Source organism: Malania oleifera, chromosome 8 (assembly GCF_029873635.1).
Source record: "Malania oleifera isolate guangnan ecotype guangnan chromosome 8, ASM2987363v1, whole genome shotgun sequence".
Taxonomy (NCBI): domain Eukaryota; kingdom Viridiplantae; phylum Streptophyta; class Magnoliopsida; order Santalales; family Ximeniaceae; genus Malania; species Malania oleifera.
The window spans coordinates 109,933,539-109,984,132 of record NC_080424.1 but is presented as its reverse complement, the minus strand read 5'-3'; the positions used below and the strand labels follow the sequence as shown (position 1 = coordinate 109,984,132).

General features: G+C 36.6%; 1 protein-coding gene across 1 annotated transcript; it reads right to left on the bottom strand.

Moving 5' to 3' along the window:
- Positions 1-7,897: 7,897 nt before the first annotated feature.
- Positions 7,898-18,279, bottom strand: LOC131161389 (probable cellulose synthase A catalytic subunit 5 [UDP-forming]). Its single transcript, XM_058117129.1, has 14 exons — positions 17,358-18,279; positions 17,020-17,215; positions 16,579-16,823; positions 16,269-16,374; positions 15,995-16,169; positions 15,330-15,596; positions 14,891-15,236; positions 14,664-14,801; positions 14,451-14,576; positions 13,774-13,986; positions 10,277-10,565; positions 9,775-9,971; positions 9,308-9,658; positions 7,898-9,165 (listed from the first exon to the last, which is right to left on the bottom strand). The coding sequence occupies exons 1-14, from the start codon at positions 17,442-17,444 to the stop codon at positions 8,581-8,583; spliced, it is 3,321 nt and encodes a 1,106-aa protein (XP_057973112.1). The 5' UTR covers positions 17,445-18,279; the 3' UTR covers positions 7,898-8,580.
- Between the last annotated feature and the right edge of the window lie 32,315 nt (positions 18,280-50,594).

Genomic DNA, 50,594 nt, shown 5'->3' with positions numbered 1-50,594 from the left:
TGTTATGGATATGTCAACAAATGTAATTTTAATTATAATAAAAATTAATATTTTAATAATGACACCTATTCAATAAAGTAAATTAAAAAAATCAACATAATGTCTTGAAAACTAAGTGACTTGCAGAATCCAATTGATTATCAAATTAATTAGTTTATTTGGTCCAATCACTTTAAATTAATCAATTGACATCATCATTGAAAAAAAATTATATTATTATTTTAATTTTAAAAATATGAAAAAATAAAATTTACTAATAAATTATAAAAATATTTAGTAATTACAATATTATAAAATATTTATTATATTAATTTTTGTAAAAATTTAATGGCTAAAAACACCATAAAATACATCATAAAATAGATAAAATATAGTTCAATGTTTTTAAATTCAACTTATCAAACATGGTGTTCAAAAAAGATAATAAAATTTTAATATTCATTCTTTATAAATTAAAATTGTAAATCAATAGTCTAATTTAAATCATTTTTTCTAAAATATATTTTATTTATTAAAATATATTTAGTCAGATAATTTTCATAAAATGTATATAACAAATATTTTGTAATAATATAATTATTTAAGTATTTTTATGAATTATTTATTTATTTTTCATAATTTTTTATTTTTTTTTAAATATTGATTTAATTATATTGTTATGCTTAATTCAACTAATTGAGCCAGCTTAGTCACTAGTGTTCAATTCATTTACAAGTTTAATTTTTAAAACATATTGTAATTAATGTAAGAAAATTTTCATAAATATATTGCAACCAAAGATCTTCAATTATCATGAACTTCACATCAATTACTTTATGCGGAAAATAAATAAATCATAAACTGTAAACTTTACATACCGAAATCGACCATATCGAACCTATCGAGAAGAACACTCGGAGAATCCAAAGAAATCGTTTCTCCCACTTCTCCTCTTTCTTTTTCCTTCATTCACCAGATCTATGGGATCTCCTGATGATTAGAGAAGTAGAGGCAAAGAGAGGACAATTCCTTTCTTCCTATGCCCTTATAGCTACACCCATAATAGTAGCTAATATATATTTTATATACATATATATATATATATATATCTATAATATTTATGTATAGGAATCTCTTCAAACTTCCACCATTAGTTTCTCATATTAAATAAGCTAACCTTTTAGTTAATCCATATAATCATTAATTCATATCCTTATCATATGTGACACATTCCCTATATGTGGGACCCACATCATTCATGTGGGACATGTCCTTTGGGATATAAATCCTACATTCTCCCACTTGGCCCATATGAATGATATTAATATGGATCAACAAATATCCATAATGTGCACAAAATATTAGCTTATTTATACTTTTCAATGAGATTAACATAATATCATAATCAAGCAATACATTAGTACGAGTCATGGCGGTAAATATCATTAGAGCAACATCTTCCCTTCCATGTACCACAAAACTAATAAACCACTTAACTATGATCTATAATAGGAAGTTACCATACTGTCCCTTTAATGTCTTTGTCAAAGATCATTTCTGTTTAACAGTGAACCATCTCTATAATCACGTGATTTATGGTAAACAAAAATAATGTTCAGAAACACTTATATTGATATCATTATACATATTATAGAACAAAACATAAAGATCCACTATTATACATCAAGGATTACAACAAAGACCCATGTGATCAGCATGTTCTTTAAATGCCTTTGGTGTCAATCCTTTCGTTAAAGGATCTGCTATCATGAGCTCAGTCCTTATATGTTCTATAAGTACTGTCTGTTTCCGAACTTCCTCCTTAACGGCCAAATACTTGAGCTCCATATGCTTAGCACCATTAGAGTATTTGTCGTTTTTTGAAGAAAAAGACTGCTGTGAAATTATCACAATAAATTCTCAACGGCCTGGCTTTACTGTCGACAATCCCAAGTCCTGAGATAAAGTTCTGCAACCACAAAGCCTGAATCGTGGCCTCAAAGCACTGCTATGATAGTAGTCTATTTGGCACTCTTCCATGATATTGCTCCTCCAGCTAACAGGAACAAATAGCCATACGTTGACTTACAACTATCAACGCATCTAGCAAAATCTGAGTTAGAGTAACCAATCACCTCCAATTGATCTGTTCTCCTATATGTGAGCATATAGTGTCTGGTTCCTTTTAAGTACCTCAAGACTTTCTTTACAACTTTCCAATGCTCCATTCCGGGATTACTTTGGTACCTCCCGAGCATCCCAACTGCAAAACTAATATCTGGTCTCGTACAAGTTTGCACATACATCAAACTCCCAACAACAGATGCAAAAGGAATATTTTCCATACTTTCCTTTTTGAATTCATTCTGTGGACAATCTTTTAGACTGAACTTGTCCCCTTTACAAATAGGAGCAGGAGTTGGTTTACAATCAGCCATATGAAATCTTTCTAGAACTTTATTAATATATCCTTTTTGAGACAACCTAACAATCCAAGTGATCTGTCCCGGAATATTTCAATTCCAATCACATAAGTTGCCTCACCCATATCTTTCATTTCAAAGTTCATAGAAAGAAATCTCTTGGTATCATTCAATAAGCCAAGATCATTACTGGCAAGTAAAATATCATCAACATATAGAATCAGAAAGATAAACTTGCTCCCACTGACCTTTAGATATATACACCGATCAACAGTGTTTTCTTTAAAACCAAAGATCGTGATGGTATCATGAAACTTAAAATACCATTGCCTGTAAGCTTGTTTGAGTCTATATATTGATTTCTTTAATTAGCAAACCATATGCTCTTTTCCTTTAATCATTAAACCTTCAGGAAGATCCATATATACCTCTTCATCTAAATTCCCATTTAAAAAAGTAGTTTTCACATCCATTTGGTGTAACTCTAAATAAAAATGAGCCACCAAAGCCATAATGATTCTAAGAGAGTCCTATTTAAACACAGGAGAAAGCGTCTCTTTATAATCAACACCTTCCCTCTGAGTGAAACCCTTTGCTACAAGTCCAACTTTATGTCGTTCAATGTTGCTATTATAGCCGTGTTTGGTCTTAAAGACCCATTTACACCCAACTATTTTAAACCCTTTAGGCAAATCAACGATGTCCCAGACTTTATTCTGTTCCATAGATTTCAACTCATCATTTAAGACATTTATCCACTTTTCAGAATCATCACTTTCAATGGCTTGTGAAATTGTAACCGGATCCTTACTAGTTCCTAAATCATAATCAGCCTCTTGCAGATATACTGAATAATCATCAGAAATAGCTGGTTTCCTTACTCTTTGAGATCTCCTTAATGCTATTTCTTGTGATTGTTCTGCAATTGGCTTGATGGTGACATTTTCATTATCAAGTGATATATCATTAGACTGTTGTTCAGTGTTATCATGCCTTTCAACAACTAAAGGAACAACAATGTCTGTTAAAGGTCTAGATATCGGTATAGGAACCTGAATTTCTTTAATGACCACATTTTGTAATATATCACTCCCACTGATTTCACCATTTTCAAGGAACTTTGCATTACTAGATTCAACTATTCTCATACTATGATTAGGAAAGTAAAACCTATACCCTTTATACTTTTCTGGGTATCCAATAAAATACCCACTCACAGTCCTTGAATCCAATTTCCTTTCATTTGGATTATAGACTCTAATCTCTGCTGGACAACCCCAAACATGAAAGTACCTTAAACTCAGTTTCCTTCCCGTCTACAGTTCAAAAGGAGTTTTCTGAACTGCCTTACTAGGAACCTGATTTAGCACATACACTGCTGTTTTAAGGGCTTCCATCCATAATAAAATGGGTACTAAGGAATTACTCAACATACCCCTAACCATTTCTATAAGATTACGATTCCGCCTTTCAGCCACACCATTCTGCTGAGGCGTACCGGGCATTGTGTATTGAGCACAAATACTATGTTGTTCTAGGAATTTAGCAAATGGTCCTGGACATTGTTTTATGCCATCATACCTACCATAATACTCACCACCTCTGTCAGATCTAATGATTTTCACTTTCCTATCTAATTGTCACTCCACTTCAGCAACATATGCTTTTAAAGCATCTATTGCTTGAGACTTTTCATGCAACAAATAGATATATCCATATCATGGAAAATCATCAATAAAGGTGATAAAATACTTTTCTCCACCTAAAGATGGTGAGTCAAAAGGCCCACATACATCAGTATGAACAGTTTCCAGTAGATTCTTACTTCTTGTGGCTCCTTTCTTTGTATGTTTAGTTTGCTTTCCTTTAATGCAATTAATACATACATCGAAATCAGTAAAATCAAGGTTCGTGAGAACCCCATCCTTTACCAATCTCTCCATTCTTTCCCTGGATATATGACCCAGTCTTTTATGCCACAAGAAAGAGGAATTCTCGTTTATTCTACTATGCTTAGTTCCAATATTATGATGCAGAGTGAGGAGTGTTTCAACAAACTTTTCATTAAGATTAAATTTATATAACCCCTCATACAAAATACCAGAGCCAACACATAAGTCACCTTTCATAATACGGAAACCTTTATGTTCAAAATACAAACCATAACTGTCATTGTCTAATCTAGACATGGAAATTAAGTTTCTAGAAATATTTGGAACATACAAAGTATCAAACAGGTCTAAACAATGACTCGATTCAAGATACAACCGAACAGTTCCAACACCCATAACCGGCACTTGATTTCCATTCCCCAGTACTATCATGTGTTCATTTTCCTTTACGCTCTGGATCGTAAGGTATCCTTGCATCGAATTGGAAACATGAACAGTAGAACCAGAGTCAATCCACCAAGTGTTAGAAGGAACTTGTGTCATGTTTGATTCAAAACATACATAAGCTAAAGGCTTACCTTTCTTTTCGAACCATGCTTTACGTTTCGGGCAATTTTTCTTTAAATGCCCATAGCCACGACAAAAGTAACACTTGGGACCATAATGTTCCTTCCTGTGAGCCTCACCACCATACGAAGTACTCGCCACCTTCAATGGATCTTTCTTTAAACCTTTCTTTATTTTCTTTCCTTTACTTCCAGCTGCATGACTTATGACATTTACTGAATGTTGTCCCTGTTGTTTGAGTCTTGCCTCTTCTTGAACTAACATGCTTGCCAATTCATTCACATTAAATTTTTCTTTAATTATGTTATAGTGAATCTAAAAAGGCCCGTACTGAGGAGGCAAAGAGTTCAAAATAAATTGAACAAAGAAGTTTTCATTAACATTCATTCCCAAAGTATTAAGTCTAGCAGTCAGATTAGACATTTCTAGGACATGTTCATTCATTCCTTTGCTGCCATCAAATTTCATTGTGGTTAGTTCAACCATCAACCTTCCTGCAAAGGACTTATCAAAAATCTATCTTTCACTGCCTTAAGATATTCCTTTGCGTTATCTAGTTGAGGGAGTGTTGATTTAATATTATTTGCTAAACATCATACTTAATCTGTTCGACCTTTCCCTTAACTTATACAAAGCTTGCTATTCCGAACTGCTGGTTTCAGTAATAGCAGCCGGTTTATCCATTCACAGAACTAAGTCCAGATCCAGAACACCAAGGTGAAACTGAATCTATTCATTCCAATCAGAGAAATTTGTCCCATTAAAGATTGGAACAGAAGAAGCCAGCAAATGCAATGAAACAGGAACAAACACTGCAATAACACAAAATGCTCACTACATTAATGCTTTGAGTTTAGAACATTTCATTAGTAAATTGCGTTCAATCTTTGGATCAACTTATGCAACATACTAATCTTTACACTTACTGGTAATTTTCATTCATCAAGACATAATTGATAACCTTTATAAAGTTTGATTGATCTGTCACCTTTGGGCAGGCATCCCAATCTCACTATCATTCATTAATTATCCTAATTAAATCAATGACTATTTGAAAGTTGGTGCACCTTTGGGCCAGCCATAATATTCAAATAATTATTCTGTAATAATTTTTGCAAGATTATATCTCAATACAATGTTTATAATTTTTCTTAACAAAATTACTTTGTTGATAACAAGCTAATCATAATATAAACATTGAATGACTCCATACTCAGCAAAATTAATCCAAGTTTAAAGCAGATAATTAATTTCTCACAATGACAATTTTACTTGGATTAATATTTTATTTTATTTTATGTAAAATCTGGCAGCCCATGAATTAAAGACACTGTAGCCCATATATTTAAAAAAAAATTACAGCCACTGCCAACCCATGTATTAAAAATAGGTAGCCCATGTATTAAAAAAAAAAATTGCAGCCCGTACATTTAAAAACTGGTAGCCCATATATTCAAAAACTGGCAGCCCATACATTTAAAAACTGGCAGCTCATATATTTAAAAACTGGCAGCCCATACATTTAAAAACTGGCAGCCCATACATTAAAAAACTACAGCCCATGTATTAAAAAAAAAAAATGCAACCCCTGTATTAAAAAACTGCAGCCCATGTATTAAAAAACTGCAGCCCAATATTCATCTCAAAATACCAATCCATAATATACAACAAATAATCAATTCCCCAATATAAGAATTTTACTAACTTACTTTCATGTAAAATTTTCTAACTTATGCATGTATAATATGTGAGTATTACATTATTAATAAAATTATTTGCATGCATATCATTCAGTAGCCCTACTTTAATATTACTATATAGGGGAAAACCGTCAACGATCCACATGAAAGAAAATTTTCAAACCAACAAAAACCTCATAAATCCATCAAAGGAATCATTTATCATATGAATTCTTCAATTCGATTCCATAAAATATCATGAACACAAATTTTCACACGAACCCATAACAAGATTGTAGGAGGTCAAAAGAAACGATCTTTATCATGAAAGGAAGATCATGATAATTTTAAAATTGACTCTAATACCATGTGTAAGAAAATTTTCCTAAATATATTGCAACCAAGGATCTTCAATTATCATGAATTTCACATCAATTACTTTATGCGGAAAATAAATAAATCATAAACTGTAAACTTTACATACCGGAATCGGCCATATCGAACCTATCGAGAAGAACACCCGGAGAATCCGAAGAAATCGTTTCTCCCACTTCTCCTCTTTCTCTTTCCTTCCTTCACCAGATCTATGGGATCTCCTGATGATTAGAGAAGTAGAGGCAGAGAGAGGACAATTCCTTTCTTCCTATGCCATTATGGCTACACCCATAATAGTAGCTAATATATATTTTATATATGTATATATATATATATATATATATATATATATATATATATATCTATAATATTTATGTATAGGAATCTCTTCAAACTTCCACCATTAATTTCTCATATTAAATAAGCTAACCTTTTAATTAACTTATACAACCATTAATTCATATTCTTATCATATGGCACACATTCCCTATATGTGGGACCCACGTCATTCGTGTGGAACATATCCTTTGGGATATAAATCCTACAATTAACTGATCTAATTTCTCTAATTTAATTTATTAAATCAATATCATTTTCTTAATCTATCTTATTAAAATTAAATGAAAGGGTAAAATTTATGATTTTATTAATAATATATTTTAATTTTTTCATTAAACTTCATAGTTAATTAACAGTCAACTAATGAAAGGTACGCTTTGTTAATAAAATTAAATTTTAAGAGATTCTGTTGTAGTCATCAAAAAATGAAGGGATGAAATGTCATTTGCGGGGGTAATCGTTCAAATTTCAAAAATTCATATATACAGAGTATAAGTTACTTCTACATATAATCTTTCACCAGGGAGATTATTCTTGGTCAATCAAGTAATTGCAGAGTCTAACTGGTTGGCACCGACTTTAAACGCCACAGGTAAGTTACGATTTTTTTAATATCTACAAGAATTTAATGGACATCATAAAATGATAAAATGATAAAGTAACAAGATTATTGTATTCTTTGAAAAACAAAGCTTTGCAACTCCACTGCAAATCTGCAATCATGCTTCATGAATCAATTCTTACAGGGATGTCACAAACATCGGTACAACAACTGTCCACACTTAAAACAGAAGGTTTAATTACTTTTTTTGTTTCTCCAACCGTCTAAATTTGCAGAATGCCAAAACATAGGAACGGCGTAGATGGGGGAACAATAACATGAGGGCAGATGATGAAGCACCAAAGCACAGAAATAGCCTTCTTAGATAATTACATGTTGCAGGCGAATCAACACTAGGCTCCTTATTGTAAAACAAGTGACCAGAGAAATAGTACTAACAATACAAATGCATAGTGGCAAAGTGATTCCACCCATCCTCTCCTCTCTTATGTATGTATATATCAAATCAATAAAGAATTGAGAAGAATAGCATCCATCATCCTCTTCTGCCAACCAATCTCTCCCAATGAGAAGCTTCTAAGCGGCTGGCCATCTCAAGTTTTACTACTTGGGACAGAAAAGGAGCAAGCGACAAGTCTGGAATCAATCCAACCCAACACACATTGCACAATGTTTCTACTGATATGCATACCCTGTCACACTCTTTCGTGCCATCAAGACCAACTACTGTCAATTGCTAACACAAGTGACAAATACGCTGCCATCTAATTACATACCAATCCACATTCCTCCAGAAGTGGGCCATCTGATCTGGCCAAGAATGGATCAATCCGAACCCACAAAAGGGAGAAGATGGAAGCAAGCAGAATTGACCAGACAATGATGATTGTGGGAGTCCTGTTCTGCCGGCCCAAGAGACCCTTGAGGAAAGGATAGAGGTGAACAATCACCCAAAAGGAAAAAAAGAGCTTTCCAAACAGAGGCCCCCATGACTCATACCCGTTGTTTATTGCATTTGAAACGCCAGCAACCACTCCTATCAAGTTTATTATCAGCAGTGTCGTTGGAGGGATGAGCAACGTGGTCCACTTGAATGCGTACAGCTCTGAGAACTCCTCATCATCCCCTGCTTTTGATGTCACAGTGAAGTTTGTGTCAACACCAGCAAACACCTTCAAAAGTCCCTGGAAGACTGCAAACAGATGGGCTGAAACCCCTCCTATAACCCAAAACTGCTCATTTCTCCACCATTCATCAATACCAACTCCACTCCATCTCATTTCCAGGATACTTGTGGCAAAAATGCAAATAAAAAGAGACAGAAACCACAGACTAGCTACGTTGCTGAGCTGCATTTTAAATCCACGAAGGCTTAAATCACAATAAATATAAATCTTCAAAATATTTTATTTTAGCAAAGACATTATGGATCAAGAATGCTCTTTGGCAAACTACCCTACAGATGAATATATTTCAGGTATGAATTTATACCTCGGGTGTGATGAATTTCCCTGTAAGCAAGCATACGGCAGGTAAAGTACAATACGCCAACAGAGGAATCGACGTCCAGGGGTATACAGTAGCATTTATGTAAGAAAAACGCTCTAACCATTTCAAACCACCTCCATAACCATACCAGAGAGGACAATGTCTGCTCAAAAAAATTTCTACAGATCCAAGGGCCCATCGAAGAACCTGATGCAGACGATCAGAAAGATTGATGGGGGCAGATCCTTTAAATGCAGGCCTTGCAGGAATACAATATATGGATCGCCATCCATGGCAGTGCATTTTAAAACCTGTTAATATATCCTCAGTAACTGAACCATAAATCCAGCCAACCTGGTAAGGGGGAAAAAAAAGGTTTTTAGTCAAGCCAGCAGTCAACTCTCAAAATAATTTGCAAGAATTGTGTTGAGAGAACAATTTTGGAACAAAGATCCAAATTTTGTTCTTACCTCTTTTCCCCATTCTGTTTTATCTTCATAACCACAGCTAATGACATGGATGGCTTCTTTAAGCAGAGATGCTGGGCTAGCACTTTTTAGTGCCCCACCATTTTCTAGCAGGGTGGATGCAACAAACACAGGAGACTGCCCAAACTTCTTCACCAACTTCTGCTCAGGCATCAAAACGAAATTTTGACCTTCAATTCCTGCAGAAAAGATCTTCCCGAGTCAGATGACCAAAGAAAAAGGCCTGATTGCCAAGTTTAACAGTGACCAATTTGTAGAGATCACAACCAAAAATACACATGTACGTGTGCACATATCAACTAATAGAATCTGCCTATGAAATGTATCTAACTACATAGGATAATTGATATCAAATGTAACTTCAAGGTTCTCTATTAGCGACACCTTACAAACTTAATCCATAGCAGCTAGAAAATGTGATGCATGTGTTTGGCCAAAAGGAACACTATGCACTGGGCGACACCTCAAAAAATGCAACACTTACCTTCAATACCCTCTTCTATACCCTCCACTGCGCATGCTGGTGTGGGGGTACCAGCATCTCCCTTCCTAAAATTTTTCTTCACCTCAGACTTCAGCTTGTTAGCTTTCTTCTTCCTTTTTCCAGAACAACAGCATCCACAACAACACCACTTCGGCCAGCAGTTGCATGTCCTTGTTGGTGGCTTCTTCGCCTTTGGTGCATCATAACCATAAAATGCTTGCCTTCTGAACACACAACCAGTCCCAACATATATGGGTCCTTGAATGCCATCCAAACCTTTCATATTGATCTGAAGTGGAAAATGAAATACTTTTAATCAGTGGTGGAGCAAAGCATCTACACATTTCAAAATAATTTATTACAGACTAGAAAATAATAATATTAGTCATTAACATGTCATATCAGATTTTTTTAAACCTATACTACGTATAAAAGTATGCATTTGTTGACTTAAAAATACTATAATTGACTAAAATATCCTTCCATTTCACAATTGCTTATATAAAAGTACCATTATATGCCTATTTTCAATTTAATATTTTATTTGACAAAAATGCCCATTTTTTGCAAGTTTATTCATACAAAAATACCCTATGTGGTCCTACCTTAAGTAGAATATTATATTTGACAAATATTCTTTGCCTTTAAAATATGTTTACATAGCAAAACTCTAATATTACATATCGTACACATACTATTAGATTACCACTTTACCTAAAAGCTTAAGTTGCTAGGTTATGGGCCAACAAATATATATCAAGCCTTAGAACTCCCCTTCATGTGCAGCCCTACAGCATGAGAAAACATAAACACACATTTAATAACACCTATTATAGGGAATACAATAATTTTTTAAAAACCAAACAATAAATGCGGGCAACAAGACTTAGTAGCCAGCTTTGATACCATGTTTGATTATTACTTTACCTAAAAGCTTTGATGTATATTGTTGGCTCACAGCTTAACAACTAAAGATTTTAGGTTAAGTGGTAATCTAACATGGTATCAGAGCTAGCTACCAAGAAATCCTAGGTTCTAGTCTCGTTGCCTGCATTTACTGTGTGGGGTTTCAAAAATTACTGTATTCCCTATAATTGGTGTTATTCATCGTGCGTTTATATCCCAAAATGCTATTGAGGTGCGCATGCAGGGGAGTGTTAAGGCTTGATATACATTGTTGGCCCACAACCTAATAACTTAAGCTTTAGGTAAAGTGGTAATCTAATAGTACCATTGCCTACGATATGTAATAAAACATGAGAGATAAAAACATTTAGAAGTGAATATACCTGAAGAATCACCCTTCCACACTCTCTCATCCTCACTAATGGATGGAATATGATGGTCCAACAAAAAGAAGAAGAATCGTGAGCTCATCAACCTCCTTTTCATTGAGATTCCTAAAGAAACGGAAATGTCAAGAAGAAGAACCTCCCTTAGAAGAAATGAAGGAATCGATGGAAGCGTTATGTAGTAGTGAAAGCTTAAATAAATGAGGAACTTCCCACTCCAACCAAAGCTTCCCACCTGTGCATCCTCCTAGAAACGAACTTTTTTGCCATTACTTTGAACCGGATAAAAAGAAAGAAGTAACTAGTTACCTAGGACACGCATGAGAGATGATGTCACTGCCACTCGTCTCCCATCCATTCAATTTGACCCCGTACTCGTTCTTATCATCTTATGCCATAAGGAGTCAACTTCAAAACAAAACCTAGCCCACTTCCCTATAATGGAGATGTTTTTGGATACCACATTCCCAATGCCCAGGCCCCCTCATTCCCAATGCCCAGGCCCCCTCAAACTTAAGTCTGCTAACCACTTCCCAACTAACTAGATGATCTCACCTACCCTCCCCAAGACCCAACCAAAGGAAATCTTGCATCAGCCTCTCTAGCGATGTGGCTACTTTCAAGAGGATTCTAAACAAGGAGAGGTAATAAATAAGGGTATTAGACAGTGACGCAGTAATAGCAGTGGCTAGGCACCCAAGAGAGAAATATGCCCTCTTCCAATCCTCCAATCCCCTGGACGCTTTTCTTGCATTGGGTCCCAAAAGGCTTCGGAGATTGGGTAGAGGGAACTATGGATGGAAAATTATGAATTTACCATAACGATGACTGAAGGGTAAATTAGGTGCTCGACTGTAAGGATTCCTATCATCCAAGGGTATATATTAGAAGTGATAACCTGTTATTACGGTTCCAATCAGTTGGCCCTCATAACTTAGGGGGTGGTAGTGATAGCCTCCAATTTGATGGTGATTCCAACCACTCAAGAAGTGGTAGTTGGAGGAGGTACCCCGCTGGATAGAGTTCCTACCACTTGGCCAACATGATATAGAAGTGGTAATCTAATATTAGTTTCCAAAAATATTTTGGAGGTAAAAATAATTTCACAAAAGAAAATTCACGAAATATTTTCCAAAATCCAAAACTTAACTTTCAAAAGATTTTTCTATCTAAAAAATAAAATCGATATAAGAATATTTTTTGGGAGCATCAAGGTTGTGACCCAAAACACTTCAGTGCCATAATTAGACATTTAGACCAAAAAATAATGGGGGAAAAAAAAAAACCTTAGGATCTTTTCCCTTAGAAATTGTTACTAATTAAAAAAAAATCTTGAATGTTATAAAAATTTGTTGATTTGTCAAACAAGAATTCCTCATTGATTTCCATGTGAGATTCATCAACTCTTACACTTAATTTATCTCCCATGATTTGTCATATTCTTACTTCTTAGAGCACTATTGAATGAATTCTTAGGGTTTTATGATAGCCAAAAATGGGAGAGGTGGCTCGTAGACACTACACCCCAACTGATTTGCCTGAGGGCCTCAACTAGTCAAGGAGCAGCTCTATGGCAGGTCTTTGAGTAAGCCAGTAAATATGACAAACCCTGAGACTTGGGTGAGAATTGAACATAAAGTTCAAATCTACAAAATGAAGGCGATGAGAGTGCTCAACAAAATGAATAGTGAAGCTGAAGAAAGGTGAAAGAATAGACCAGCTAGAACAGGAACAAGTAAATGAACAATAAGCTAGTGATCTTGCAAGAATATTGAAGATGATGAAACAATTGTCCTGCATGAGCTAGACTTGGTGCTAGAGCAGCTGGCGGTCATGCATCAATAGTGGAGAAGGTGAAAGATTTGTATCACATCGACTAGAATTGAAAGCAGGTCAATGAATACTAAAGCTGCATGTGTTGTGTGAATAGCAAAGGTGATAGAACTATTCCACCCAACTGGAAGATTGGCTTGAACAAGTACAATTTAGCTCCGCAAGTTTACAACTTATTCAGGACTCCAGGGTTGGGGCATTGGACAGGTTTGTTGTGCCTCTCTAGCATCATTGATTTCATGGACTCATTTGACTGTGTATGAGTGGATTCATGCTTGTTATGCCTTTCAGTTTCAATTTTATAATGATAATGGATAAACAAATTACAGTGGGAAAAAAAGCAGCTAAGAAATTTTGAAAGTGCAAGCTTACATCAAAGAAGACAGTGTTCCGGTTTGCATAGCGATCATTCCTGTCAATACCATCAAATCTCTGTGGGAATTGAACATAGCAGACTCTCTTCCCTTGCAATGGATCCATCATGAAACACATTGCCTCCCTGAGAGCCTTACTATTATTGATGTAGTGATCACAATCCAGGTTCAACATATAAGGTGCATTGGTGAGGACAGCAGAGACTCTAACCTGTTTGACAAACAAATCCACAAGAAAAATGGTGACCACAATGATGGTGACAATAACAACATCAATAATAATCATAACTGTTAGATTACCACTTTATCTAAAAGGTTAAATTGTTAGGTTGTGGGCCAAAAATAATATATATCAAGCTTTACACCCACCCCCCCAGGACGTGCAGCCCAATAGCACATGAAAAGATAAATACATGATAAATAACAGTATAACACCCATGATAGGGAACACGATAATTTTTTTAAGCACCGCACAATAAACACAGGGGACAAGACTTGAACCTAGGATCTACTAGTAACTAGTTCTACTATCATGTTGGATTACCACTTTACCTAAAAGGCTAAGCTATTAGGTTGTGGGTTAACGATTTATATCAAGCTTTAACAATAACCACCACATTATTGTAAACTGTATAAGGCTCTACAGAGTTCAGGAGGGACTTCATGATTACTTACTAGAGCATTCATTGCTCCAGCTTTCTTGTGGTGATTGAAACCAGGTCTCTTCTCTCTAGAGACATATACCAGGCGTGGCAATTCATTTCCATCCAAATCATGCCCTCCGCTTTGGCCAAGAAAAACCTGTGGACAATTGAAAGATTGCATATTAGAACCAAATTTTTAGATCAGTATGAGAACTGCATATAATAAAACTAAAAATTTGTGTACCTGAATCATTCCAGGATGATCGCGCACATTATTCCCAGGCCATGGAGTCCCATCCTGCATTGTCCACCCTTCTTCTGGGACCTTTTGAGCCTTTGCAACCAATGCATTGATCTGAACCTTGAACTCCTCATACTCTCTCTACAATCTCAGTAAGTACCAGATTTAGCCCAATATCTACAAGAACCCCCTTAAGGGTAGAAGTTGTAAATAAAAAATGATCTCATTACCTTCATTGCCCTTCGCTCCCTGACAAATGAAGGTAGCACCTTATCTTTGAGATAATCAATCTTCTGAGCAAAATACCACTCGGGAGCACGCGGTTCAATATTAAACTTCTTGCAGAAAGGAACCCACTTCCTCGCAAATTCAGATGTTTCTGATAATGCCTCAAATGTCAGCATAGCAGCACCATCATCAGAAACATAACATGAGACTTTGTCAACTGGGTAATCCACTGCGAGAATGGATAGAACAGTGTTTGCGGTCACCAGAGGGGGCTCTTTTAATGGATCCACTGTACTCACAAATATATCAACTGGTGATAGTTGGGAAGGCTGTCCTTCCTTGTCATACCTAAAAAAAGACAGGCGGATACTATAAACGATCCAAAGGCTTAGAGTGTGGACTGCCAAGTGCAGGTAACAAGCACACATCTGATTCACTAACCTCAGGGACAACCTGTCAAGATAAGTTTCCCTCTCAATAGGGAGCCACTTTGGGAATTGATCAAGAATCCATGATAGAGCAAACCAAACCTCACAAATCACAGATACAAGCCATAATGCATAAGCATCATTCACTGGATGCATGAGCCGATAATGGAAGAAGAATCCAAGAACTGCAAGTCGAATTATGATGATCATTCTGTAAGGGTTAATTTGGCTTGACGAAATAGGCAACTTTCTTGATAAAGGTTGTCTTGCCTCATCCATCCTGATTGAATAGCACCAAAAATGCAATTATCCCAATCAGCAATCAGAATGATGACAATGAAAATGAAATAACTAACCACAACACATGGCATCAAGACGATCAAACAGGCAGGGTGGATGCCACTATTCTAACCATGAATCTGTATAACATCTTAAGATCTATTACAAGTCCTGTGAGCAAATCAGGAGTGCACAAACCAGTTAAATGACTATATTATTATTGAATATTCAAATAAAGGAACACAATAATATGATAATTTTTTTAACAAAAAAAATTACAGACTAATAGGGATGATACAGAATTTTAGATTTCCATATAGACAATTATACAAGAGAATCATATATGAAACATCCTTTCAAACTCATTATGAAGAAGAGAGGTGTAATGAGGCCACTTACAGCGGTAAGTCTGGCCCATCCCGATAATTGTCCCAATCTTTGCCTCCGTTGTCATTCTTCATCATCTGTAGTTTCTCCTGCTTTTGCTTCCAAGTTTCCATCCTCTCCTTCCAAGCTACACTTCCATAGCCATAGGCAGCTAGGTCCTTGGAAGGATCCATGGATCTGGGTTGCACTGCAGAGGGAAGGATCCAATATTAGAATCTCTAGAGCAAGGAACGAGCTTCTGAAAGAAACAGTGACTAGAACATGCGGAGGAAAGACGTAAAAGAACCTGGAAGGGTAGGATCAGAGTAAGGGAGAGGGTGAATTCGTTTGCCTCCACAACCACCCACGAAAGACGGGACCAAAGCATGCTGCTCCGGAGGAATATCATCAAACTGAAAAACAAGAGATTAGTCAGTAATCCTGGGACGCATTATCTCAATGATGTATGGCCACGGAATATTATGTTACACGTTTTTTTTATTAGTTCATAAATGCCCCAACTCATTGAATGAGTAACAAAAAAGGAATCAATATGATTAATTATAGTTATATACTAACAGAGGGAGAAGATAAAAGGAAGGGTAATAGCGATGCACCATATGACCGTTGGTGATAAGAGGTAGTTGGGGGATGGTATGAAGCGCATGACGGTGAAGGAGGTCAGAATCGATGGCGGCTGCAGTGGGGTGGCCGTAGCAGCTCCCCAAATGGCCCTGAAGTATTGCCGCCTCCGCAAAGGCCTGCTGATGCTGATGCTGCTGCTGTTGCCCGTCAAAATTAAACTCATTCTCCAGGTCGTCAATGTCATCTTCTTCTTCGTCCCCTTCCACTCTCGCACACCCTGCCAATTTTTATTTTTTTTTACCGTTAAAGCAGAGCAGAGAAGGGCAGATGAAGCAGCGGCTTTTGGTTAATTAATATCAATATCAATACAGTTATTAGCGACGGCAACCAACTTTAGATTTCTCGATAAAAGGAAATGCGAGCGAGCTTGAAGTTGGAGTAGTAGTGATAATGAATATAGTAGATATACGGACCCTTGAGACGTTTGAAGCGGGTCTTGCACTGGGGGCATACTTGACTGCCTTCGCTGCGCTCGTACTCGTAGCAAGTCCTACAAATGGGGAAAGCGCACTCGTTGCAAGCCACGAATAGCTCCCCATCCGCCGTCAGCCCTACGTCGTCTCCGCATATTTGGCAGATTTGCCCGCCCAGAGTCTCCAAAACTTTTGACTGTGCAAAATCAAGAATTATAGCCCAACCCCCCACCCAAAAAAAAAAAACCAAAAATCAATGCAAAACGTTGAGAAACAATTATATACACATAAATTCTTTGGAAAGCAAACATATGGTTTAGAAATAGATAGCGACTTACTGCGCCGCCGGTTTCTCCGTCGCGGCGAATGACGACCAGCTCGTTGCGGTTGTGAGAACCGGCTACTAAACCGGCGCTGGCCTCCATTATTGCCTTTGTCGTCTGATCTCTCACCGCCGACACTCGATGAACCCAATACAGGTAGCCCCAATAACTACGCCCAGACCAGCTAGATCTGTCGCTCCAAATTAAAAACCCAGCCTCCCAAAATCAAACATGAACAAGAAAAAAAAAGAGAAGAAAATTCTCTATGGCCACGCTTTAATTTCGACTGCGAGAAAGAACCCAACAATCCACCCGCCAGAACCAGATCTCGCGAACAAGTCAGTCTGATTGTGGCAGAGTGATCTCGGCTGGCTCCAATCAGAGCCAGACACCCATCTGCTAGCCGAGGCGATTCCAATAAGCTTTCCGCTTCTGTGAGTTCGCTTCTCTCACTCTCTCTCTCTCTTATCATTCCTTGCTTCACGTCTCAATCAACAGCTCAAAGCCTACCCACCTTCGGTCAATACTTTTACAGAAACAAAAAAAAAGGGTAAGAAATCAACGGGCTTCTTGATCTAGCTTAATATTTGTGTGGAAAATTTATAAGCAAATAAATAATCAAATAATACTGTCATCAGCAAATAATTGCTGGGTGAGAAAATTACAGTCTGCCGACACACATTGAGCCAGAGGCAGATGATGAAATAAATAAATAAATGAATGAATGAATAATAATAATAATAATAATAATGATAAGTAAACAAAAGAAGAAGAAGCTAAACTAGTCTAAACCATATGCATGTCAAAAAGGTCATAAATAAGGGGCCATCTCTCTCTCTCTCTCTCTGCCACTCATTTTGTTTTTTCTTTTCAAAAAGTTTGTGGAATGAGCAGCGCCCCGCCGACACACCTCATGCGTCAAAGCCTCTTTCACTACAGTTTCACCCAAATTCAAAACAACTTCCTTTATTAGAGTTTTGCTTACTCAGCTTACGTGGTTACTTGTCACACTTTACCGCCGGAAAATTCGAAATCAATTTTAAAATTAAATGAGTTGAACAAACAAAGATCAAGCGGGTTGTATGGTATTTTAAAAGGGTTTTGCAGCATCTAAATTTCTGTGCCCACCTTCCATGAATTATGACCCTATATTCTAAATGAAATAAAGTTGTTATTAATCATTTTATTATCTCATTTTATTATAAAATATGTCCTTATATAGATAAATATATTGTCATCTCAAAGGTTAATCACATAATGAATCATTATTTGGACATACCAAAAATTGTAACCGATTATCTAGATAATCTTTCATATAAATATACATATTTTATAATACTTTCCCACTATACACTATGAATATGTCTTGTTAGAACCTTTACTAAGGAAAACCCTATGGGACAAAACCTTAACAAAAAAAAAAAAAGTACAATATTCATACTTTCTCTAAAAAATACAATCAATTAAGAAATATCCTTAAGTTGTCGCATTTCAATGTTATATACATACTTATTGAAAAATTGAAGTTGAGAATACTTTTGTGAATAGATCTGCTGAGTTGACACTTGAACGAATTTTACAAATGTCAACATTTCCTTTCTTCAGAAGTTCATAAGTGTAAAAGAATTTTGGTGAAATATGTTTAGTTCTATCACATTTTATGTAGCCACATTTGATTTGTGCAATACATGATGCATTGTCCTCGTACAATATTGTTGGCGTGTCATTCTCCAATGATAATCCATTTGTCCTTTTAATGTGCTGGATTATAGTTCTTAACCATACACATTCACGACTTGCTTCGTGAACTGCCTATATTTCTAAATGGTTTGAAGAGATAGCAATGATCGTTTGCTTTACAGATCGCCATAAGATAGTAGCATCATCACATGTGAAAATATAACTTGTTTGTGATCAAGTTTTATGAGGATTAGAAAGATATCATGTATCAGCATATCCTCTTAACATAGACTTTACTCCCTTTGGGTAAAACAAACTCATATAAGATGTGCCGCAAGATAACGAAGAACATGTTTTACTCCGTTCCAATGTTTCTAAGTTGGTTTAGAACTAAACCTTACTAGTAAATTTACCCCCAAAAGCTATATCTGGTCTAGTGCAATTTGCAAGATACAAGAGTGCTCCTATTGCACTAAGATAGGGTACTTCAAGACCAAGGATTTCTTCATCATCTTCTCGAGGACGAAAAAAATCTTTTTTCACATCAAGTGAACAAACAACCATCGAGGGACTTAATGGATAAGATTTATCCATATAAAATTGCTTCAAGATTTTTTCTATATAAGATGATTGATGAATATGAATTCCACTTGTTAAATATTCAAATTAAAAATCAAGGTAAAATTTTGTCTTCCCAAGATCCTTCATCTCAAATTCTTTCATTAAGTAGTCAGCAGTCGTTGAGATCTCTTTTGGAGTTCCTACTATGTTTATGTCATCAACATAAACTACGATTATAGCAAATCCAAAATTTATCTTCTTAATGAAAACACAAGGACATATAAGATTATTTTTATATCCAATTTTCAACACATATTCACTTAGACGATTGTACCACATTCGTCCAGATTGCTTCAATCCATACAACAATCTTTATAATTTAATAGAATACATTTGTCGTTGTTTTGGTTTATACGCTTCAAGCATTTGAAATCTTTCAGGGATTTTCATATATATATATATATATGTCATTATCCAATGAATCATACAAGTAAGTTGTTACTACGTCCATGAGGTGTATGTCGAGTCATTCAGAAACCGTTAAATTAATCAAAAATCTGAAAGGAACTGCATCCATAACCGGGGAATAGGTTTCATTATAATCTATACTAGACCTTTGGGAGAAACCTTGTGCTACACGACGCGCCTTGTATCTCACAATTTCATTCATTTCATTTTTTTACGTACAAAAACTCATTTATACCCAACATGTTTGACATTCTCAAGTGTTTGGACTACTGGTCCAAATACCTTACGTTTGGCTAATTAGTCTAACTCAGCTTGTATTGCTTCTTTCTATTTTGGCCAATTATTTTGATATCGACATTCTTCTAAAGTTTGAGGCTCGGGCTCATTATCATTAATAATTTCTGAAACAATCGCATATTTCCAAATTTTAGTGAGATCTCATAATTTTCTAGTACCAGAACCACTTTTGGTGTTGCTTCTGTGCAAATATGGGATTGTTGATCTATATTTCTTTTAATCTCTTCTTGAGTGTTAATGAACTCTTTTAGAGTGTCACTTTTATTCATTTCCTTTTTCTTTTGAGGAACAGTATCTTTTGCACCAATTGGTCTACCACGCTTTTGGCGCACTTTAGATTCATTAGCTGTTATTCCCATTGAGTGTTCTTTAGGAACAATCAATCTAGCAGGAATATTTACTGCTGAAAAATGTGATTGAGTGACTCTTTTGGTATTTGCAAAAACATCTAGCAATTGATTTGTAGCATTTTGCAAATGAATTATTCTTTAAACTTCAAATTCACATTGATTTGTGCGCGTATCAAGATTAGACAAAGTTGGTGTGTTCTAACAAATTTTATCATGCCTCGAACCCCGAAATGGGACCCAGAGGTGAGAATGTAACCAAACCTGTCCCTGTATCATACAAATCATCACAGATACAGTACATTGGATGAGGGTCCGACCCAATGGGGCTCCCAAGCACCCTAAACACATCCAATCACAAACATATACGTAGCAGAAAAAGTCATTCTATATCAACATAAGCAATACCATACTAGAGTCTATACACGAACCAAACACAACTCTATCCAAATGTACAAACTAGGTGCCCAGATACAACACAAAATGGCAACCCAACAAAAACTACAGTCCTAGCACTTACCCAAGCGCTAACGTAGTACACCGGCCACTACGCTCCCTACACCAGGACGCTAGTTCCGGTTACTCGAAGGACCTGTAAAAATGTACGTACAATAGGGGTGAGACACCTTTCAGTAAGGAAGAACACAAGTTATATCGGTATGTGACATTTGAGTGTTATCATGATGCAACATACACGCAGTTTAATGCAAATCCAGTATTAATTTACACAGTGCGTTCACGCACATATACAACAGCCATTTATACGTAGCCCCGTCACAATACACACACATGATCAATAACTTGGTATCGTCACGCCCATCGACCTGAAGCCGGTCCGGCATTCCGGCGTTAGCCCGTAGCCAACCCATGAAGCATGGCGCCACTGGCACATGGCTAGTCCTCGACTCCCATGGCATCGTACCGACGCTAACTGGTGGATCCACACCCTTCGGCCTGATCTGTCGGAATAGGCTCACGCCCTCGAATATAGAGCCAGTCATTCTTGCCTATGTGGCAAGCAATAAACACACGCCCTCGGATATAGAGCCAGTCACTCTCAGTCCCTGGAATCATTGGAATCGCAGTCCCATTAGCAATTTCGCATATCACACACACATGCATGCTCATATAACCAAACAAACCACACTCATTTGATAATCTAAATCATGATTTTCTAAAAAAATACAGTTTAAACAAAGTCAAGGCACGGCTATCCCAATATCACAGTATAAATCACACATATACTCGATTTTCAACAAAACCCGGGATTCAGCCCATCGCCCCCTTTTTCCCAAAACTGTAATAATGAAAAATCCATAGTTTTCCCCATTAGATTCTCCCAAATGATTAACCAAAACACACACAGGACCATGGATCACAGTTCCATCGAGTTCGATTTAAAAAATAACCAATATAACACAGTTTCCCTTTACCTTAACCCTGTATAACAAATCCCAAACTCCAAGGCTCCTAAACAGCGAACCGAGTTCCAAAACTTACAAATCACAGTACAGAATATACTCACAAGACCATCCTCTACAAAACTACCAGATCAGAAATGAAAACCGAGCCTTACCTTGATTTTTCGCCAAAACCCAAAAACCTCAGAAACGAGATTTCGATCCGTAGAAGTTGTAGAGAATCCTTCCACGATCCTCGTGGTAACTTCAGTTTCCCGATCCTAGCAATGATCTGTGAAGAAATCTAGAGAGAGAGAGAGAGAGTTTAGAGAGAGAGAGAGAGAGAGAGAGAGAGAGAGAGAGAGATGAGATTGAGTTCACTTAATGAAGAAGTAATAGAAATTTCCTTTTATAGCCCTTTGACCCGGCCCAATTTCGTCGACGAAATGGAACCTTCGTCGACGAATCTTTCACTGATTTCGTCGACGAATTGGTGGCCTCGTCGACGAAGTCTGATATTTCCAAATTCTAAGACCTCTCGGCTTTTTTACATTGATGAGGCTCTGAATTTCGTCAACGAGAAAAGCACACACTTCATCGACGAAATCTAGCTTCGTCGATGAAGCCTGGTAAATTCCAATTTTGCCCCTCTTTTAATATTTAAATCCAGTTATCACAGTTCGGGTTCTTACAAATTTCTTGTGTTTTTAATCCTTTACCTTTTCCTTCTCCTAATGGTGGTAAAACTGATTCATTAAATTGACAATCTAGAAATCTTACTCTAAAAATATCACCCACTAGTGGTTCAAGATATTTAATGATAGAAGGAGAATCAAAACCAACATAAATACCAAGCCAACGCTGTGGTCCCATCTTACTTCGTTGTGCAGGTGCAATAGGAACATATACAGTGCAACCAAAAATTATAAGATGAGATATATTAGGTTGGTTGTTAAACACAAGTTGTGAAGGAGAAAAGTTGTGATATGCAGTTGGTCTAATTCTAATCAAAGACGCAGCATGCACTATAGCATGACCCCAAGCAGAGGCAGGAAGCTTTGATCACATAAGCATAGGTCTAACAATAAATTGTAAATGCTTAATGAAGGATTCCGCTAAACCATTTTGTGTATGAATGTGCAATAGAGTGTTCAACACTTATTCCTATTGACATGCAATAGTCATAAAATACTTTTTAAGAAAATTCACCTGCATTATCTAAACGGACAGTTTGAATAGGATGATCAAAAAAACTTGATCTTAACTTTATTATTTGAGCAAGAAATTTAGCAAAAACAACATTACGAGTTGAAAGTAAACAAACATGTGACCATCGAGTGGAAGCATCAATTAAAACCATGAAATATCGAAATGGTTCGCAAGATGGATGGATTGGACCACAAATATCTCCTTGTATTCTTTGCAAAAAAGATGGAGACTCTAAAGATAATTTAGATGGAGAAGGTCTAATAAGCAGTTTTCCTTAAGCATAAGAAGTACAAAAATAATCACCAGGTAAAAGAACTTTTTGATCTTTTAATGGATGTTCATGTGTATTTTCAATGATTCGTAGCATCATAGTTGAACCAGGATGGCCAAGACAATTATGCCAAAGTATAAAACTTTTACGCTCGGAGCACTTCCGGTGCATAAAATTTGATTCAACCATCCTTATTTTTGTGAAATATAGGTTAGATGAAAACTTGAAAATTTTTCTAATATGATCTTCTGGTTTGAAATTGTAGATGTAATAAAAAGATATTCCATATCTCCTCCATTTTTGGTTTCAACATGATATCCATTGCGACGTATATTTTTAAAACTTAGTAGATTTTTTCGGAATCTATTAGAATACAACGCATCATCATTATACAATTTTGTCTCATTTGAAAACATAATGTGAATCTTCCATAACCCTCTATTACATTTGCAGAGCCAGATATTGTATTAATATTAATTTCAATTAATGTTAATTGTAAGAAATATTTTTTAACACGAAGAATTGTGTGAGTCGTGCCACTGTCCACCAAACACATGTCATCCTCCATTTAATCAAGTTTATTTTGTATGATTTAGTAAATGAAAAGTAAAATTTAAGAATTAGGAAAGATAACAAAATGCTACCAAACATATTATATGTTACATAAGTTAATTTTTTAAAATAACATAAACATGAAGATAATTTAATAGTAGATATTTCCATCCTCAATCAAATGATCAATTTTGCCACTAGGATCCTAAAAAAAAAATCAGAAACATCAAAATCAACATCCAAAGGAGACTCATACTTAGCATCAATGGGTTCAGACAAATTCACTTCAGTATTTTTCCCTTTTCATTTTAACGATGCCTTGTAAGGATCAACTAGGTGTTTAGGAGTGCGACATATTCGAGACCAATGACCTTTTGTTCCACACCTATAGCAAATATTATCTTTATTTTACACTTTGTTATTTTGTTTAGAGCTTTCTTTATTCTTTGCCCATTTCCTTAGAGTATTTTCAACACATTTGCTTTCAAACTTTGAAAGATGATCATCACGAGTCCAACAATTTTTCCTACCACGCCCCCTTTTACTACCACAACCTCGTCCATGACCTTGAGAAAAAGCTACATTCACTTCAGGGAATGATGTTGAGCCAGTTGAACGAGATTGATGATTTTTCAACAAAAGGCTCATTATTTTGTTCAGCCACAAGTAAACAAGAAATTTGCTCAAAATATTTTGTAAATCTACGCTCTCGATATTGCTACTGCAGGAGCATATTCGAGGCATAAAAAGTCGAATATGTTTTTTCTAACATATCATCATCGGTAATTTTTTCTCCACATAACTTCAATTAAGAGCTAATTTTGAACAAGACTGAAATATATTCACTTACAGTTTTAAAATCTTGTAGTCGTAAGTGTATTCAATTATATCGAGCTTTTGAAAGAATTATCATTTTTTGATGTTCATATCTCTACTTTAAGTTGTTCCAAATGACTAATGGATCCTTAATAGTAAGGTACTCAATTTTCAATTTTTCGTGTAAATGGTGTCAAAGGAAAATCATTATCTTTGCTCGATCCTGCAAGGATGCTTGATTTCCTTCTTCAATTGTACTTCTAAGATTCATAGCATTAAGGTGAATCTCAGCATCAAGTACCCAAGGCAGATAATTTCTTCCAAAAATATCAAGGGCAACGAATTCAAGTTTTGTGAGGTTTGACATCATAAAGTCACTTTGAAAATAAATAAAAATTCAAAATTAGGTAAATATTAAATAGAAATGTTATTCTCACATATATCCCAACATAAAAATATTTAAGGACACGTATTCATGATAAGAGATATAGTTAACATTCAAATATAATTTGACGAAAAATTAAAGTTATATAGATAACAAATGTTAAAGGAAACAATATTCTTACCTTAGAATAATACCAACGAAACTTATTATACCATTAGAGACTTGATCATACTGATAACGTATTGTAAATGAAATAAAGAGAAATACAAAAAAGTTCGAAGTTATAGAAATTCAACAGTCTAGTTCTGCAGGAACTAGATGTCACTAATCATCTTATTATCTCATTTTGTTGTAAAGCATATCTTTATATAGGCAAATACATTAGCATCCCAAAGGTTAACCACATAATCAACCATTATGTGGGCATACCCAATGTTGTAACTTATTATTTAGATAGTCATCCACATAAATATACATGTTTTACAAATTTTGATAAACATTTTAGCCTTTGCTAGTGTGAAATTTTTTTACATTTATTCATACAAGAATTTGCAAAACATGAGTTCATCTTTTAAACTTTTCATATACAAATATTTTAACACTTAAAGAAAGGAAAATTTTGCTTTATTTAAAAAGTAATAATTTAAAAATAATTTTTTTCCCTTTACTAAACTAATTTTCTTTTATCTTTTTAAAAATTATTCTAAAAAAATAGGTATTTTATTTTTTAAGTAAACAATACTATTGTAACTATTTAATCTTGACATGTCAAGCAGTTCATGTCAAGTTTCATGAAAAAAAAAAACAAGATTATATATTTTTAACATGAAAAATTATTATTTTTAATCTAAGGCATCTTCAAAGTTTTGTATTATCTTTTGTGCAAACAAAAAATGATCATGGCAATCAAAAAATAACAATCTAATAATAAAAGTGATAGTTTTTTAATAAATATTTTATTATTTTATTTTCATCAAGTTATTCTTTTAAAAAAATTGTAATCGAAAAAAGGGGAGACTCAAAAAATCAATTTGGATAAAAAATTTCATTTAGAAAACAAAGGAAAGAAAAATAAGAAAGAAATTCATTTTTTATGCATTCTTTCTATATCAAATACTATAAAAAATAAAATAAAAATTATTTTGATATAAATAAAATATGTGAAATCAATTTTGTTTATTAATTTGATATATTTTCACTTTTTTATAATCAACATGGTTTTGAAACCTGGACTAAACCAATCAGTCTGATCTGGTTTGATCGAAATCAGACGCTGGTCGGGTCTGGTTGACTACTAAAACCTGAAAATAAAAGAACCTGATGAAAAATTAGACGATTCGATGAGAACCTATGCAAATAAGGGAGAATTAGAGTCATGTACGGGTACAATGAAAACCTATCTAATTCCATTAGAACCTGTGCAAATCGGAGTCATGTATGGGTCGAACCGGTACAACCCAAAAACCTATCCAATTTCATAAGAGCTTGTGCAAAGTGGTGAGAACCAGAGTCATGTATGAGTCGAACCAATACAACACAAAAACCTATCCCATTCTACATCTTCAATCAGAAGCCCCAATCGCTAACATAACCTTGTCAGGGCTTGCCGATGTTGCCATGAAAGAGGGCTAACACCGAGCTTTTTCTCAATTTAAATTTATTTTAACTAAAAATATTTGAGAAAAATTTAGGTGAAACTTTATTTCCCAGATTGATGCGTCCTGGAAAATGTTGGATGCTACTCCAAATAGTGTTTTTTAATTTAAAAATGCCATTTGGGGTAGCACTTTTTGCATGGGGGATTTAATGGAGTATGCATGTTGGAAAATTAACCCAATAAAATATGATCATACCAAACATCTAAAATAATAATAGATGAACTATGAAAATTGGTTGGTAAAAGTGAACTGTGAAAGTAGTTGCCTCACGTGCCAATTGTAGAGACCCAGGGAATTATAGAAATTAAATAATAAAAGGGAAGGAGAGAGAAGGAAATTTCAAAGGAGGACTTAGTAGGGTCTCGTCGACGGACGCTGGGCTCATCGACGTGGACACGTGTCTCGTCGATGAGAACTTACCGAGAGGGTTGATTTCAGGACCTGAAATTCGTCAACGAGGGTTATGTGTTCATCGATGAACTCCCTTCTTGGCCTCATCAAGGAGGTGACGTGGCTCATCGACGAAGCCACACGGTCAGCCATCTATATAAGCTCAAAAATCATATTTTTTGACGAAAAAATCAGTTTCTCTCTTTTCTCTCTCTCTAAAACTCGGTTTCTTTCCCTTCTCTCTAGATTTTTGGCTCTGTTTATCCCCGATTCGATGATCAAAAGCTACCACGGTGATCCTAGGGAGATTCTCTACAACCTAGTTGGAGCAGAATGTTGATTTGAGAAGTTTGGGCAGCATCTCAATTTTAGGGTAAGTAGATTATTTTGGTATTTCAAGTATCACCAGGTTTATCTGAGCCCAAATTTTGTGTTGTATGAGAATATAATGGTGTTTGTGAAATAAAATTAGGGTGTCATGATTTCAGGATCAAGGTGTTTTTGGGACCTTGTAGGCATGGGTTGAGGACCTCAGCAGTTAATTTTCCAAAAACTCAGGTAAATTATAGTTTAGGAAATTACGAATAGGCAGATTCAAGAAATGTGATTATGATGATTTTCTGGGAAATTCGGTGTTTTATTGGGGATTTGTATATATGTAACTACAGGATTTTGAGGTTGATACGCTGAGGGTGTGAGGGTTGAATTGGAGGCAAGTCTCCCAGTCAGATAGGTAAGGGAAATATGCTATGCTAGGAATGTTAGAATGTTTATCAGTAAATTATATGTTTTTCAGATTATTATCCAGTATGCAAATTATTTGTATATTAAAAGATATAGTTTTCAGGATATGAAATATTTATTTATTTAAGTTGCGTGGCATGAGACATAAATAGATTAGTACAGAAATTCTATAGTTTTCAGATTACTATGATTTACAGTATTCATGCAGAGATATGTTATATCAGATTATACAGAATTATGAATTGCAGTATATATACAGATAGATATTTTATAGCATTTACAGATTATCATGATCTTCGAAAATGTTAAAACCATAACACTATGATATACAGTTTATACAGTTCAGGTATTACAGCTCAATTATTACAGTTGTTACAGTTCAAATATTACAGTAATTTTATAACGGTTTTCGATGTTATGGTTATTTTGGAATCATTATGAAATAGTAAGATGTATATATAGAATATAGTATTATACAGTATCAGACCTTGATGAATCAGTTCAGATATCAGTAGGGCATAGTACCGTTATTATTACATATTAGAGTTCAACCACACATCTTAAATAGCGTGTGGAGGATACCATCAACTATGCTTAGATGGATTGCAGGCTCCCCAGAAGACTGGGATGAGGTGGCTGGTTTAATGAGGTAGATACCAGTACCGTGCCTTGGAGGGATTGCAGATGGCTGGGTTAAGGATTGGTAGAATTATAGTTGACTTACCCTGGTGGGCCAACCAGAGTTAAGTCCTGTCTACGGGCCGCACAAACCTATCATGAGGGGTTAAATCATGAAGTATAGTTTTCCAGAGTAATTATGACAGTTATGTATATGTATACAAATTTACAGAATATCAGAAGATATATATTATGATACTAGAAGTATGAAAAGTAGAAAACTCATATATTACAGTTGTATTTTTAAACTATGGTAGATGCAAGCTGTATTGTATATAGTTTTATCAGCTTTTACATTTTCAGATATTTATCAGTATACTATTTATGGAACTCAGTTGCCACATACTAGTAATAGCATATTTCCTCTTACTAAGCGTTGTCTCATCCCAGTGATTTAATATTTTTTAGGTGATCCAATTAGACGAGCAAATTAGGCTTGCCGTTAAAGGGATTGTTGCACTGCCATGGTTGTGGGGTAAGTGTTTTCAGGGAGATGTGTTTTGGGTAGTTTTCTAGGGTTTTGTTGGATGTTACTGGGAGATGTGTTCTAGTGCATGTATATTTTAGGAAATTATTGCATTATGGTATTGTAAATATGGATGTACAGTTTAATGTTTTCCCGCTGCGAAGGTGTGCAAAATTGAACAAGGTTTCCTCAGTGCTCATTTAGGGCCTGAGATGTTATAGTAGATAATCCAAGGGTATCAAAGTAAATTGAAGTATATAGTAAAGTTTAATTGAAAAAAAAAAAGGTATAGATTTTCGGGTCGTTACACTAGTGATGTGCAAAGGCATTTGATTTAAGCGTGCATCAAATACATTTCTATGAATTGAAATATTTTTATTATATTAGGGATCTTTTAAAATAATATTTGCTGTTATGCAAGCCCATAATTGTCTAATTTTTTTTATTGATACACGTGCATAGCAGAAACCTCATACAAATTCGAAACAGTCACGAAACAAGCAATGCAATCACTTAATGATGAACAATACGAAAGAAGCAATCACTCACCAAGAGAATCAACGAAAGCAATAATCAAAGACACAAGATTTACATGGTTTGACAATGTGCCTATGTCCACAGGAGCAACAATCGAATTTTCACTATCAATGATGTCTAACTTACAACTAGGGTTATAAAATATGATTATATACGAACCCTAAGCGTACAGGAACCTTAAAACCTATCTAAATCATCCATATAGCAATCCCCGGAGGAAAATCCTCATATCCCCCCAATCTTTTGATCTCCAAATTCAAAAATCGTAACTTAAGTCAAACAAAACCGTCGACAGTTTGACTCAAACCATCGATGGTTATCCCTCAACTCTGAAACCGTCGAGCAAACCGTTGCTGGTTTTTATCCTACATACTTCTCTCTTGTTCCTCACTTCATGTTACTTTCTCGGTGCATGCATTTCACTCAAAATATGAGCCACAAACCCAATAATCTCCACCTTGACGAATATTCACCACTTAAAAAATACAGAAGCATAACCGCTGCTCCACCTGAGATAGTAAATTGGGGTCATCTCCCGTCTAGTACTTGGAGACATTGATCAAGTCCAAGCAATGCTTGAACTTGTCCATTGTGACTGGCTTCGTCAGCATATCAACTGCATTGTCAGATGTATGAACCTTCTCAAGTAGAAGTTCTCTTGAAACAATCATGTAGAGACCCGAACCTGTAAATAAGGAAAATAAATGAGAAAAGGGTAAAAAGGGAATTATAGTAGGGTTTATCGATGAAGGCAGTATGTTTGTCGATGAAGTCCCTTCAGTTCTTCATTGCCGAAATTCAGAATGTCATCGATGAAGAAATACCAAGCAAATGAAGAAAAATATCCAGATGGGGTTCATCAACGAAGGTAGAGCTTCGTCGACAAACTGAATGGCTGGTTCTTCGACGAAGGCGCCGCTTCGTCGATGAATTTGACTCGGTCAAAGGCTCTATAAATATAATTTTTGGTTGGTTAAGGGTGAAGAAAACCTAAAAGCTCTCTCTCTCTAGAGAGAAAACCTAAAAGCTCTCTCTCTCTCTCTCTCTCTCTCTCTCTCTCTTTTTAGAATCAGCAAGTTCTCTCTCACTCTCTCTTTAGAATCAGCAAGTTCTCTCTCTCTCTCTCTCCCTCTACGATCCTTCATCGTTTGTCGTCTGTTTCCACAATCAGAAGTTTCTACATGGATCAAGGGAGGAAACTCTACAGTTATAATAGGTTAGATTGTCGTTTTGAAGATTTTCGGGATTGTCCAAAAAATCGAGGTAAGGATCTGAATTCATTTTTGTTTCGGTAGATCTATAGTAGATTGAATAATACTGAAGTATTGTTCTTCGATTTATAGGTTTTGAGAACCCGGTTCACTGTTTTGGGGGCCGTATAGTTCATATTTTGAAATTCAGAAATAGGTAAGGGGATTTGTTTACATCGGTCATTTTTAGAAAACTAAACAGCTAAAAAGTTAGCTTATGTTTATATGTACATATTGACTGCTTATTTTCAAAGTTTCATCGGGTAAAAATGCCGGTTTTACGATTTTACGATTTTCGTAAAAATAAGGGTTTTGGCGTATGATCTCCAAACTTTTCAAAACTTCTTTTTTCGGATTAATCTTAATGTAGGAGATGCTTGAACCCCTTGTTTTTCATTTAAATGCTATTTATCGAGTTATATACTATATAGAGGATTTTTGATCAAATGAGTATGACATATGATATGAAATGGAATATGTAAATCTATTTAAATACGTACATGAACTATGGGAACTGCAGTTCCATTTTGTTATTTGAAAAATGTGGAAAACAGGTGCTGGTTATATACCGAGCTATATACATAAAAAGGGTTAAACCGAAAGGGTGTGTGCTGGTTTATACCACAATACGATTGAATGAATTTGTGAAAATATTGAAACGGTATAGGTGATTTGTGAATGTAAATGTCATGACCTGCTCATTTTTCCACATTTTTTTTAATAATATCATCATAAAATCAATACCACACATCTCACATTCCAGCTCAGCAGGTCACCATCCACCTGGACCCGTGGGTACCAGGGATATATCAGATCACATAGCAGAAGCCTACGCATCAAAAAACATACAGTAATATGTATCTAATCATATCATACACCACAATATATCAGAGTTACTACATCCACTGTATTTCCATATATACATCCCAAAAATAAAACCTAGGGACATTTCTCACAAAATCTAACTGTCCCTACAAAACTCACCCTTCAAAAGGGCAGCTAACAGCTCTATATCAGCGGGGCTTTTCCCGCTCTCCTATCTGGGACTCCTGAAAAGTTAATAAGATTTAGGGGTGAGACACCTCTCAGTAAGGGAAATAAACTAATACCAGTGTATGACAACATGAGTATTCTGTATTCTACATATACCATACATAACATATTCAATACTGTTTATCAAATCTGGGAAAATCATACATATATCATCAAAACATGGCAGAACATACTGCATTTTCATATTCATATTTCAATCTCATAAAATAATAATAACATAAAACAATCCTGGTAGGTTAGCTGGCTGTTGTCATGTATTACCCCTATATGATTGGGTTGTGTGGCCCGAAGGCGGGACCTGACAATGGTTGGCCGACCACTGCCAAGTCAATAGTCTAGTCTGTAGGTCCGATGGGTCTACCCAGAATGGTCCGTACACCAGGGGCGATAACAGCACACTTCTTGAAAATAACCACATCGACCATCCAATCTCACATCACTTCATACAGCAGCGTTAACACAAATATCATGATCACAAAGACCATGGACACATAGCAACGGTACCGTGCAAGTGCTAGCCTAAACCAAGCCAACCAGGTTCTGATATCATATACATATACTAAAATCGTGATACATGGATATCTCATATCATTAATTTTCACATCAATCATATCATTTCACATATATACGTATATCATGAAAATCATCGGCCTGTACGCCGGTATTACACATTTTATCATAGCATGGCCCGTATGCCAGCAAATCACATAGTACAGCTCGTACGCTGGCAAATCTCATCCACATAGCACGGCCCGTACGTTGGCAAACATAGCCACATAGCACGGCCCGTACGCCGGCAAATCACATATATATAAAAATATCTCAGCCTGTACGCCGGCTTTCCATCATAAAAACCCGTATCATAATCACATTCCCAGAAATCAATTTCTCATACATTTTATACTCATGCCACACTAAACAAGTTTTCCACGTATTCAACATATCATCATTTTCAACAGGGTTTTCTCAAATATAAATCTTATATATAAACATATGTATTTTCCTGAAAATGAGTACTATTAATATATACATACAATTTTCAAAAAGAACTAGCTTAGTTTATCCCCTTCTCATTAATTTCGTCGACAAAATTCAGTCTTCATCGACGAAATTCAATCCTTCGTCGATGAATTTTCTTAAGCCTTCGTCGACGAATCCCCTGTATTCGTCGACGAAGCCCTGCTGATCCCCTTTTCCATTATTCTTTCCAAAGTTCAATGTCATTTCGCGTTCGTCGACTGCTTCCTTATGTTTCCGGTTTCCATTTCCATTTCTTTATTATCTAAATTTCATTTTAAATTTCGGGTCGTTACAGTAAAGCAAGTTAATTCGTTTTACAGTAAATTGTATATATGATATTTGGAAACCGCAGCTTGTTACTATTAGAGCCTTAAAAAGCTCACTGTTATATCAGAGCCTTAAAAAGCTCACAATTATATCAAAGCCATAAAAAACTCACCGTTATATGAGAGCCCTAAAAAGCTCACTGTTATAAGAGAGCCTTAAAAAGATCAACGCGAAGCGTGGTTCCGTTGCTTTATATATATTGGATACTGTCACGCCCCAAACCCGGAAATGGGACCCAGGGGTGAAAATAGTAATCTAACCTGTCTCTGTATTAATTAAAACATACATGATACAACATAAAAAGAGGGTCTGACCCCGTAGGGTGAACAGATGCCCTATATACATACATACAAACGTCCATACTTATCAAAATACATAGATGAATACGGTCTTTCTATACATATACAGTATCATACTAGAGTCTATACAATGTAGGATAAACATTCCCCTAATACACAACATACCCCAGGTGTCTACAAAGACCATCCCGACAACCTGGATACCAAAAACCCGTACCTAGTAGGTACTGGCAGTAGTTATGACATCCTTGCTTCCAGACGCTAGGATCCTACTTACGGCTACCTAAAGGACCTGAAAAAATATTGTACGTACATTCGAGGTGAGACGCCTCTCAGTAAGGAAGAAAGCAGTTTATATCAGTGTGTGGCATACCAGTGTTATTTTACATACTTCATAACACAATAAAATACGATACAGTTTGAAAAATTTCCATACAATTTCATACATATACAAACAGTTCAATACAGTTCCAGTATTTTCACAAAAACCATTCTAGTACATACGATACCCAAAACATACGGTCAATGTCGTCACACTAGTTCGCAACTACACAAGGTCACCTCATCTCACAGCGATTACATTGCTACATACGCAACTATGTTGCGACGATCGAGGACCAATAGTGATTACATTGCTCCATACGCAACTACACAAGGTCACCTAGTCTCACATCGATTACATTGCTACATACACAACTACAATGCGACAACTCAGGCCCAATAGTGATTACATTGCTACATACGCAACTACACAAGGTCACCTAATCTCACAGCGATTACATTACTACACACGCAACTACGAAGTGACGACTCAGGCCCACAGTGATTACATTGCCACATACGCAACTACACAAGGTCACCCAGTCTCACCATGATTACATTGCCACATGCACAACTACGCCGCGACAACCTAGGCCCATAGTGATTACATTGCTACATACGGTGTAGAACACACCCTTCGGTGACCAGCCGGAATATACTGGTGATATTTCACACCCCGAATATAGAGCCAACCACTCTCGCCCATAGTAGTTAACTGATACATGACTGTTTTAAAAATCCCTAAAATCATTTTGGAACTCACGTTCCTATACATTTTAGTGTACGATAATTAGCCGCCACATAGCTATTTTACAAATACCTAGAACAAATACATACAACCATACATACCACACTTATTTGGTTTACGGCAAATCATATCATTTACAAATTCAAGTATATAGTTTATGCAAATATGGATTACGGTCACCTCAATAATACAGTTTTAATACAACCAATATTTTTCCGAACAAAATAGAGATAATACACGAAATCCCCAATTTTCCCGAAAACTGTAACTTAAAAATCCCACATTTTTACACGATAGATTTCCCCAAATAAGTAGCCAAAACATACATACGATCGTAGCCTACAGGCTTACCGATCCTGATTTTGAAAATGGACTGATATAAATAGAATCCCCTTACCTTAACCCGAATTCCAACTACAAACTCTACGGTCCCCAAAACTACGAACCGAAACTCCAAAACCTACAAATCACAGTACATTACATACTTACAATCCATACTACTACACATATACTGAATCAGAATCGAAAACCGAGCCTTACCTCGATTTTAGCCTAAAACCCGAGATCACTCGAAACGAGATTTCGATCCGCTAGAAACGTAGAGAATCCTTCACTGATCCTCACAGTAACTTTGGATTTACGAACCGGGCGACGATCGGCAAACAAAACTAGAGAGAAAGAGTGTAGGGAGAGTTCTAGAGAGAGAGAGAGAGAGTGTTTGGAAAACTTAGCCCCAAAGCAACCCCAAAATATCGTTATAAAGACCTTTGACTCGGGGGATTTCGTTGACGAATTGGTGTTTCTCTTCGATGAAATCTTCAGGGATTTCATCAATGAAATAGAAATTTCGTCAACGAATCCTAATATTTCCATCTTTCGCCTCTCGGCTTTTCCTCGTCGACGAACCTCTGAATTTCGTCAACGAGAAGCCTTCTACCTTCGTCGACGAATTATGGCCTCGTCGACAAAGTTTGAAGAATTCCATTTTTACCCCTCTTTTACATAATAAACCCACATCTCACGGTTCGGGTTCTTACAGATATAGTGTGACCACACATATGATTTTCAGTGTGGGTATCGAGATAGTTTGCTGGATATTGGAGTGGCCATTAGTGGATTAATGGATCAGGTGGTACTAGTCGGACTATAGTAAATCGCATAACCTAAAGCCAATGGGTCGAACGTGTTGGCATTTGTTATTATTGTATCTAAGCTAGGGCAGTGTTCTAAATATGCATAATTATGATTTGAAAACAAAAATGGGTAAAGTCAAAGGTTTGATAATACAGTGTATGGGCATGTACTCTACTCTAACCTTGGGAACTCTCACTTGTTATAATGCTAAACCATCTATCATGGGAATTATGTCTATATATCTTCTATATTACAGTATTGAGAATATGCTATATGTATATGTAACTGCTTTCTACTGGTTTGGATATGTATGGTCACATACTGATGTAATATCTTCCACCTTACAGAGAAGTGTCTCACCCTAACATACAACCTTTCTTTCAGATCTTGTAGGACGTCAGTCCTAGTCGATAGAGGGACTTGGAGGGTCGTATTGTGTTTAGCTTACGTAAGTGTTTTGTATATGTAATAGACTCAGTTCAAAACGTCCTTTTAGGGATTGTAAGAACATGTTATGTTTTAAGTATGGACGTATGTGTGAAATAAGGATTGTAAGAACAGGTTATGTTTTAAGTATGGATGTATGTATGAAATAAGTTAGTTAGAAACTCTGGTTTGTCTTATAGATTCCATATGAATGTTTATATTTTCCATTGTGCATGAGATTACAGATTAGTATAAAACACCCATACGTCCTTATTCAGGGCAGGTTGTATACGTATGTTTACCAGAGATAGGCGTATTATATAGGTGTAGTAGCACTCTGGGGCCGTATAACGGATCGGGGCGTTACAGTTGGTATCAGAGCGTTATTGAGCCAAAAGTGTGATATGGTTCATATTGTCTGGTTATGGAAATGCTCGGAACTTAGGTTGCTGGGTTCTATAGATTAGAATTTACCAGAGTTTAGGTTATGGGTAAAACATTTGAGTTTTTCTTTGTATACCTGGAGATAGAAATCCATTGACAGACTTCTGTGTTTTTCTGGATCAATCGAAAGGTTCAGAAAATCACGGCAATCCATTGACAGTTTTGTTTCCAAGTAGAAGGGCGGAACTTGAGTTAGAATGAAAATGTTAAATTAATGGAGTACGTCAATATTAAGAATATGGATTTAGGGAATTGAGTCTATAGTATTGTAGTATTAGTTGATACTTAGGCTATTACCCTTCTAATGGATGTTCACAATTGCTTTTCAAGATGGAATCTAGGGACAATACTGCCAACGTGGGAGGCAGTAGTAGTAAGGGTGCCGACCACGAGGCTGGTAGTGACTCTATGAGTGTATTGCGGGATTTCACACAGCAGCTTATGGTTGAGGTGGTGTAAACAAATAGGGGGCAAGACTGTCCCATAACTGAGATGGGATGCTCTATTGATCATTTCATTAGGCTGAAGCCTTCAATTTTCATAGGAAGTGTAGATTCGATTCAAGCTGAGAATTGGATCCAAGAGATTGAGAAGATCTTGAATGTTTTGAACTGCACAGAGAAGTAGAAGGTAACCTTTGCAACGTTCAAGTTGTCAGGGGAGGCAAAGAGATGGTGGGTGTCGGTAAAGAAGATGGAGGAGCACCGACCGATACCAGTAGCGATGACGTGGGCCCATTTTAGAGAGTTATTCTTTGAATGGTACTTTCCAGCTATAGTAAAAAATGCAAAGATGGAGGAATTCATAAGCATGACGCAGGAGTCGCTGACAGTGCAACAGTACGCTGCCAGATTCTATGAGCTATCCCGATTTGCTCCATTCATGATATCGGATGAGGCAATGAAGGCCTGGAAGTTTTAGAGGGGTCTGAAGAAGGAGATTCAAAGGCAGACGATGATTTTGCAGTTGTTGGACTTATTACACTAGTAGACAAAGCCACTGTAGCAGAGGAGAGTCTATTGGAGGACGCAGAGGTCGAGGTCCCGAAGAAGAGGCCAGTGCCTCCCAGTTCTTCTTCTAGGGCAAAGCAGGGTAACGGGAAGAAGAATAGTAGTGGTACATCTTAGAGGACCACATCCTATCATGGTTGCCTTACGTGTGGTAAGAGGCACTCTAAGCAGTGTTGGAGGACTACAGGGGCTTGTATGCGGTGTGGTAAGCAGGGACATTAGGCAAGAGATTGTCCCATGCAGGGAAACAGAGGAACCCCACAACAGCCATACAGAGGAGATACACAGGAGCAACGTGGTGGTGAACAGGGAGGTACAACCCGGGCTAGGGTGTATTCCCTGACTCCAGGCGACACAGAGAATGCTGACGATGTAGTCATAGGTATCATTTACATGCTTTCTCATAAAGTTGTTATATTATTCGATTTTGGGGCAATGCATTCCTTCATCTCCCTAGGATTCGTTAAACTGTGTGGATTAGAGGTGCAACAGTTATATTATGAACTGGTAGTGGTTATGCCATCTAGGTTTGTAGTCGTATGTAGCAAAGTAGTCCGTGATTTCCCAGTAGAAATTCAGGAGAGGATACTACCAGTTAGCCTTATTTGTTTGACATGTATGACTTCAATATCATCCTAGGGATGGACTGGTTATCTACTAGTTATGCCAGTATCGATTACCATAGGAGGGAGGTGATGTTTAGACCGCTAGGGGAGCAGGAGTTCAAGTTCTTAGGGTCGTGTGTGCATTTTGCACCACGGATCCTTTCAGCTATGCAGGCTAGGAGATTACTCATGAAAGGATGCCAAGGGTATCTAGCATTTGTGAAAGACACGCCAACAAAAGAACGTAAACTGGAGACGATTCTTGTAGTGCGTGAGTTCCCTGACGTGTTTCCAGAGGACTTGCTAGGATTACCTCTGGATCGTGAAGTGGAATTCGTTATAGATTTGGTTCCAGGTACGATGGAAATATCGAAAGCTCCATTCTGTATGGCTCCAGCAGAATTGAGATAGTTAAAAGAACAACTTTAGGAGTTGCTAGATAAGGGGTGCATTTAACCGAGTGTTTCTCCTTGGGGAGAACCTGTGTTATTTGTGAAGAAGAAGGATGGTTCGATGAGGATATGCATTGACTACAGAGAACCTAACAAGGTAATGATAAAGAACAAATACCTGTTACCCAAAATCGATGATATGTTTGACCAGCTACAGGGCACGCAAATCTTCTCGAAGATCGACCTATGATCGGGGTATCACTAGCTGAAGGTGAACGCAGAGGACATTCGGAAGACAACATTTCGAACCTGGTATGGCCATTACAAATTTATGGTTATGCATTTTGATTTGACTAATGCACCTGCAGCATTTATGGATCTGATGAATAAGGTCTTTCACGAATATTTAGACCGGTTCGTCATGATATTTATAGATGATATCCTAGTGTATTCTAGGAGTGTTGCAGAACATGAAGTTCATCTGAGATTGGTACTGCAAATGCTTAAGGATAAGAGGTTATATGCTAAATTGAAGAAGTGCAAGTTCTGGCTGGAACAGATTGCATTTCTAGGGCACGTAGTGTCCAAAGAAGGTGTATCAATGGATCTGAGTAAGATAGAGGCAGTAGTGGATTGGACGAGACCGAAGAATATTCAGGAGGTCAGAAGTTTTCTAGGTCTTGCCGGTTACTACCGTCGTTTTGTAAAAGGGTTCTCTAGTTTAGCAGGTCCTTTGACGTGACTCATGATGAAGAACGTGAGGTATGATTGGGCTGATGAGTGTGAGTTGAGATTTCAGGAGCTGAAACGGCGTCTGGTTGCTACTCCAGTTCTAACCATTCCATTCGGAGATGACGAATTTGTTATCTATAGTGACGCCTTTAAAAAGGGTCTTGGCTGTGTTCTAATGTGTTGACCTTATGGGTCATACCCTGTTTTGATTATGAAAAATATTCTAGTATTTAACGTTTGCCAAGTTTGTGTGCAATACTATATTAGGAAGATCATATTAATGGCATGCAGCAACCTAAAGAGAAGTGAAGACCCCGACACATTTATTAATTGTTGTAATGTTATTGGGTCTATAATAGTAATTAGGATATGGTCTGTAATAATCCCTGCATGTTATGCATGTAGGTTTCTGTAAGCTCAGAAATGCAATAGATTGACCATAGAGACCGAATGACCTTAGGGCACCCTTCAGTCGACCGACACCAGGCTTTTGGGCGTACTTGAAAAGACCCTAGGTTCCTACAAAGTCCCCATAATCACTTACATTATCAAGGGAGGAATTAAATTAAAAAATTGGACTTAATGGGCATAATTATGAGAGGTCAGGCGACCGAACCTTAGGAGTTCGAAACTCCTCGGGTGCCTGAACAGCTAGAAAGTCAGCAGTTTGACCATGCTTCGGGCGACTGAACCCAAAATGACCATATTGCCCTCAGGCGCCCGAACCCTTAGAAGGTTACTTTTCACCAACTCAGGCTGTCGAACCTTTGCATTCAAATCAGACCCCGAGCGACCGAACACACGAGTTCGAGCCACCGGGCACCTGAAGTTATGAAGAAATGTTTCTAACTTTTGTTCGGGCCACCGAACTGAGACTTGGGCTACTGAATTGATTTAAATGGCTTTTATAATTGTGTCTGTTCAGGCGAACGAGCCTAGGTTTAGCCACCCAAATCTCGGCGGGTTAAAAATAATTTAAGTGCGGCAAATTGAGTTAATTTGGGTTAATACTCCTTAAGCATTTTAGAACTTTTCTAAAAATACCTAATAGGTCCTAAACAGTTATATTTTGGTCTTGGCCTATGTATATGGTTTCATTTGTGAGGATTAAAGATATATTAGCCAAAAATAATTAGCAAAAAATCTTTTTTATTTGAAAATCCCACTTTACTCAAATACCGTCAAATACTCATTCCTTTGATAAATTTTGGTATTGTAAGAGCTTAGTGAGTGTGCTTGTGATTGCTAGTATTGCTAATACTCCCAGTGTGCTTATGTGATTGAGATAATGTTTTAGGGGAGTTTAGCCTAGGTTTATCCTACAAATTTTCATACTATAAATCTTGTGTTGGGATAACCTAGTAAGCTTAGGATATTTACATTGTTATTGCAAGTGTCCAATAGCTTGGATTTTGGTTGTGCAAAGATTTCTTTTAAACAAGCAAAAAATTTTCAAACTAGTATTGTGCTTAGTTCATTGAGGAAAATTCTTTTGAACTAGTTTGATTATCTTATTGATATCTTTGGAATACTGATGTGCTATTGATTTGTGCTTTGCTTAAACTCCAAAGTATTGCTTGTTTAGAACACTCTTGAACATTATTGTGATCATATCTCGTTGAGTGTTATTTGCACATATATACACATCACTAAGCTTACATCTACCTACATTGTTGATGTGTATGTGATTGATTAAGTATACTGCACATATTTGGGTACATATCTACTTTACATGAAAGCACAATCACTGTACCAACTTGATTAAGAAAAATACTGTTGTATTTCCAGGCACAGGCCTGAAGAGGGAGACTAGCCCTGTAGAATAGTCCCGGATTGGCTTAGACCTGGTTAGGAAAGTTAGGTGCGCCATTCTGTTAAGGCATGTTGATTGAGGTCAGCCCCTTGAATTGACCTAGTTGTATTAGGTGCCGCTCCACCCATTAAGTGAACCATTAGTGGAATCATTGGGCTTGCGAGCTAGAGGCGAGGACGTAGGCACAGTTGGCTGAACCCTGATAACATATCAGGTGTCTGTTTATATTTCTACCCTTTATATTTACCACACATGTATGTTATGATGTGAATGATGCATATGATTTAATTTCCACATCATATTTATCTGCACATTTGGAAATTGCATAGACAGACCCTAGGTTGTGTAAATACTGAGAAAAATTTTAAATACCAATTCACCCCCCTTCTTGGGAATACACCAAAGCTAACATAATGCAGCAGGGCAGAGTAGTTGCTTACACTTCTCGTCAACTCAAAGAGTATGAGAAGAATTACCCGACATATGATATAGAATTGGCAGTTGTAGTGTTTGCATTGAAAATTTGGAGGCACTACCTATATGGCGAAAGGTGTGAGATTTCTACTAATCATAAAAGTCTTAAGTACATTTTCACCAAAAAGAGCTAAACATGAGATAGTGTAGGTGGCTTGAGTTGATAAAAGACTATGACTGTACCATTAGCTATCACCTAAAAAAGAAAAATGTGGTAGCTGATGCTCTGAGTCGAAAGTCAGTTAATGCGTTAGTCTCTGCAGTGGGAGTTCAGCATCAGATTTGTATGGACCTGGAAAGGTTGGGCTTGGAAGTAGTGGAAGGAAATCATCAGGCTATTCTTGCTAGCTTTATGGTACATCCGACCTTACAGAAGAGAATCCGAGCAGCACAAAAGAGGATCTAGAGCTAGTTGAGGTTATAGAAGGAGTCTAGCGTAGGTTAAAGCCGGATTTCAGTATCTCTGGTGATGGGATATTGAGATTTCACAACAGGGTTTATGTACCGAATAATGTCGGAATTAAACGAGTCATTCTAGAGGAGGCACATCGTTTGCTTTACACCATACATCCTTGTAGTACGAAGATGTACTGGAATCTGAGGGAATCTTTAGGGTGGTCCAACATGAAAAGAGAGATCGCCCTTTTCGTAGAGCAGTGCCTGACATATTAGCAGGTCAAGGCAGAGCATTAGAGGCCAACAGGACCACTTCAGCCACTTGATATCCCCAAGTGGAAGTGGGAGCACATCTCGATGGATTTTGTGATAGGGTTAGTTGCGGCGATGCATGGGCATAATATGATATGGGTTATAGTTGATCAACTGATGAAGACTGCACATTTTATTCCAATCCGAGTAAGCAATTCTCTAAATCAGCTGGCAAAGTTGTACATGTAGGAGATTGAATGACTACACGGTGTTCCTATTTCTGTTGTTTTAGATTGAGATCCACCTTTTATGTCTTGTTTCTGGAAGAGTCAACAGGATGCCTTAGGATCGCAACTCACATTCGGTAAGTCTTTCCACCCGCAGACGGATGGGCCATCTGAGAGGACCATATAGACACTAAAGGATATGTTGCGGGCTTGTGTATTGGACTTTGATGATAGTTGGATACGGTATCTATGGTTGGTTGAGTTCGCGTATAACAACAGTTACCAGGCCAGCATAGAGATGGCACCTTACGAGACATTGTATGGTCGTCGATGTTGATCTCCGTTGTACTAAGATCAGGTAGGTGAGCAGTAGATATTGGGTCCAGAACTGATGCAGCATGCCTCTGCAAAGGTCGAGTTGATCAATGAGAGAATTAAGGCAGCTCTGAGTCGGTAGAAGAGTTATGCTGATACTCACTGATGAGAGCTAGAGTTCGAGGTAGGAAGTATGGTATTCCTAGGATCGCTCTGATGAAAGGGGTGATGAGGTTCGAGAAAAAAAGGAAAGCTAGGTCCTTGGTATATTGGGCCTTTCAAGACCCTAGAGAGGATAGGTTCAGTTGCTTATCGAGTGGCTTTACCCCAAGCACTATCCAAAGTTCACAACGTGTTCTACATGTCAGTGCTAAGGAAATACATGTTAGATCCATCACACGTGCTAACTTACAAACCTTTAGAAATTAGTGATGCCTTATCATATGAGGAGGTACCAGTACAGATATTAGATTTGAAAGTTCAGGAGTTACGGAATAAGGAAATACCGCTAGTAAAGGTATTGTGGCAGAACCATGCAGTGGAAGAAGGTTCATGGGAATTAGAAACTGAGATACATTAGAAGTATGCTCAGTTGTTTAGGGACGGATAAGTTAGTCAAGTAAGTGAATGTATGTATTTTAGTATGTTAGTAAGTAGATATGATCTTCAGGAGGGTTTTGTATGTATATTGTAAGCTCCCGAAGTTTTACGTTATAAACATGGTATTCCTCCGCCATAAGTGAGGGTAGGTAATAAATTTGAGCCAGAGCTGCTTTATGGTAGCTGCCAAATTTTCTGTAGGCCTTTGACGTAAGGTAGAGTGTGCTTGATAACGGTTGGTGAATTTTGAGGATGAAATTTTTATAAGGAGAGGAGATTGTAGAGACCCGAACCCGTAAATAAGAAAAATAAATGAGAAAAGGTTAAAAAGGGAATTACAGCAAGGTTCATCGATGAAGGCAGTATGTTCGTCGATGAAGTCCCTTTAGTTCTTCGTCGCTGAAATTCAGAACGTCGTCGATGAAGAAATACCGAGCGAACCAAGAAAAATATTCGGATGGGGTTCGTCGATGAAGACAGAGCTTCATCGATGAACTTTGATGTTGATTAGGGTTCCCCTTTGACCCCTCTTTGGTTAGTGACAAACCTAGAGTGTCATTGGGTGCCATTTAGATTAGGTTTTACTAATTTCTTTCAATTTTATGTCTAGTTCATATTCGGATTCTCTGAAGGCCTATGACAACATTCAGGTTTCAAGTGCTACCACATAGATTTTATTGGTTCCGATTTGGTTCTTCGAGGGCCTGTGACAGCTTCGATTGGATCCGCAGAGTAGTTGGTTCTCAGTTGTAATCCCATTTGCTAGTGACAAACCTTCGTGCTTCAATTGATGCCATTTTCAATACTTGTCAATTTACGATGTTTTGATTTCAATTCTGAAATTTAAATATCATATCTTTACTTTCTTGCACATTTAGTTCTCTGATTGTGATGAAACCCTAGGGGATAGGAAAGCATAGTAATGTGTTTCATGCTTCCCAACATCCATCTAATGACGTCTGTTAATTTAGGTGTAATCCCAAGAGGGGGGGTGAATTGGGTATTTTAAAATCTAGGTCACTCAAGTCCTAATATTGAAAACTTACAATCATACATGTACAACCTTGATGACAAGCAATTCATTATTTATCAACTTATCAAGTTAATGTGTGACTTAATTAAACAAAGTGAATTACCCAATTACTTAACATACACCACAAGCAGATAAGTAAGTGCGGGCTGTAGAAACCTGAAAAATTAAATTAATAAAAGAAAATAAATGAAAGAGAAGGAAAAGGAAAAAAAGGGGATCAGTAGGGGTTCGTCGACGAACCAATGGTCTTCGTCGATGAACGTCCCTCTAGGTCTCGTCGACGAAGTACATGTGTCTCAACGACGATAAGATACCGAGAGTTAGGGAATTTCAGAGAATTTTTGGTTCCTCGACGAGCTAGCCTCCTCGTCGATGACGTGCCTTCGTGGGCTCGTTAACGAATCAGTTTAACTCGTCAACGAAGCCTAACCTATAAATAGCTCTTCCGTCATTTTCCAGTGAATCTCTTCTCTCCTCTCATTTTCTCTCTCTACCTTACGGTTCCAACACTCTCTTTCTTCGATTTTCACTCCGTCTAAACCCGTTTTGACGATCAAAAGCTACCATGGCGTTCATGGGGAGATTCTCTACAACTTAACCGGAACAGATTGTTGGTTTGGAGTTCTTGGGCACCACTCCGAAATCAGGGTAAGTAAGGTATTTTAGGGTTTAAGTATTTATTTGAAGTATATAGGGTCTAGGAAGTGTTAAATGAGGAATATTATGGGATATGAGTTGATTGATCTGTGAAAAATGTGAATTTTAGGGTTTTGAGTTTTAGACGCCACGGGTGTAGGATTTGGGTTTTAACGGGCCTCTCAATAAGTTAGGTAAAGGGAATAAATTATAACATATATTTTGAGAAATACTGGTTAAATTAATACGTGAAAATGAGAATATGATATTTTGCTTGAAATTATTATGATACGATTATCAAATAAAATTGTGTGGCATATGAGTTGAAATGTCGAAATACGCGAAATGAGATATATATACTATTATGAGAATGGAATGTGTATTGAAAAATGAGAAAGAAATAGAAAATGATGAGAATATTGAAATGTGATATATACCATTATGAGATGAGATATGAATACTGAAATGTGAATATGAAAATATGAATATTGCAATGTGAATACTGCAATGTGAATACTGTAATGTGAATGTTGAAATGTAAATACTGGAATTGTGAATATGGAAATGTGAGTATTGCAATGAGAACACTGCAATGTGAATACTGAAACGTGGATACAAAATGTGAATGATGAAATGTGGAAATGAGAACCCTGATGGATGCTTGTTGTGACGCCCCGATTTTCGTACAATTTATTTATTATTGAACTGTGACGCCCCGATTTTCATACAAATTTTTTTTAAAACAATAATAAATATTCACTCATCATCAACTATATTCGCCAATCAGCCACGTCAACAACCCTGTTACCACTCTTATGACCCGACCCGCATTGGGTACTAGGTAAAAAGTCATTTCATTTAAACAACCTAACAGCGGAAGATAGTATATACTTAAGAACCAAAATACAATACCCAGAGTATCCACATACATATATATATATATATATGTATATATATATATATTACCATCTTATACTCAAAAACAACTCAACTTTAGGGGAATTACACCTTCCCTAGTCCAAAACTCACCCTGTGTGTCAGGGTCTCAGCTCCCTATGGTCTCGAAGCTCTATCGCCTAGCCTATCTCTGTTCCCGAAAAAATTTAGATAATTTGGGTGAGACACATCTCAGTAAGAAGGAATAAATTATTTACAGTGTGTGGCCATATGAGTTAAGGTATAACACACTTTACTTTTCAAATCAACATTTCGTCTGAGAAAAATACACATATAAACATATTCTCATAATCATATGGATATACAACACAAACTTTTATAAGCTTTAAAACCATTTCTCAAATTCAATCATTTCCAATACATATTTACCCGCGAAGTTCCTGAGAATAGGGAAGACTACCCGCCCATACAGGTAGCTTCCCTCTACCCTAACACGTTATGTAGTCAAGTATGACCACATCTAATACCTATCAGGGCACTCACCTTACTCAGTAAGCCCTCAGGCGGAGAATTTCACTTCACCTTAATTATTTGTATTATTAACTCACACGGATCCATTTCTCAATTTTATCATTCTCTATTTCTCAATTTCCATTATTTCTTTCATTTCTTATTTTAGCCCATTTTGTCATTCTTTCACTTTCCGTTTCCATTTCACTATACGGCTCATGAGTATCCTTGGTATCTGGTACCAACATCGCGTATGTAACTCATGGCTACTCTGAGGATCTTTCTTTCCATGCCATGCTTCCCCCCATGGCCAAGGTTGTGCTGCCCAAAGGCTGGATCTAACCGCCGTTAGCCGACCCGGTTAGATCAAAATATCATATCACATATCTTGCGTCTGTAGTACAACTGGCTGGCTTATAGCCCTGATCCGAACTTAGGGGGTACAACAACTCTTCTAAATAGCTTAGTCGACTATCACGCCACACGCTTCAAGAGTCTATGTGGTTGCACTACACCACTAGCAACGGTACCGTGCTCAATATCACAACCCATCATTAGGGTTTCCATAACCATCCATCAGGGTTATCATTACCATATACCCGCAATCATTATGCGATATTGGCATTTCATCAATCATATTTCAATGATCCCCTATGCAGCAGTTGCACTTTGCAATGTTCACATTTTCCTAATATTCACAATCAATATTCTCATTTCAATCATTACATGCCAATTTCTATATTGCATTATTTACGTGCAATATTCTCATTTTCACATTTTCAACTCAGCATTTATTTTTCCATATTCACATTTCGATATACTCATTTCAATATTCATATTTCCATGTTCATTGCAGCATTAATATTGCAATGTATTTTCATTTCAGCATTCACAACCCATTTCATCATTTCAATAACATTTTATCATTTTATAATATTATACCAATTCAATATTCATTTCATCTCATAATAATGTTTACATATCTCATTTCACGTTATTCAATCTTTCTCAATAAATATTTCCAATATTCATAGTTTCAGAATTCCCCATCTCAATATATACATTTCATTCTCATAATAATATATATAACTCATTTAGTGAATTTCCACACTTTTCAATAATACAAATCATATTATCATATTTCCCCATGTATTATAGAAAATATTTCTATAATCATATTTCATATTCCAAAATATCAAAATTTAATATTACTCAAATGTCACACAATTTATGTGATATTTATATCATAATAACTTACAGAAAAAAATACCATATGCTCATTTTCACATATCAATTCAAACGGTAGTTTTAAAAATACTGTTATAATTTATTCCCCTTACCTGACTTATTAAAAGTCTCATTAAAACCTAGATCCTACGCCCTTGGCGCCCGAAACTCAAATCCTGCAATTTGCATTTTTCCCAAATTAATTAACTCATTTTCCCAAAATAATACCCATATATTCTTCCCTAGGCTCCATATACCCCAAGTTAACATTTAAACTAATATTTAACATCCTCACTTGATTTTCTGAACTATGCCTGTGGGGTCTCGAAATTACACCCGTGATGCTCACCCGGACCCTAAATTTCAAAAATCCTACTTCAACCTCAGATGCTCAATATTCTAACATTTCTAAATCAACACTAATTAAATATAATTAGTCCCTTAATAATCCTCTTATCCCAAATTTGGGGTTATGCCTACGACGACCACACGAGAAACCCGCTCCGCTGAACTTGTAGTAACCGGGAAAAAAATAAAATTTTTTAAAAAATAATAATAATAAAATAATAAAATAAAATTAATTAATTAAATTAACAAGTAAAATGAATAGTATGATAAGGAACATATATATATATATATATATATATATATACATAAATATTAAAGCATGTATATATATATATATGTGTGTGTGTGTGTATGTATATATATATATATATAAGTAAGTTATTATGATATACATTTAATATATAGGTTAAAGGTATATATATATATAAGTGTGAAAGCTTCTTCAAGAAACTTTACTTTAATTAATGATTATTATGATATTAATATATATATATATATATATATATATATATATATATATATATATACAAAATGGTGTGCAAGCTTCTTCAAGAAGCTTGCTTAGATCTTTTTTTTGGAAGTGCTCTCTCTCTCTCTCCTACGACTCTCTCTCTCTTCGATTCCGGGCTAGTTTTACGCCGGATCGACAAACTGAAGCCACCACAACGCTCCCGGCGAAGTTCTCTACAAGTCTGCCGGAGCGAATCGTCAGGGAAACGAAGTTGGATTTCATCCCAAATCCAAGGTAAGGCTTTATATTCAATATTTGGATTTTTGACAGTTGAAGAAAGTGATATACGCGTAAAATATTGAACTTTAATACTGAAAATTTTCAGTTCCAGGGTGTTGATTGGGAGCGTTGGGAATTATCCCTAAGTTGAGGTAAGACTTTTTAAGTCGAATTTGACTTAGTGGTAGTTATAGAAAATGTTGTACGTACGAAAATACTAAACTTTAATTCTGCGAGTTTTCATTTTCAAGGTGTTGAGTTGAGAACCTTGTGGGTACGGGGAAGATTTTCTTAGGGGCTTTTCAAGAATCAGGTAAGGGGATAAACTAAGCTAGTTTTGTTTTGAGAAAATGTATGTATATATATATAGCATTTGGTTTCAGGAAAAATAAATATATTTATATATATGATTTATATTTGGAAAATACTGTTTAAATGATGATATGTTGAATATGTAGAAAATTTGTTTAGTGTGGCATGAGTATAAAAATGTTGTGAAATACTGTTTTTTTTTTAGAATGGGGACGATATGGATTTCTATGATGGAAAACCGGCGTACGGGCCGAGATATTTTTATATGTATACGTGATTTGCCAGCGTATGGGCCGTGCTATGTGGATGAGATTTGCCGGCGTACGGGCCGTGTTATGTGATTTGCCAGCGTATGGGCTGTGCTATGTGATTTGCCGGCGTACGGGCCGTGCTATGTGGTTTGCCAGCGTATGGGCTGTGCTATGTGATTTGCCGGCGTACGGGCCGAGCTATGATAAAATGTGTAATACCAGCGTACAGGCCGATGATTTTCATGATACACGTATATATGCGAAATGATATGATTGATGTGAAAATAAATGATATGAGATATTTATGTATCACAGTTTTAGTATATGTATATGATATCAGAACCTGGTTGGCTTGGTCTAGGCTAGCACTTGCACGGTACCGTTGCTATGTGTCCATGGTCCTCGTGATCATGATATCTGTGTTAACGCCACTGTACGGAGTGGTGTGAGATTGGATGGTCGATGTGGTTATTTTCAAGAAGTGTGCTATTATCGCCCCTGGTGTACGGACCAGTCTGGGTAGACCCATCAGACCTACAGACTACTATTTGACTTGGCAGTGGTCGGCCAACCATTGTCAGGTCCCGCCTTCAGGCCACACAACCCAGTCATGTGGGGGTAATACATGACAACAGCCAGCTAACCTACCAGGATTGTTTTTATGTTATTATTATTATGATATGAGATGAGAAATGTTTATGAAAATGCAGTATGTTCTGCCATGTTTTGATATGCATATGTTTTCCCAGATTTGATAAACAGTATTGAATATGTTATGTATGGTATATGTAGAACACAAAATACTGATGTTGCCACACACTGGTATTAGTTTATTTCCCTTACTGAGAGGTGTCTCACCCCTAAATCTTATACATTTTTCAGGAGCCCCTAATAGGAGAGCGGGAAAAGCCCCGCTGATCTAGATCAGTTGTTTGCCCTCTTTGGAAGGGTAAGTTTTTGGTAAGGACAGTTAGGTTTTGTGGGGAGTGTCCCTAGATTTCATTTTTGAGA

Coding starts and splice junctions, on each gene's coding strand:
- LOC131161389 (XM_058117129.1), bottom strand. CDS start 17,444: ATGGAGGCCAGCGCCGGTTTAGTAGCCGGTTCTCACAACCGCAACGAG. Junction 15,597..15,994: donor GATGGGCCAGACTTACCGCT/GTAAGTGGCCTC, acceptor CTATTCAATCAG/GATGGATGAGGCAAGACAAC. Junction 14,802..14,890: donor GGGAGCGAAGGGCAATGAAG/GTAATGAGATCA, acceptor CTGAGATTGTAG/AGAGAGTATGAGGAGTTCAA.